This window comes from Symphalangus syndactylus, chromosome 4, assembly GCF_028878055.3.
Source record: "Symphalangus syndactylus isolate Jambi chromosome 4, NHGRI_mSymSyn1-v2.1_pri, whole genome shotgun sequence".
NCBI lineage: Eukaryota > Metazoa > Chordata > Mammalia > Primates > Hylobatidae > Symphalangus > Symphalangus syndactylus.
This window is the reverse complement of record NC_072426.2, coordinates 84,236,501-84,308,330: the sequence shown is the minus strand read 5'-3', so window position 1 is coordinate 84,308,330 and position 71,830 is coordinate 84,236,501. Positions and strand designations below refer to the sequence as shown.

The 71,830-nt window shown below is 48.2% G+C and overlaps 1 protein-coding gene across 1 annotated transcript; it reads left to right on the top strand.

The window, feature by feature from the left end:
• Positions 1–40,945: 40,945 nt before the first annotated feature.
• Positions 40,946–69,185, top strand: C4H10orf71 (chromosome 4 C10orf71 homolog). Its single transcript, XM_055275353.1, has 3 exons — positions 40,946–41,009; positions 57,906–58,008; positions 64,099–69,185. Exon 3 carries the CDS (start codon positions 64,243–64,245, stop codon positions 68,545–68,547), a length of 4,305 nt encoding a protein of 1,434 aa, XP_055131328.1. The 5' UTR covers positions 40,946–41,009; positions 57,906–58,008; positions 64,099–64,242; the 3' UTR covers positions 68,548–69,185.
• Positions 69,186–71,830: the final 2,645 nt, after the last annotated feature.

Genomic DNA, 71,830 nt, shown 5'->3' with positions numbered 1-71,830 from the left:
CGAGCTCCCAGCCTGCACCATTCCCTTCACTGTTCATCATGAGAAGCCTCTGTCAACAGCCCCCAAGGCTTTCTTGTGACAACAGGACACTGGCAATCCATAGGTATATCCAGAACCCTGGTTGGGTGGCTCTGTAGCTCCATGCTTTAAAACCACAAGGGCACTATGGGTCAGAAGCAGATCTGCCTAGAGATGCTTTGTCCACCTGGCAGGATGTCCCCAGCTCTGTGCTGGCTGAGCACTGGATCAAGAGTGCCCTGAGAACAGGGACAACACTCCTTCAATAGCCTTGGCCCTAACCACTGTAGGCACTCCATAAGCAATCATTAAACACACAAGAACCTAATCATGTGCCAGGCGTTCTGCTAAAGGCTTACTGTGTTATCTCCAGGAATCCTGTGGCAGAGATAGTGGTTGTCTACACCAACCATTATTCTTCTTCCCTCCTTAGTTGTAGAGCCCTGGTATTTTCAGCTAGACGAAATGGCACAGGTCAAAATCTTTATTCACCTCTCTCCCTGCAGTTAAAGGTAATTATGTGACCTATTCTGTCTGATGGAATGGAAATTAATTTTTTTGTGAGAATATTGGAAATCCCTTCAACTGAGAAGAGCAGCCTTCAGTCCCCACCATCTGCCTCATTCCTGCTGCCAGCCTGGAATGCTGACATGATGACTGGAGCTTTGTCAGCTATCTTGGACCATGAGGTGACCTTGAGGATGAGAGCTACATGAGGGGGCCAGGAAGAAAAAGGAGGGCCTGCTCCACAGTGATACCATAAGGTTGCCTTTCTGCTGAGCCGCAAGGCTCCAGACATTTTTAAACCACTGAGATTTGGGATTTCTCTATTCTACTGCAATTAAGCTTAACCCAAAACATTCGATGAATGATCTCCATAATCTTGAAAGGTAGACTAGGAAGTTTCAGAGTTGACTATGGAATTTTCTTACTCCTCGGCAACTATGGCATTTGGGAGACTATAATAAAGTCAGATAACATCTTCAGGCACTGCAGAGCACCCTGAAATGTTCTGGAGATGTGTTCTTCTCCCAAGCAAGGGGAAATGATGGCTGGCTGGTAAGTGGTGTCCACAAACCTGTTGTTCACACCCTCTGTCTGCTGCCTGTGTGTGAACAGAAAGGCAAAAGACTTTCTAGGCTTAATCTTGAAGTAAAAAAGAAAAGATATTGAAACACCACCTTACACTGACTGCCTTCAGCTACAGAAGAATTAACCACCATTAATCATTATGGTGATAATTGTACAATATATAAAATATACTATGTAAAGTATGCAATTAAATAATTGTCATTTCTCATAAGCTCTTATGGGATCATTTCAAGATAATGAGCAGGGTTAATAATGTTGTCAAATTAAACCTACATCATTTCTATGCCCATTGCCAAGGCATTTGCCTCCCTGGGCCTGGTGTCCTCATCTATAAAATGGAGACCGTGAGCGAGATGCTCTCAGGAACCTTTGGATCTACGGATCAGGCAGGTAAACTGTGGCAGTTCTGGGCACTGGCAGAAATGGGCCCATTTCCTTTGCCACCTGAGATTTGACTTGGAAATCTGAGAAAAATCTTTACCATAATGAGAAAGTGATTTTGTCTCCCTCTTGGAGACACACAGCACTTTTTGCTTCCAGCATTCAAACAAGCTCCCTACAGCAAAGGGAATCAAGTGGCATGCCCCAATCTTGCTGTGGTTACAGCACGTGTATAACAAGGGGATAAGCAGCCGAGGCTGCCTGTGGTTGGAGGGGACTGGCTGCCCTCCCCACACCTGCCTGGCTGTCCCCAGGGCTGAGGAGAACCATACGTGGCACGTCTATAACCCACTCATGGAACACTGGAAGGGGCTGGACTCAAGTACCGGGAAATCCAGAAAAGTAAACCTTTTTTTGCCTTATTTGTCTGGTGGTCGGATTTACATTTTTGGTTTGGTTTTGCCTAAAATACAAGCACAAGGGATGGGACCTCACAACAAACTGTGCAAAGGTGTCTCGGAGCAACTTTCCCAAACCCTAGGCCTGTCTGTCCACAGGCTCTTGTCCTCTTTGACCAGGCCCCAGCTGTGGGAAAACCCTTGGCTGGCCAAAGCTGCCAAGCCCTAGTGTGAACAGCAGGCCCATCCTTCCCTCTGGTGTCCTCAAACTCAAGCCCAAGTTTGTTCTGCCTCATGGACAAGCCCCTGTCCCTCCTCTTGTGACCAGTGTCAATATTCCACCAAATGACGGGCTGGGTATTCAGGGAAAAAATGAAAGAGAGAGAAGTGCTGAAAATCCCTTCACCTAGGAAGAGCAGCCTTCAGTCCCTACCATCTGCCTCCTTCCTGCTGCCAGCCTGGAATGCTGACATGATGGCTGGAGCTTTGTCAACCATCTTGGACCATGAGGTAACCTTGAGAATGAGAGCTACATGAGGGTGCCAAGAAGAAAGAAGGGAGCCTGCTCCACAATGACATCATGGGGTTGCCTTTCCAGTGCTGGACTACCTGGCTCCAACCATCTTCTTTGGATGTGAAAATATGAATTGGATTTTGTTTTGCATCAGGGCCAGATGACTGTCATCCAGATGTCCCTCTTCATTGTTTGTGAGCACAGATGAGGGACAGTGGCAAAGGCTAGGATTCTGGTGTTAGGAGCCTTCCTTCTAATTCTAGTTCCTTCACATTCCTAACTGTTGCTTTTCTCTGTGTGAAATGGGAATGTGCTACTGACATTAATGAATATCTATTAAAAACCTACTACGTGCCAGGTGCTATTCCTGGGGTGGAAGGAGATTATGATAAGAAAGCCTGCCCCGGTGTGATGTGCAATGTGCTGCCCAGAACCCCTGAAGGGAGGACTTGCTGCTCAGAGGCTGGTGGGGGGTGTGAGTGGGCAGTCTCCAGCTGTTGGCCCCTTTAGGGTCCCATCAGCACACAGCCACCTACCCAAAGGCCCACCCTTTTCAAGGCAGCCCCCATCCAATGACAGATCAAACAAGCAGGATGACAAACTAGCCATATTAACCCAACTCAAGATGCCTCTGAAGGGCCATGCCGGCCCCAGATCTCTCCATGGTATGGGCTGAGTCCCCGTTGGGCCTCCGGGAATCACAGCTTGATTTTTCCCTCTGTCCACACATGATTTAAGCCCCTCTCTGCCATGGGGATTGGTCCCAAGGGCCCTGCTTAATATACCTTTTCCCCACCAAACTGTTTCTCAGAGTCTGCTTCCCAGGAAATCCAGCCTGAGATAAAGCAGCCTTCTCTCTCTCTGGCCACTAAGTTGAGGAGATAAATGATAAAGCAATTTTGTGAGGACTGTGTAGAGGAGCGAATGAGATGATGTGTGTGAAAGCATTTCAGCAACACAAAACTACTGTTGAAGCTGTGAGTTACCTCTATTTCTAGTGGTTTGGAGTGAGTCGAATTGCTTGGGGAAAAAAAAATCCCTGCCAATTTTCCTTCTTCTCCATCTTCAAAGCCTGCAAGTCGTGTCTGACTCAGGCAGGGGTGGCAATGCCTAGGGCCTCTCAGGGAGAAGAACTAAGAGGACTTCAGGTACCCCAAGGAAATCTCGTGGCTCGTGTCTGCCAAACACCTGTCTTTAGCACAAGCCCAATTCCAGAGGTTGCAAAATGAGAGAGCCACGTGACCCCCAAGCCCAGCTGACAACTTTCCAAGTTCCACTATGCTATAGCCAACACTGCAGAAGCAGAATCCTTGGCTCCAAACCACTAATGAACTCCTTCTAGCTCCAGGTTTAATTAGTTTTCATTGCAATATTAATGATCCTAACAAACCATTTCAACTTTCCTGTTTCACAGTTGGATTTCTTTATTTGGCATTTGGTCTCTTTATAAGAAAATCCCACATGCATCCCCCTCCTGGCTTGCCCCATCAAGAGGGAATAAGATCACATTCTTACTTTGCTTATCACTTTGGCCAGCCAGGGGAAAGAAGCTTTAATAATTTTGAAACTGGGAGCATTAAACACATCACAAACTGCCATACAAATAACATATAATATAACTCCAGGATTTTAATTACAGTGACTAATATATGTACCAATCCTAAAATCTCTGTAGTACCATTAGGCCACATGCATGGACATTATTGGGAGGTTTAAAATTTGCACAAGTTGTGTCATTAGTTGATCCAAGACCTTCCAGATCTAGTTCTCGCCTGGGACTCAGAATTCTTTTGTTGGGCACTTTGAACTACCCAGCCACAGGCAGTGCTATTTTCATTAGTGACAATGAAAAATGATTAAACACTTCCACCAGTTCAGATCAGTTTTTGTTGAGGGCAGGTTTGGCTGCATGGCAGAGCAAGTAGGCATTTGCTGGGGGATTCCACTGGCTCCTTATTTTCCTTGCCTCTTCAATGGAAGAGAGAAGAAACAGCAAACAGGAACTATGCCCTGCCTGCTTCCAGAAATTCTCTGACCTGGCCTCAAGGGCATGTGATCTGGATTTATGTGAGAAGTCGCTAGATTTTAGATGCAGTGTCTTTCCAGGAAGAGACTGGAATGTGGGCGATCTATCAGATGGTGACTGCTGGAAACTGAGTTGCATCCCCTACGGGCCTCTCCAAAGAAAGGCCAGCAGCCTGGGCTCAAGGTCCGAGAATGTGCAATGAACTCACACTCAACACGACTGGCAGCACACAGCAGCCAAGCCACACAGGGCAGCCAGGCTGAGCTTGCAGTGAGCGGCCAAGCTCAGAGGTACAGTCCACGTGACCAGACCCCAGCAGGTAACCTGGAGAGGGACTCAGGACCAAGGAAGGCAAACTGGCCACACAGCTGGGGTGAGGAAAGGGGCCAGTCTTGGACATTCACACTGAGGATGGAGAGCAAGCCACTCCAGAGTCCATATGCTAGTAAGGAAGGAATTCCCTGCGTTCTTCCAGCGCTTCAAAAGGGAAGGCTTTTACTGCCCACAGCTTGGGGGAGCAGCTTCAGTCAGGACCCTTGACATTGCCTCCTGAGTGACAGGCCCCAGTACAAAGTTATCCAGGCCAGGACCACTCCTGGGACAACATCCCCAAACAAGGGTCCCTGCCCCAGGCCTGGCTTTACCAATCCCTGTACCCCTGGACACACACACCATAGCCAGAAGATTCTTCCTTGAAATTGTCCCGTCCCTGCTTACAACCTCTCAAAACCCTAAAGTGCTACCTGCCACACTGACCAAGAAGTCAGTGTCCCCAGTGGTCCTCATAGGACCTGTTTATGTCACTTCCCAGGACTTCAGAGGGCACCAGAGCTCCTAGCAAGATGTCAATAACCAGTCAGAAAATGGAAGAGGATGAGAGGACTGACATGCAAACACAACTGTGAATTATTTATAAATAAAATTAACAGGAAATGTGCACAATCTATATATTTTTTAATTACTAAATATTAGTGCAAAAAAAAATAAAAGACAACCTGAGAAATAAAGGGACATACCTTATCGCTGGATGGAAAGTCTCAATCTCTTTAATATATCAATCTCTCCAAATTGATCTATACATTTATTTCAATTCCAAGTGAAATCCCAGGACATTTTATGTTTGTGGAAAGAAAAATGATTCTTAATTTACATGGAAATGTGAAGACCTAGAATAGGCAAGTCAATCTTGAAAAAAAAAGAACAAAGTTTAAGGACTTGCAGGACCAGATCTCAAGACTTACTAGAAACCTATGGTAATTAATAGTTGAGGTTTCGGCATACGAATAAACAAGGATACCTTAAAGTTTTCAGAAAGGGAAAATAAAAATGGGCCTCAGCCTGGGAAACATGGTGAAACCCTGTCTCTACAAACAATACAAAAAAAAAAAAATTAGCCAAGCATGGTGATGAGTGTCTGTAGTCCCAGCTACTTGTCTGGGGGCTGCGGTGGGAGGATCACTTGAGCCCAGGAGGTTGAGGCTGCAGTGAGCCAAAGTGGTGCCACTACACTTCACCCTGGGCAACAGAGTAATACCCTGCCTTGAAAAAAAAAAACAAAAAAAGTGGGTCTCCTAGAAAGGAGGTAAAACCATTCACACTTCTGGCTGTGCATCAACCACACTAACCGCTAAAAGATTATGAAGCAATGCCTTTAAAATCCTGGGAGAAAAATTGATTTTCAACCTGAAATTTCACACCCATACAAACAGTGAAATGTGAAAAAGGAATAAACGCATGTTTACAGATGCCAAGATTTGGAAAGTGTACTTGCCTCACAGCCTTCCTTACGGTTAGTTGAGAATGGACTCCAGCAAAACAAGGGAGGTAACCAAGGCTAAGGAAGACACAGTGCACAGCAAGCGCTTGAGCAAGCCCAAGAAAGAAAGGAAGGCAGTGCCCAGTGACAGCTGCAGACAGCACTGAGAGCCGAAGTCCAGGTCAGAAAGGAGGATGGGGGCTCCAGGATGTAAAAAAAGGAACATGACCATGGTGAGTTTTTTGGGTTTTCTTTTTGTCACCATATATTTCAGACTAGGCGCCAGTGAGCTTGGAGCCCAGAAGTGCCAACAGGCAAAAAGAAAAACAAAAAAGAAACAAATAAAAAACCTGTCTCTGGCCAAAATACAAGGTGTCAGCAAATCTTCCCACAGCTGCAGCACCAGCAGAGCTGGGAAGAGGAGTAGCCTGCACCCTGCTTCACACTCAGGAGCAGCAGTGAGCCCGATGCACCCATGTGTGGCAAGCAGGACCAGGGCCAGGCCAGCCCATCCATCTCCTGCCTCACACAGGCCAGCAGCATTGGGCCTGATGTGCCTGCAGATGCAGAGCCAGCAGAGCCCACTGGAAACACCCATCACCTGCTTCACAGCAGCCAACAGCAGTGGTCCAATCTGCCTGGAGCAGCGTCGCCAATGGGGCTGGGGGACAACCCATTTCCCATATCACACCTGTGTATTCCGTATCTGTGGCAGCAGATTACCATAAAATTAGTGGCTTGAAATAACACAAATTTATTATCTTACTGTTCTGTAGGTCAGAAGCTGGTTGTGAGTCTCACTGAGCTAAAATAAGGGTGTTGGCAGAGCTGTGCTCCTTTTTGGAGGCTCTGGGAAGAATCTGTTTCTTGCCTTATTCAGCTTCCAGAGGACACTTGCATTCCTTGGATCATGGCCCCTTCCATCTTCAAAGCCAGCAATGGCCAGTCAGATCTTTCCTATGCTGCTATCTCTTCCAATTCTGCTCCTCTATTAAAGGCTCTGTGATTACAGTGGGCCCACCAGGGTAATTTCCCTATTTTAAGGTCAGCTGATTAGCAATCTCAATTCCATCTGCAATTTTAATTCCCTTTTGCCATACAACATCACATATTCACAGATTCCAAAAATTAGGATGTAGACATCTTTGAAGAGCCATTATTCTACCACACCACCTACAGTGGCAGGCATATCTCCCCACATCAGCTATGTCAGCAGAGCAGAGAGGACTGCCAGAACCTACATGCTAAACCTAAGCAGAAAAACAGCCTGCTAAAATTGACAATTCAAATAAAATGAAGAGTGTCCTAACATAATATCCAGAGTATAATTGAAAACTACTTATCACACCAGAACCAGGAAAATCATAACTTAAGAAGACAATAAACCAATATCAACAGAGAGATGAATCAGATATTGGAACTATCTGACAAACATTATAAGGCAGTCATCATAAAATTGATTCAACTAATAATTATGAATTCTCTTGAAACAAATGAAAAAATATAAAAGTTCAGCAAGGAAATTCAAGTTACAAAAAAAAAACATAAAACAGAAAAACACAAAAAATTTAAAACTTAACAAAAGGGCTCAATAATAGGGTAGAAATGAGAGAACATAAGATAAATGAACCTGAGGATAGATAAATAAAATTTATTCAACATAAACGTCAGAAAGTAATCAGACTAAAGCAAAAAGCTAACAGAGCCTCAGGCCACATCGGACATTAACAAAAGATCTAAACTTCATATCATTAGAGTCCCCCCAAAAATGAAGAAAGAATAGGTGGCTTAAAAGTATTTGAAGAATGGCTGAAATCTTCCCAAATATGGTGAGAAACATAAACTTACAGATTCAAGAAGCTAAGCAAACTTCAAATAGGACAAATCTAAAGAAAGTCACATCAAGACACATGACAATTAAACTTTTGAAAATTAAAGACAAAGAACAAAACCTTGAAAGTATCCAGAGAGAAGTGAAAATGAAACTATAATTAATTATGGTAGATGTCTTATCTGAAACTATGGAGTCTAGGAGGAAATGGAACATTTTCCATGTGCTAACTGAAAAGGACTGTCAACCTCAAATTCTATATCCAGTGAAACTATCATTCTGGAGAATTTGTAGCACTAAATGCTTAATGTAGAAAAAAAGAAAAACTTTCAAATCAATAATCTGAGTTCCTACCTGAAGAAGCTAATAAAGAAAAACAAAATAAGCCTAAAAAAGTGAAAGGAATGAAATAATAAAAACAAGAGCAGAAATCAATAAAATTGAATAGGAAAACAATAGAGAAAATCAATAAAAACAAAAACTCACTGCCTAAAAAAATTACTAAAATTGATAAACCTCTAGCAGGACTGATAAAGATAAGAAGAGAGAAGACACAAATTACCAATATCAGGTAGAAAAGAAGAGATTTCACTACAGATCCTGCAGCCATTGAAATTTTTTAAATTCTACAAGCAACTTAACACTCATGGATTCAAAAACTTAGAAGAAATTTGACCAAGTTCTCAAAAACCACAACTATAAAATTCAACCAGATGAAATAAATAACCTGAATAGTCCTGTAACCATTAAAGAAATTGAATTTGTAATTTTAAAGTTCCCAAGAAATAAATATCCAAGCCTTATGTCTTCACTTGATAATTTTACCAAACAGAATTATATCAATTTTATACAATTTTGACAAGACAGTGGAGGAGGGAATACTCCTTAATTCATTTTAAGAAACCAGTATTACCTTGATACCAAAACCAGACAAAGATATCACAAGAAAACTATAGACCGATAGCCTTATGAAATTAGAAGCAAAAGCCTTCAACAAAATAATAGCATTTTTAATTCAATGATGTATAAGAATAATTATATACCATGACCAAATGGGGTTTATTTTAGCTGTGTAAGACTTATTCAGAATTTGAAAATGAATCAATGCAATCCACCATATCAACAGGCTAAAGAAGAAAAATCACATGATTGTATCAATTGACACAGGAAACATATTTGACAAAATACAACACACTTTTCCCACGCAGTGGCTCACACCTGTAATCCCAGCACTTTGGGAGGCTGAGGCTGGTGGATCACAAGATCAGGAGATCGAGACCATCCTGGCTAACACAGTGAAACCCCGTCTCTACTAAAAATACAGAAAAAAATTAGCCAGGCATGGTGGCAGGTGCCTGTAGTCCCAGCTAGTTGGGAGGCTGAGGCAGGAGAATGGCGTGAACCTGGGAGGCGGAGGTTGCAGTGAGCCGAGACCATGCCACTGCACCCCAGCCTAGGCGACAGAGTGAGACTCTGTCTCAAAAAAAAAAAAAAAAAACTCCCAGCAATTCAGGAATAGAAAGGAATCACATCAAGATGATAAAGAGCATTTACAAAAAAAGAAAATGTGCAGCTAACACTATACTGAATAGTGAAAAAAATTGAACCCTCCCCCACTAAATCAAGAACAAGGTAAATGTGTCCAATCTCATCACTCCTATTCAACATAGTATCAGAAGTTCTAGCCACTGCAATAAGGTAAGAAAAATAAATAAAAGGCATACAGATTGGAAATGAAGAAATAAAACTGTCCCTATTTGCAGATGCATAATTGACTACATAGAAAATCCCAAGGAAACTACAAAAAAAAATCTAAAACTAGTGAGTTCATGAAGGTGGCAAAATACAAGACCAACACACAAAACTAAATTGCATTGCTACATACACAAATAAATATCCTGAAACTAAGATTAAAAACATGATGTCATTAACAATTGCTCCACAGAAAATGAAACATTTGGGTATAAAATTGACAATGTGTATAAGATCTGTATGCTGATCATCATAAAATGTTGAGGAAAGAAATAAAAAAAGACCTAAATAAGGGAGCCACATCATGTTTATGGATTGGAAGACTCGCCATAGTAAAGGTGCCAATTCTTCCCAAATTAATCTATAGAGTTAATGCAATTACTATCAAAATTCCAGCAAGTGTTTTGTAGACATAGACAAAGCATTCTAAAATTTATATATACAAACCTCAAATAACTTAGACAATCAAGAAAAAACAGAATGAAGGAGGGGTAATCACTCTACTCAATATTAAGTCTTACTCCAGAGCTACAAAATTCAGCCATTGTGGTATTGGTGGGGGATAAACACATAAAACAATGGAACGGAGTAGAGAACACCGAAGTGGACCCACACAAAATGCTTGTATCCATTTTCTAGAAGTGTCATAACAAAACACCACAACGAGATGGCTTAAACAACAGAAATTTGTTGTCTCACAGTTCTGGAGTCTGGATATACAAGATCAAGGTGTCCACAGAGTTGGTTTCTTTGATGGACTCTTCTTGGCCTATAGGTGGCTGTCTTCTCCTTGTGTCTGTGTCCTCAACTCTTCTTATGAGGAAACCAGTCTTACCGGATTAGCGCCCACTCTAATGACCTCATTTAACCTTAATTGCCACTTTAAAGACCCTGCCACCAAATACAGTCACATTCGGAGATACTAGAGGTTAGGATTTCAATACATGAATTTCAGAGGGGACAAAATTTAGCCCATAACAAGTCCAGCTGATTTTTGACAAAGGTACAAAAGCCACTCAATGGAAGAAACAGAGCCTTTACAACAAGCAGTGCTGGAGCAATGTGACATCCAAATAAACGTCTACCTAAGTCTCACATCTTATACAAAGATTAACACAAAACAATGGATTTCAGACTTCAATGTTAAACACAAAACCATAAACCTCTTAGAGAAGGATAGGAGTAAATCATTGGGATATAGAGCTGGACAAAGAAATTCTTAGATTTGACCCCAAAAGCACCAGCTATAAAAAGAAAAATGATACAATAAGCCATGTCAAAATTTAAAACTTAATCTACAAAAGACCCTGTTGGGAGGATGAAAAGATCTGGAGAAGATATTTGCAAATCACATATCTCACAAAGGACTTACATCTAAATACAAAGAGCTTCAAAACTCGAGGGGAAAAAAGCAAATAATCAAATTTAAAAATGGACAAAAGACATGATCCGATATTTTACCAAAGAGGATGCACAGATAAAAAAATAAACACAAAAAAAGATGTTCAACATCAGCAATCACTTGGAAGTGCAAATTAAAACTACCAAGAGCTATCACTACGTACCTATCAGATTGGCCTTTTACAATCATTAAAAAGTGATGCAGAGGAATGGATCACTCATATATTGCTGACAGAAATATAAAATAGCACAGCCATTCTGGAAAACAGTTTGGCAGTTTCTTAACCAAGTAAATATGCAATTATCGTATGATCTGTCATTGTACTCTTGGCCATTTAGCCCAAAGGAATGGAAATTTACCTTCACACAAAATCCTGTGCCTATGACAGCCCAAGTCCAAGGCTTGGGAAGTGGTTGGGTAATGTGGAAACTGACCAGTTCCAAAGGAAAGTGACAATGGATGACCAATGGAGAACCCTGTTTATAAGGAATGTGTGGGCATAACATTCATGGCATTTATTTTCAGGGACACCCCTCATTTCTTGCTGTTCGACACTTTCTGTACCCCACTGCCTATCTGTATGTCCAGACCTCTTGGTTTAGTCACTGCTGCCTCAGCCTGTGACAAACTAGCAGGCTTCAACCTGCTTTGGGCACAGCACCTTCCTCTCCTGGACCCCACACCTCAGGCCTCTCTCACTTTCTGCCTCAGACCCTTCCTGATGCCAGGGCATGTGGGGACTTCTGTGGGGATCCACTGAGCATTCACACAGATGCAGTCCCAAAGTGCAGAGATATTAATACCCAGGGCCACCCTTGGCCTGTGGGAGAAGAGGAACCAAAAGATGAAAGACTCCCACCTGAGCCCCAGGAAGACAGTTCTGAAAGGCATTTCAAAAGGCTCTTCAGAAGATTCCAGCCAGTAGAGTACCAGTCCTCTCCCTTAGTTGCAAGCAACCCTGTCATGAATCCTGGAAATGCCTCTGAGTTTTTCTCTGCCCACTCCCCCAGTCCTAGACTTGGCATCCCTGGAACACTTCCCAAATGCACTGCTTGGCCATCCATTCATTCATTCATCTGTTCCTCCATCCCCTCAAGCACTCATTCATCCATCTGTTCATCCATCCACTCATCCGTCCATCTACCTATTCTTTATTTCATTCATCTATTCATCCACCCATCCATGCACATATCCATCCACCTTTCCATCCATTCCTTCATTCAGCAGACCTTTGCTGCATTCTGGGAGCCCACATGATGCCAGGCCCTGGAAGATATCAATGACTATGACACGGTCCTTGCCCTTGAGCAGCTCATGGCCTCTCCAGGGAGGTGGATGCCACATCCATTGCCCTCGGCTAACGAGGTGCCCCTCCTTTTCCTCTCATTGTGCCCCACGCTTCTCTCATTAAAGAGTGTCACAATTGTTTGTATGACTTCCCCCTGGGCTGTGAGCTGCATGATGGAAAAAGCTCACACTCACACAGATGAACACCCATAGCACCATCCTCAGTGCTCTGCATAGATAATTCTTAGCAACTCAAAGAAGCAAGAACTTCACAGCTGAGGAAAATGAAGCCCAGAGGGGTGGAGTGATTGGCCCAAAGTCACACAGGTAGTTGAATCCAGACACTCTGGCTCCAGAGCCTGTGCCCTGGCCTGTGATCTTCAATGTTTGGTAGGAAAGCTGGCTGGGATGCTGTGCTCACTGCAAAATCCCAGAACCTTGTGCAGTGCCTGGCCCCTCGAAAGGCTCAGCAGAGCAGTAAGCAGAAGGTGCACAGCAGCACAGGGAAGGGGTGTGGCTGTCTGCTGGGTACCCAAAGGGAGAAAAAGGGAAGGGAGAGAGGAGAGGGGGAGAGAAAGAGGAGGTGGGAGGGAAGGCAGCAGCCTTGAGCAGGGCTCCTGGGGCTGGGATGTAAGACCTGAAAGAGGATCAGTGACAGTGATATGAGATGCCACATGAGCAGGGCTGATTCTGAGGGGCTCCTATTCAGCAGGGGTGAGAAATCATTAACACACTTGGGCAGGGAAGGTAACAAAACCAGAGCATCAGTGGCAGGGCTGCTGTGTGACACAGGCCGACAGCAGGGAGCCCGGGGCAAGGAGAGTGGTCAGGTTGCAGTTGCAGGGACCTGGGTGAGGCTGCGGGAGCAGGCCAGAGGTAGGTGGAACCTGGGGTGAGAGGAGAGGAAGGAAGGCAGTGGAAATGTCCCAGCTTGTGTGAATGAGTGTGTGATGGTGCCCCCCCAACCCCCAAAATCAAAACAACCATTTCCTGAGGGCCTACTATGTGCCAGGCCCTGGGGCAGGCCCCAACATAATATCTGGCTTTGCAATGGCAATAGTCCTACAAGTGGGTTTTTTCCTTCTCATTTTACAGAGGAGAAAACTGCCTGAGCTTCTGGAAGGTCCCATGGGCAGTGCACGATGTGGAGGATGGGGCGGGGGGTCCATGTGACTCCAGGGCACCATGCCCCAGGAGGCTACACTCAGGTCATCGTCACTCAGCAAAGAGCATGACACGGGGACAGCTGACCAGGCTTTGTGAGTGGTGTGGTGGCCAAGAGCCAAGCTACAAATCATGCCACATTGCCACGAATCTATGTGTGGTCTGCTTGCTCCAGCTGTCTCAGCTCAACCGGATCTATTGACGATTCACTAATCCAGCCGATAGCTGGGCAGCTGACCCACAAACTCATGCTGCTGGGCCCAAGGCGACACCAAGCCTGCTCCCAAGCCCTCAGATTAGTGGGTGTTAGTTCATCATTAAAGAGTTGCCTTCAGCATGATTTACCTTGCCCAGGGTGCCCTGGACGGCGCAGCAGCAGGCACCCTGAATGTCTGCTTTCCTCTGTGGCATATCTCTTTCCTCGAGCATCCTGGTTTAACCCATCTATCCTTGGCCATCTCAGTAAACTTTATTCCTGACAACAAGCTTCAGTGGCCTGAATGGTGGCCCCCAAAAAGATATGTTCAGGTCCAGATCCCCAAAAATCTGTGGAGGTGACTTTACTGGGAAAAAGCGTCCTTGTATGTGTGATTAAGGATCTTGAGACGAGGAGGTCATCCCAGTGAGCTCTACACGCAATGATGGGTGTCCTTGTCTAAGAGAAAGAGGGTATTTGAGACAGATAGAAGAGGCGGAGGCAATGCGACTACAGAGGCAAAGATTGGAAGGATACAGCCACAAACTGAGGAACAAATGGGGCCACCAGAAGCTGGAAGAGGCCAGGAAGGATGTGCCTCTAGTGCCTTCAGAGGGTGCCTGCTTCCACCTCGATCTCGGACTTCTGGCCTCCAGAACCATGATAGAATGAAGTTCTGTTGTTTTCAGCTGTGCAGCGTGTGGGTAACTGGTGACAGCAGCCACAAGGAAGTAACTCACACACAAGCTGACTTGGGTTTCTGACTGGAGCGTGAGTTGCTATTTGCAGGAGAATTTGTGATCTCATCCCTCAGGCCCACGAGCTGGTCGGGTCCTGTTCTGCCCTTGGCTGGAAAGGGAATCCCGAGATTGCATCTGCTGCTTGGGTGTGGAGCTCTGGGCCGGAGCAAGATGAGAAATGGGCCTATTTATAAACGAACAGAGCCAGAGGGCGGGCGTGGGGTCGGACGAGGGCTTCACCAAGGTCAGAGGCCCAGTCCCAGGGGGACAGGAGCATTACAGAGAAGAGCAATGCCCTGAGAGGAAGGCGGGGGTGGCGCCAGGGCACTCAGGGCCTCTGTGAGCAGCGAGGCTGTGGTCTCTTTCTGAAAGGCCTAACATAGGAATGTCCAGCTGGCTTCCAAGTCACATCTAGTATCTCGGGCGAAGGGCAGGCTCCAGTGGGTGGGAGAAGATTCTTTCCTGCTGCCTCATTGCGGCTCCAAGAAAGGAAGTGTGAGTGCCCAGGGCGGGCGCACAACCACAGCCCGTCCGTGGGCAGTTGAGCCTGCCATCTCGGGGGCATGCTGTCATGGTGAGTGGGCCTCTGTGCACCTCTGAGTTCCCTGCTCTCTTGGCAAGGCCAGGTTGGAGGGACTTAGTGGGCGGCGTCTCAGCCTTGGGCCATCACACAGAGGGAAGGCAGGAAGCTGTGCACAGTGCCAGGGATGCAGGGGGACAGGGACCCTACTGATGAGTGGCCGAGTTGGAGCAGGGTCCACCCTCAGCCCATCCGGTGCTGGGCACAGCTGGGCAAGAGGAAATCCCGGCACACTGGCTGGTTTACTCAGCCCCTCCCACAGCTCTGTGCCGGGAGGCGGCTGCCCTCTGCACCAGGGGCCTGGGAGCTGGCAGACGGCTTTCTCCAGGGCAGGAGCAGCCTCTGGCCCAGCTACTGGCGAGGAGCCTTGGATTCCTTCACATCAGTGACGTTACCACGTGCGCGCCTCTGGGTCTTACGGCCTTCAAGCACCTCTACCTGAAGAAGTCCATCTCTGACTGAGGAGCTTTAGCAGGAAGAAGCATGGTTGCAGCCTTTTACCTGCTCAGGCCTAGAAGGGACAGCTTTAGTAAGCCTCGAATCCCAGCTCCATGCCCTCCTTAGCTGTATGACATTGGGCAAGTCACTCAACCTCACTCAGTCTTATTTCTCAGCCGTGAAATGGCGATAACAGGCCTACTTGGTTGAGCTGCTAGGGAGGTTAAATGAGACAATAAATGTGACCAAAGCTCTAATCTAATGCAGATGTAATTACACTAAGACTCTTGAAATGAGGATATCATAATTATCCAGGAGGGCCCTAAATTTAGTGGCAACGTGCCCTCATAAGAAAAGACATGCAAAAAGAAGAGAGATGCCTGGACAGGAGAAGCCAGGGGAAGATGGGGACGGAGATTGGGGCAATGCAGCAACAGCCGCAGAAGCCACCAGAAGCTGGAAGAGGCAGGAAAGGATCCTCCCCTGGAGCCTTCAGAGGGAGCACGGTCCTGCCAAAACCTTGAGTTCAGACTTCTGGCCTCCAGAACCATGAGGAATAAACTTCTGTTGTTCTGAGCCACCTAATTTGTGGTAATTTGTTACTGAAGCCACAGGAAACTAATACAACAACCTGCAAAATGGGCTAGTAATACATGCCTCTTACTTTTGTGGGAGGGTTTTTTAAGTGTTCATAAAAGAAAAAATCTAAAGATCCAATCATCAGAGACAGGTATAGATTATCTGCACATTGACATAAAGGAATAGCATGCAGCCATACAAGGAAGAAGTTTGTAGACAGTAGTTAGTGACCAGGCAAATGTTCACGTTCTGGTATCACGTGGGGAAATGTGAGCCACAAACTGAGGAATAAATGGGGTCACCAGAAGCTGGAAGAGGCCAGGAAGGATGTGCCCCTAGTGCCTTCAGAGGGTGCCTGCTTCCACCTCGACTTCGGACTTCTGGCCTCCAGAATCATGATAGCATTAAGTTCTATCAGAATATAAAATTGCAAATGTCTCTGAACCTAATTTTGTTTCATAAAAATATGCTGACACTTTGGCAGGCTGAGGTGGGTGGATCACCTGAGGTCAGGAGTTCAAGACCAGCCTGCCCAACATGGCGAAACCCCGTCTCTACTAAAACTACAAAAAATTAGCTGGGCATGGTGGCAGGAACCTGTAACCCAGCTGCTTGGGAGGCTGAGGCAGGAGAATTGCTTGAACCTGGGAGGTGGAGGTTACAGTGAGCTGAGATCATGCCATTGCACTCCAGCCTCGGCGGCAGAGTGAGACTCTGTTTCAAAAAAAAAAAAGTATTCTGAAAAAGGAAAAAAATAACACTGACCACCACTGGGCAATATGATACTGTGTTCTTTACTTTCTTTGCTGTTATTTTTTTCCCAAATGCTTCTCAATGAATATATGTTACTTTTGTTTTGAAAAAAAAAAAAGGAGCTGTTCTAAAATGATTTCTTCCTGCAAATAACACATAATTGTGCCAGAGTCACTGAAAGCCCACTTTCTTTCCACCTGCAATCTCATGAGAGCCTTATAACAGCCCCAAAAGGAGGCCATTATTCCATTATTCTATTCTGCCATTATTCCATTCTGTAGGTGAGAAGGCCAGGTTCTGTGAGGAACTTGTCCGAACACAGAGACAGCCTGTGGCCCAGCCTGAGGGTCAAATGCAGCCTGTCGGCTCCTAGAGCCCATGTGAGGGAAGCCACATCCCTCATCCCAAAGACAAGTGCTGCTGCCTGAGCCAGGCACTGGCTGCCGCTATCGGCCTCCCTCTTTCCCGACCATGCCCAAGGCCTGGCTGTGTCCATCAAGTTAGCAGGTAAAAGTCTCAAGTGCCCTCCAGGCAGAGATAAATAATGGAGAGCAAGATCCAGGGATTCTAGTTTCTGATGTTTAAATGGAATGAAGGATAAATCATTTCTGCTAACTGTTTTTTACCTGGCTGTGGGAAATGATGCATCACCATCTTTTAAAAGAAAATTAAGCCTTTAATTCCATGGCACATGTAATAAAATGGTACTTCAGCTCTCTGCGCTGAATATATAGCCCGTCCTGTCCTAATTTACTATTTCGACACGGCCTGAAATGTTCTGAAGTTATTAATGTGGCAATATATTCAAGCACAAAACCCAGCCTTCAAAGGCTGTTGAAGCACTCAATTAACGCAATGGACGGCTGTGTGGGAGCCAAGGGGGGCACATGGCAAGAGGCACCATCCTGGGAGCTGGGTGCATGGCTCACCCTGCCACTGAGTGCTGGGGTGAGCTGGAGCCTCCATTTCTTCTTCTGTAAGGCAAAGACTATGGTTCCTAACTCACAAGCGTGCAGTGCCTGGCTCTCACCCTTTTCCTCCCTTACCTGCATACCAGGTTGCACCAGCCAGCTCATTCTCATTCTCTTCCAACACTGCCTCAAATGCTACCCTCCTTCTTCAGACTGTTTGACAGCCCACGGGAGGACTGCAAATACACACATACATGTGGAACTGCCCATCCCAAGGCTCTGAGCTGACACTCCCACTCTGTTTTTGAAGAATAGGCCTTTGTGAACAGACAGCTGGCCCGATGGTCCATGGAAAAATATACAGGGACAAAGTTTCAGGGTACAGTAAAGGACAGGGGCTTGGTAGATTCTCGACTCACGTTCATCTCCCTGTGTATTCTCTCCTCTTCTGCCCTCAGGTGATGCTGATCAGAGTAGCCACCACAGCCAATGGTCAGCTGATCCCACAAGGCCTCCCTGCTCCTTAGCAGTTCAAAGAGCCACTGCATGGAGACATCTGGATGGGGACACTGTGAGTGGCAGCCCTCCTGTCCTGCAGAAACTTCCAAATGGGCTCAAAGATACCACTATAATCTCCAGGACAAGACCCTCTCCTCAGCAGAGGGGCCCGTGCAAAGCAGTCCAGCCACCCCATGCCTTCTCCAGGGCAAAGCTTACCTCCTGTTTAAGGGACAGGATTTGGGGTAGTTAATTTATCTTCTAGCAACTCATAGGGGAATTACAAACCTATGTTTGAGGGGGGAAAGCACGTATCAAATTCTCAATTATGGACCTGATCCTGCAGCAATGGGAGTGAGCCAAGACCCTTAAGCTGGTGACCTGAGGTGAGGACAATGGCCACTGGTGAGACTGATTTTCCAAAGGAGCCAGGATGCCCGGGCTACTGGCCAGGCGACCTTAAGCAAATTATTAGACAATAATAGTACCTCGCTCTTAGGATTACCGTGATGATTAAAAAGGGTCAATATGTGACAATCACTCAGGGCTGTACCTGGCACATGGGCCCAGTCATGATGTGCTAGCTGTAGAATGTGCCAGCTTCCCAAAATTTCACCAGACCGTAAGTGACACCCCCACATTCACAGAGAAAGTAAGGGTTCAGCACTAGGAGTCTCACTCAAGCTCATCTTCCTCATCTCTCACAGGCGAGCCTTCGGCCAGTAATACATACTCATTGAGAAGAATTGGAAATTGTGTAACAAACCTGCACGTTGTGCACATGTACCCTAGAACTTAAAGTATAATAAAAATAAATTAAAAATAAATAAAGGAAAAAATTCTGTCCCAAATGACCGCTTCTCTGCCCTCTGTGAGCCTCGGGGCCACCTTTCCTCCCACCAGACCCCCGCAGTGGCTTTCTGACTGACTGTCCTGCTCAGTCTCATCCTACAACAGCCTTCTTTCCGTTCAGGGAAGTCTTTTTAAAGTGTAGTAGTAGGTAGTATTGGCCCCTGATTGGAGCCACCATTGGCATCCTGTAACCAAATGAAATGCACACCCAATGCCCTCACCTTTGAGGCTTCATGTGGTCTGGCCCTGTCTGCTCTCTGCTCTCCTCTGGAGTCCCCTGCTCCAGCCCCCAGAGATAAATGCAAGAAAACAGGGACTCTGTCTGTCTTGTGCACTCCTGTATCTGGCTCACGGTGCACTCCTGTATCTGGCTCAGATACCCCTATTATCTGGCTCATGGTGGTTACAAAACAAATTCTTCTAGAATAAATGGATGATTCAAATCCATGTGAACAAACTATACTGCACTGCACCACTGGATAGAGGGAATGAATGCTGACAAAAATAAATCACTTTGACTCAGCCCCTTTCAGTCCCTCCCCCTAACCCGGGAGCCAGTGGGCCCAGAAGAGTGAAGAAGAAGTTTGCATACACCCAGGCTGTATCTCCAAGGGACAAGGTGGCCCAAGAGGTTCCACTGCATCAGCTGCACAGACTGTGGGCTGCACAAATCCAGGATGTGCCGTTGGCCCGGAAGAACACTCCTGGAGTTTTAGATGGAGCGGTAAAGTACAGTAGCCCTGGATCCCTCAACCTCTCTATCAGGGAATGCCCCCGCTAAGCCCCACCCCCTCAGCCTTGCCCAGACCCAGCTGTGCATCTCTGCCTCAACTGGTTTCTTCCTTGAGAATTCTCAACCAATAGAACAGGGAACGCCACAACTGATCATTGCTTTGGAGAAGAGGCAGATGGGGAGAGAGGGAGACTGTGATATTATCAAATGTGCTTTCAGTCCCATTTACATTGGCTGTGCACCCCAAGCTCACCATTTTTCTGAGCTTTGAGCTCTGAGCACATAGAGATCTCAGAACATTTTGGCTGCACTGAAATGGATCTCTGTGTGGAAGGGCTGATCATAAAGCACATGTGTGGCAGCCTCAGTATACATGAATTCCACCAGTGTGAGGCCCTTTGGTTCACCCACATGGACTTGGCCTCACTTCCCCTTATGCACCATAACAGCCAGTGTGAAGCTACCACTACTCCTTCCTGCAGATGAGGCCACTGGTGGCCCAAAGAGTTTCAGCGGCTGCCCAAGATCCCAAGCTGCTGGTGGTAAGACAATGATAATGCTGGCTCTGCTGATGGGCCCAACAGCTCCTAGTGGGCAGCAGTGTTTCCCTGAGGCCCGTGGGGCATGGGAGTCAGAGACTTTGATCTTCAAGACTCAGCCACATGTGGATATCGGGGACCAACACTCTCTCCATCCCCACTCCACTCCCCATCTGCCTTCCAGGCGCTCTGTGGGGTCTGTCCCTTAGCCTAAAATTGGAGTGGAGGGGAGGTGGGATTCCTCTTGAAAACAAAAGCCCCACCCCATAACTGAGCTTGGCTGTCAAGCTGAAGCCTAAAACTAAGTCTGAAAACCTGGGACGGTGCTGCTGACAGCCCCGATGACAGCCTAGCTGGGAGACTGGCTATATTTAGCCATTTGCTTGACCTAAGATGCTATCTATGAGCAGCAGAACCATAGCACTGGGGAGCAGGAGGGAGGTGGCAGAGAATCGCTGCCCTCACCCCCGTGCCGCCCCAGCTGTGCAGGCTCAGTTGGCTGCTCTGGGCAAGTTTCCATTTTCTGAACACATTTTTGCTTCCAGTGTTAGGGAGGTTTCGTAATCTGCTTAGTGCTTTTCACCTGAGAGAAACAGGCAGCACAGCAACCTTGTTAGGAGGCAGAAGCTAAAATCAATCAGCTTTGCTTGCAGCAGGAGGAATTTGAGCACAAGGGGATTAAGAAACACATCAGCTGTGGGTGGCAAAGCCGGTTTTCCTTTAGCATCCCTGAGTAATTACGGCATTATCAGGGAGTTTGTGTGCATGGGCATTTACAGAGTTCTTTTTTGGGAAGGGAACTTGGGCTGTGCAGCAGGACGGACTCAAATCCTAGATAATGATGCCTCCTGCCTTAGAATTTTTGGAAAAATCAAACGAAATAGAACAGGAGAAGCATGCAGCACAATAAACGCCATGACTTTTTCTCCTTTTCCCTCCATCCTCCTAATAGAAGAGTTGTAGTTTTTGTCGATTTATCCCCATTCTACAGATGAAGAAACTGAAAGCAACACTCCAAGAAGGCGGTTTGCCTAAGTTCTCAGCAGGGACTGCAGCAATATTTGAGTTACAGACGCATCAGTATTTCCCATCTCTGGGGTTGACTTGTGCTAAGTGGTTCAAGCAAATCAAGGCAGGGGGCACTAATTTTCCAGAAGCAATCTTACCTCTGCTGTTTGAAGTGTTACAAAATTGGTCGGAGACTACTTCTGTCAGCAGCCCTGCACGAGGCTGCTGAAAGCACTTTTAGCACCTGATTAAAAAGGAGGCTTGGCCGGGCGCGGTGGCTCACGCCTGTAATCCCAGCACTTTGGGAGGCCGAGGCGGGTGGATCACGAGGTCAGGAGATCGAGACCATCCTGGCTAACACGGTGAAACCCCGTCTCTATTAAAAATACAAAAAATTAGCCAGGCGAGGTGGTGGGCACCTGTAGTCCCAGCTACGCGGGAGGCTGAGGCAGGAGAATGGCGTGAACCCTGGGGGGCGGAGCCTGCAGTGAGCCGAGATCGCGCCACTGCACTCCAGCCTGGGTGAAAGAGCGAGACTCCTTCTCAAAAAAAGAAAAAAAAAAAAAGAAGGCTTTATTTTCCTGAGCAATTACCAGCATGCATCTCACGATCTTATCCCAAAGATGAGGAGGAAGAATGATGGAAGGCTCACCACCTGACACTTTCCCAGATTCGAGGCCCTGTCAGAGCTGGAAAGGAAGACACAGCTGTCCCTCACCCTCCATGATGACAACTCCTGCTTGCTGCAGAGCTCCCAGCACATACAGACCTCAGAACATGGCACATGCAGGCAAGGCCAGGCCACCCAGTGCTTTTTAGCTCGAGCATCTGGGTGTAGGCTGTGACCTGGTTGCTGGGGGACTTGGAAACAAAGCAAAGAAAAGAGCTAGCCTGACATGCAGTGCTCCTGTGGGAATGTCACCTTTTCATTTCCCCAAATAGCTCTGCTTGGGAGCTTTTTAGCCTCACAGTAAATTAAAACAACAGAGACTCAGGAGATGACCTCCTGCCCACAATCATATGGCCAGGAGCATAGCAGAGAAGGGATTCAAACCTAGGACTATGCCCTAAGCGGCACTCCACATTACACATCGCTGCCACAGGACACCCTGTGCTGCCTTCTAAAAGAAGCTCAGGGTCTGTGTCCACCCAGGCTTGTTCCATTTGGTCTCCCTATCAGTAACCAGGAACCCAAGAAGGGTGCTGTGCCCTGGTGGTGACTAAAAGACCACTTCCCCCAATCCACATGCCGTGTGCTCACCAGGCACCCTACTCAGCACTCTACATCTGGCCTCTGACATCACCAGGGGTGTCTCTGAAGACCTGAGGCTCCGTACTGGCAAGGACTGGTAAAATGAAAATACCTAATGCTGCCAAAGATGGGCTCAAACAGGAAGGCTTACTCATTGCTGGTGGTGGTAGTGGAAAGCGATTTTGCAGTATGTATGCATAGAGAGCTTAATAATGTGTGTCTCTTTGACCCAGTAATTACATATCTGCAAACATATCTGAAGGCAATAAGTAAATAAGTTTTACCTATAAACATCTTCATCGTGACATTTTGTAAAGAGCCACATAACATCAAAACCCCATCACATGAATATTAAGTCATTAAAAAATAGTATTGGCCGGGTGCGGTGGCTCACGCCTGTAATCCCAGCACTTTGGGAGGTTGAGATGGGTGGATCACGAGGTCAGGAGTTCAAGACCAGCCTGACCAATATGGCGAAACCCCATCTCTACTAAAAATACAAAAATTAGCCAGGTGTGTTGGTGTGCCCTTCTAGTCCCAGCCACTTGGGAGGCTGAGGCAGGAGAATCACTTGAACCAGGGAGGCAGAGGTTGCAGTGAGCCAAGATCGCACCACTGCACTCCAGCCTGGGTGACAGAGTGAGACTCCATCTTAAAAAAGAAAAAAAGAATGTGTTTCAGAAGAATTCATAGTAACATGATCATGCTTTTGTTATAAAGTTTCATAACAAAAAAGGTTATGAAATTATCCAGATCATAACTATAAGAAAAAAGGAAGTAAAAACTATAAATGAATTGCATTTAAATGGCATACAGGACTATGGGTGGAGTTTTTGCTTGTTTTTTATCAATAAACTTTATTTGTAGAGTAGTTTTAGATTCACAGCAAAGTTGAGCAGAGGGTTCAGAGATGTCCCCATCTATACCCCTGCCCCACACACATTCATAACCTTCCCCATTAGCAACATTCCTGGGTGCAGTTTTTTCCCCACTTTCCAGTTTTTTCCCCCAAAATTGCCTATGATGAGAAAAATACATTTTATCAGGAAAGAAGGGAGAAAGGAAATGCAAGAAGAGGACTCCTTCAACTCAGAGAAAGACACAGACAGGTTCCTGGCCCTTTTAACTTGCCAGTACACATTTTTAATTCACCAGCTGTAGGAATTCCTCACCATTTTAAGTGTGTGACCCAAGCATATTCCCCCAGTGAGGGCAGGTCATGACAATGCTTTTCCAACACCCCAAACCTCCTGAACCCGCCAAATTCCAGCCCACCTCCTAGGGAAACCTCCTGGCTCTCTCTTCAGCTCCCTGAACTTTAGGCAGTCTCTCCCTTGGATGCCGAGCCCTTCCCACCTGCAGCCACAGCCAGAGAAGACTGCCTTGCCCCAGTGCCCAGGCCTGCAGGGTCCCCTGGTAATACAACACAACCTGCAGGGTCGGCCAGCGGCCAGCAGGGGGCAGCGTGCTGAGCCTGGTGGGGGCCGCCTGTGCCTGTGCATCTCAGGGTCCCCGGTACCCAGAATTTTAAAAGGAAAAGATGATGGTGGGGTCTGAATTAGGAGGAAATGACACTAGGAAAATGGAGACAACAAGCTTTGTGTTGTGACTTAAACGAGATCAAAGACCTAGCCATGTTCACCTTTCTGTGGAGGGACGCGCTGAGAGGCAGTAGTGATGATTTGGGTCCAGTGGACTCACTGGAGGCAAAGAAGCCTCCCGGCACCGCTGTCTGTTGCTAACCCATCAGCCTGGACCCAGAGAGGCAGGGTCTGTGCAAAAAAAGCCTCTTTCAAGGAGGACAAACAAATCACTCTCCTAACTGAGCCGCCAACCTCAGATCAAGTATGGAGCTAAAGGTTCCCTTCACGTTGTCTATGCTTAATATAACATGAAAATACCAGGGCCATATTATGCCTGCTTCCTAGACAAGACAACTGAGGTACAGGGTGGATAAATAACTTGCCCACACCCACACAGCTAGTAAGAGGCCAAACTGGAATCTGAAACCAGATGCCAGCTCTCTTCTCTGATTGCCTCTCCGTCCCGCCATCCGGGAGGCTGCGGAGGGAGCACAGGGGTGGCCAGCATTCCTTAGAGGAGGTGGAAAACATTCCCTGAGGTCACAGCTCTGCTTTAAGTCTTGCTCTCTTTCAAGCCCAGCGGCGCTGGAGGTTTCCTCTCCACTCCAGGCAGGCCCAGCGTTTCGACAGCAATGGCTATTAAAATAGTTCCCCAAGGGTGTGGCCTGGGTTTAGTGGCTTTATCTTGCTCTAAATTAAAACGATGGTCAATGGCAGTCTCATTTTCTGGCAGATGTCATTCTCCCTGATGCCCTTGGTTGTGGTGATGTCACATCCATGTCTGGCCTGCCTAGCGAGGCCATCCTTTAAGAGTTCTTCCTCTTTGGTGTAATTGAGACTCTTACACCCTAGTTAATTGGGGTTTTGTTTGAGGGGGAGGGGTGTCCTAGGTGGGAGGTTGTTTAGATGTTTATTGGACAAATCTAGTTTATGTGAAAGGCATACCTGTATGGTATATATGTCATTGCTTTCATTCTTGGCTCCTCATGTCCCTTGCAGTGAAGTCAGAACCAGGGATCAGACCCTTCTGGATCCCCTCGGCTCCAGGCCCTTGTCTTTACAGGCCCCTGTGATCTCTGGGGAAGGGGCTCATGGGGCATCTGATCTGGAGTCTGGACTTCAGCCTGGGTTCCAGCTGTGTCTCCCATTGGCTGTGTGACTCTGGACAAGCCACGTGACCCCCTGGACCCAGTCTCCCCACCTATGAAGTGTGAGGGTGGCAGGAGGCAATGTGTGGAAATGTACTGTGAAGACCAAAAGTTATAGAAAACCCTCTGGCTGGTAAAAACAGAGCTTTCTGGGCCCACCCCTAGAGTCTCTGATGCAGTAGAGCCCGAGAATCTGCATTTCTAACAAGCTGCAAGGTGCTGATGCTGTCAGCCTGGGGCCCACACTGAGAGAATCTCTTAGAACTTTTTAGAATGTAGAACTTAGAGAACTTCTGGTGAAGAGTGAAGTACCATGTGGTGAGAGGCACTTGTTATGGGGACACAGGGCAGTGGGTCACCACCCAAGGGAAGCCGAGAAGCCAAGGGAAGCCTTTCTGCACACTTCAGGGTAGTCTTTCCTGACTCCAGATAAGCTGGGTGCTTGCTTAAAAACAAAACAACAGACTGTTGGGCCCCAACCCAGACTTACCAAATTAGACATTCCTGGGAGAGACCTGGTTATCTGTTTTGTATCAAGCCTCCAGGCGAGTCCTGTCTTCAGATGCATTTGGGAGATGCTGCAGCTTCACAACTAGTTCCAATCGAAAAAATAGTACAGGAAAGCAAATGTCCTGTCCCCCCAAGTGGGGACATGGATAACAGTGACAGCTCAATTTCCATGAGGAAGAGGCACCCTGCAGCCCGGCAATAGAAACCTTATGAGGCCTGGAACTGGGGCCTCTGTTGAGGGTTTTTGATGGCATCAGGAAGCAGGATCCTAAGTGGGCTGCCCAGAGTGGCCTCATTGCCAGCACCAGGAGAAACCTGCCCACAGGCAAGGTAGTCACCGGCCTCTCCACGGGGGCCTGTGTCTCCTCTTTGATCCCAAGGATCCCACGCGGACCCCCGCCTGGCTGCATCTCAGACTCCCCTGGGAGGGTTTGGAACCTTCTCCCTATATGGCTGAGCACCATTCCAGCCCCATTCAGGCAGAAACGCCAGGGGTGAGCACAGCCTCTACAGTGCTGGGTGTTCCACGGGTGACAGAGCACACCCTGAAGCTGGGAAGCTCTGTGCTGAGTAAAAGGGAAGAGGCTACACAGTGGGTCACCCAGGCTCTCGCCCTTGGCCATCTGTGCCCATCTTATCTACACAGAGTGAGACAAGACAGTTCCTGACCACACAGCATGTCCTAGCATGAGAACTCTCTTTTAAGTTGTGTTTAGATGCTTGTTTAAACTATTTTTTAAAAGATGCTCCACATCACTAATCATCAGGGAAATGCAAATCAAAACCTCCATGAGATACCACCTCCCACCCACTAGGATGGCCATTATCAAAAGAACAGAAAATAACAAGGGTTGGTGAGATGTGGAGAAATTGGACGCCTTGTGCACTGCTGGTGGGGATGAAAAATGGTGCAGTCACTGTGTATGGTGGTTACTAAAACAATTAAACACAGAATTACCATCCGATCCAGCAATCCCACTTCTGGGTATTTACACAAAAGAAACGAAATCAGAGACTTGAACAGACATTTGTACACCAGTGCTTGTAGCAGTATTATTCACAATAGCCAAAAGCGGGAGGCAACTGCAGTGTCCATCAACAGATGAGTGGAGAAACAAAATGTGGTTCGCCTATGCAATGGAATACTACTCAGCCTATAAAAGGAAGGAAGTTCTGACACATGCTACAACATAGGTGAACCTTAAGCACATTATGCAAAGAGTAAGAGGCCAACCACGAGACAAATATTGTGTAATTCCACTGATGTGAGGAACATAGAGTCATCAAAATCGTAGAGACAGAAAGTAGAATGTGGTTGCAGGTCCTGGGGGAAGGAGGATGGGGAGTTGTTCATGGATACAGAGTTTCAGTTTTGCGAGGTGAAAAGAGTTCTGCACAGCAATGGGAATGTATCTAACACTGCAGAACTGTATACTTAAAAATGGTTAAGGGCCAGGTGCGGTGGCTCACGCCTGTAATCCCAGCACTTTGGGAGGCTGAGGCGGGTAGATCACATGAGGTCAGGAGTTCAAGCCCAGTCTGGCCAACATGGTGAAACCCTGTCTCTGCTAAAAATACAAAAATTAGCTGGGCGTGGTGGCGGGTGCCTGTAATCCCAGCTACTCGGGAGGCTGAGGCAGGAGAATCACTTGAACCTGGGAGGCAGAGGTTTCAGTGAGCGGAGATCGTGCCACTGAGCAACACGCCTGAGTGACAGAGCAAGACTCTGTCTCAAAAAATAAAAATAAAATAAATAAAGATGGTTAAGATGGTAGATTTTATGTTACATGTATTTTACCACAATTTAAAAAGAAAATCATAACATTTTTACAAAACTGATATTTTGTGGAAATGACTAAGGCACCTTTCAGGATAAAGTAGATTTTTATCAGGCCTGGTGCGATGGCTCACGCCTGTAATCCCAACATTTAGGGAGGTCCAAGCAAGAGGATCGCTTGAAGCCAGGAGTTTGAGCCCCTCTTGGGCAACAAAGTGACACCCTCCTTCTACAAAAAATAAAAATAATAAAAATAAATGAGCCAGGCATGATGATGTGCACCTGTAATGCCACCTATCCAGGAGGCTGACATGGGAGGATCCCTTGAGTCCAGGAGTTTGAGGCTGCAGTGAGCTATGATCATGCTAGGGCACCCCAGCCTGGGCAACAGAGTGAGATACTGTCTCCAAAAAAAAAAAAAAAATGTTGATTTTTATCTGAACCAAATGCTGGAGTCAGGGCTGGTGCTAAGGGAAGCATGGCATGTCTGTGTCAGTTTTCAAAACATCTCCTTCCAAAGGCACCCAAGAACCTAGGGGACATTCCACTCTCTTCCCAAACACAGAAATAATCTAGGGAACAATTGTAAGCAAAGAACGTTGGTCACAGAAGTTCTTGTATCAATGCTGGGTACACATTTACGATTGTGCCTATTCATTGACTCCTTTGTGCTTTGTTCATTTGTTTATTCTTCACTCTAGTGTAGAATAAAAAAAGTGTTGCCAGGCCAAGGAGAGACAGAGGGAGCAGGGTGCAGGCTGTAGCCAGCAGGTCCCTTTAAGGAGAAGTGGCCCAGTGCAGAGGAAGAAGCAAGAAGATAGAAAGAGAGACCAGAAAGAGGAGAGGCCAAGGAAGCTGCCACAGGCTGTGGGGGGCACTGGAGGCCTGCAGAGGGAGAAAGGAGCCTGCAGGGCATCTTGTGGGGAGCTGGTTTCAGGATGCCCTGGGCTATGCCTGGCTCTCCTCTGTAGCCCGAGCCCCTGGCACACAGTAGGGACCCAGCAAGTGTTAGCTTGCAACATGTCAGAACACGGCTAAGTTTATAAGAAGTACAAAAGAGCAGCCCAATCTCAGCCTGAGGATAAATTTAAAGCTCAGACCTTCACCCAGCTGCCACCCACCTGTGTCTTGGAGGCCTCCATCTTTGGCTGGGGCACTTTTGGGAGAGCACCTCCGCACACCCAGTCCTCTCCTAACCCAGCGACAGATCGTTTTCATTTTGTTCAAATTGGACAGCGAGACTAAACTCAGATCAATTTCTGATCAGCTTCATTTCTTAGGCTTGCTCGGGGAAGACAAATCCATTAAACACCCCCCTGCTCCCCTCCACGAGGCACTGAGCTCCCCTTGGCAGCAAGACGAGAGCTCTTGAGGGTAAAGACTCATTTTATGTGGATCAGTGCCTGGCTTATTGTAGGTGCTTAATAAATATTCAATCATAACCATCTTAATTACTGGATTACATCATGTCTGTCTTAGGGTAGGATATAAATAAATAACGCGATAATAATAATGAGACTCTAACGGAGGGCTGCTCAGTTTGAGTTCCCGCTACTTACTACACAGGCAGTCTTAATAAATTTGGGTGGATTTCATATTTCATGAAGACGTATCTGCTCACAGAAGGTACACGTTTCTGAAGATAAGCCTTTTGTAGTATTAATGTGAGCAGAAGAGTTCCTGGTTTCCTGTTCTATGTCCTCTTGGAACTTAATTCAAGTCGATGTGGCATCCAGTGCTCCCTGTGTTCAGGGACAGCCACAGGCAGTGTTGGGAGGAAGACGGGACTAGGTGTCAGGGCATCTAGCACTGCAGTTGGCTTGAGGTGAGACCGGGAGGCAGGTTAGCTTTGTTGTGATCCAGCAATTGTCTCCAACACAGCCGAAGCCCAAGAATAGAGCCGCAAATGCAGAAGTCTTCTGGCCTGGCAGGTTCTGTAAATGAGTGAAGGTAGCAGGTGGTTCGCAGGAAGGCACAGGCCCTGTCTGAAGGACAGCCCTGCCCAGCTCAGCCCCTGGCCCTATTTGAGAATGCCACCCTGTGGTGCCTGATCTCCCATTAAAATGAGCCAGAAATGAAGCAATCAACACAAAAATCTCTTGATTTTTAAATGCTGCTTATCAATCCAAATTATTTTACGACAAAACACACCTGTGGCATTTTGGGCCTCCTCTGGCCCTGGGCTATATTAGGCAAGTCTGGAGCTCAGAGCCAGAGGTGTGCAAGAAAGGCATGTGCAGGACCCTCCATGAAGGCCAGGAGTGGGAAACCGAGGGAAAAGCCCCTGGCCAAGGGGCTGGGCGCCCAGCTCTGGGCTCTGGCACCAGCTGTTATTCACTGGACTCACCATGTGACTCTCCGTAAGTCTCCAAGCCCATGCTCCCAAGGCTGGAAAGTGGAGGGTGATAAGGCTGCTGGGGCTGTGCCAAGAACCAGTGCATGAGAGACAGTGACAGGAAGCCCTCTGCAGACCCGACCGCACCACACCGAGGAACAGCGACAAGTGGATGCCCAGAAACTTACATGGAAGCCTCAGAGCTCCCTGAATTCTGGCCTCTGGAAGCCTCTCGAAACTTTAAGAAGCAGAGCTAGTCTGGAGGAGTTGAGACCCGAATGTCAGATAGCAACCCCAGAGAGAAGACTGTGGCCTGCAAACCTGCTCATCAGAGGGCACACAGTCTGGCTCTGCCCTGACCTTGCACAGCATGCAAGGCCCATCCCACTGTGAGTATCTGTTTCCTACTCTGTGCTCTAAAAGGCTCTGGCCTGAAGAATGCAAAGGAACCTCCTCTAGTGTGTGAGGGCAGGGGTATTGCCATACTGCTTTCCCCAGCAGGAAGCCCTGAAGGTCTGACAAAGTGGAAGGTGCAGGAGCTGGGCAGCCAGCCCATCTGGGGACACAAGCACCTCTGCCTCCCTGCTGGGGCCGAGGTGATCCTTTGAAGCAAAGACAATGCCATAAAGGAAACTTGGGACCTGCAAGCCTCCAAGAAGCAGCTCCCTGCCCCAGACACAGGTCACCAGGCCACAGCACTGGCCCCTGGGGAAAGTCCAGTGACCAGCCTTTGGGAGAAAGTAGATAGCTCTGGGCTTTCTAGAGAAACTCCACCTGCACTGGGGTATTTTTATCCCCACCATCCCATACATCCATTCTAGGGGCATTAACATCACAGGTGAAATTAGCCACTCATCTTCATGTGGGTCCAGCAGGAAAAACCTCAGGGACCCTTGTGGGGTGGGGAAATGGAAAGTGTCTCTCGTCCTAAGTAAGACCAGGTGTTCACTCTGCTGCAAGTCACCTCAATGAAAAATGCATTGTTTTTTAAAGAAGAAATCAACACACACACATATTTTTCTTCACTATTTGTTGTTTAGGCATTTTTTTCTCTAATGCCTGGTAATACAGTATTTAAGACTATCTTAATATATAAATACATTTTTGCATGAATATTCATGTTTTTACATTAATATATGACCTCCATTTGTTACTTGTTTACTTAACAATCTACCATAAATACTTTCTCCTTTTTTAAGTTTTTAATTTATAAGGGCAGCCCCAGGCAACCAATCTCTAAAGTTGGATGTTTAATTGTTTCTGATGTTTTGTGTACTTGCCAATGTTTCTAGGGCTGTTGGCCTCCCTGAAGCCACTTTATATCAAATAACCCTAAGTGAGGTGACCAGACAGACTGGAGTCTGCAGGACGGGCCACCTCCTCTGCCATGTGGCCTGAGGGACAGTCTCAGATCTCACCCTGGCTCCCGCAGGGCCTCACCCATGTTCTCTGATTCCCTGGCTGCGTCTCTCTCCTTCCCAGGAGCTCCCGCCTCCTCATCAGCTCCCTCTGACCCTCTCTGTCCTCACTGCCCCAGGGAATTTTCCATTTTTTAAATTATGGAACATTTCAAATGTACACAAAAGTAAAGAGGATAATACTACAAATGCCCAACTTCAGAAAAATTGCTTCAACTGTACCTCAAACCACTTCTCCATACACTGCATTACTTTGAAGAGGTCCCAGGCATTGGCTTTCATTCATAAGTATTAGTGTAGGGCTCTCTGTACGGTAAAGCCTCTTTTATCAACATAATGCTACTATCACTTCTAAACAATTAGCAGCAATTCCTTAATATAATCAAATACCTAGGCAGCCTTCACATATCCCTGGTTGTCTTACAAATTTTTGCTGGAATCAGGACGCAGAGAGGGTCTACATATGGCATTTGGTCAATGTGTCTCTAGCGTCTTTTAATCAATAGATCTCACCTGCCTTATATTCAACAACGTGTTTATTATACAAATTGGCTCTTGTACTGCAGAATTTTCCACAAATTTTTCCAATTTTCCTGGATCCTGCTGATTACTCCCTTATGGTGTCATTTATCTGTTTCCTCTGTTCCTATTCTTCCTGTCAGGAGTTAAATCAAGGTTTAGAGGCTTGTTCTGTTGAGATTTGGTGTTTTGGCAAGAATACTTCCTGTATATTTTCATAGGTAACCCAGTAGCAATTATTGTATTAAGCTGTGATTTCATCAGAGCCTTGAAAAGTTATAATATTCTGGTTTGCCTTCCATCTTTACTTTTAGAGAAACCCTCCTTCATCAATCACTTGGTGGCTTGGACTATTTGGTACAGTTCACATAGCAGAGTCAGGCTAAGTTCCCAACCCTGGCCCACTTCTCAGGAGAATGAAGCTGCTCCCTGAGTCTTGCTAAGGGACCATGGAATGCTGTCTGAGCTGTTATTTTTCTTAGTAGTATTATGAACTCATGAGTTCAACACATTGCATGTGTTTTCTATCCATTCCGATTTTCATCCCTACTGATGTACACACTGTTCCATCATCTTTCCTAGTGGGAGCCTCCCAAAGTCAGCTCCTTGGCTCTCATCACATGATCCCAGGAGATTTTCACAGCCTGCTTGCCTTTCTGGTGAGGCCAAGGTTCCAGACTCTTCTTACACATTTTCTGTTCTTTTTAATGAGAAATGGTATTTAGAGACAAAAATCTAGGTACAAAAGATGCTCATTACTATTGTGTTGGTTATGGCTTCTAGATCTTATCAGTTAAGAAATAATGTTTTAAGAGAAAGTAATTAAGAGTTCATATTGATATTCAAATGTATGCATAGAGTTTTACTTAATATTTTGGTTTTATATTTGCATCTTCTTTCTCTAACACTAAAAAATCTTGCTTTGAATGACATGAACATACTTACCAATTTAAGCTAATCCACCACATTGGCTTCTGACAAACCCCTGTTCCAGGAAGTTCTCTGAGATTTCCCATTTATCTGTTATTCTTTGAGATAGAGCGGGAGCTGACTGTAAATCCTGCCCTTAGGTCAAATAACATTGATGTTGTCACACTTCAGTTGTCTTACACATCCCTCCTGAGCCACCCCTCCCCTGTGGTATATGAGCCCTGGGTCTGGGGATAGGGACACAGGGATCCATCATCTTGTCTTGTCACCACCTAAGACACAGACATGCCTTCTGTTTATAAGTCCCTATTAAATATTTCTAAGAATAAAAACCCACACTTGCCTATTTGCTCTATCTGTCATCTATCAATATTTCTAACAGTTTAAGATTTTATTTAAAAGTTCATAATTTTGTGTTTGGGTATATTCCCATTATGGGTTAAATCAAATTACTTATTTGAAAAGCATTTGATATAATTTCCTTTTGTGAAATCATGCCACCTATGCATTAGGTTCATTTGTTTCATTTTGCTCTCAGTTTTTGGGTGCTTCTTTTTTACATTTTTTGATTTAATTTAGTTTTAAAATTCTGGAAGGTATGTCATGGGTCCAAGTCAAATCTACCCAAAAAAAGGGTAGATTGAGGGAGACCTAGCTCCTTTTCTTTATCCCATCAGCCTGTTTTCTTTCTTCCCCATAATCATTTTTTAATTATTCTATGGTTTTCTTTTAATATCAGGAAATCCATATAAATAAGCATACATTTATAATCTCTCCTTCAGTGAATGGTAAACACACTGTACCCATGTTTCTCCCCCTTGTGCTGGGAATTACTTCCTGCAAGGATGGAGAAATGGTGTTCATTTCTTTCTACAGCTGCGTAATGCTGCATGGCAGGGAGGTACCCAGCTTCTTGGTCCTCCACTCACCGCCTCCTCAGCCCCAAGCTCCCAAGTTCTCAATCATTTCAGACCTGCTATTGCCCTCCAACCCAACCACGAGAGAGCCAAGGCAATCACAATTATGACAAAATGACTTCATTAGCTTCTTGTACCTACCCATACTAAGCACCTGCATCATCCCATTTAATATTTGCAACAGTTATATGACGTAGGTACCAAATGCAGGTTTGGAGAAATCAAGTCATATGTCCAAGGTCACACAGCTGGTGTGAGGTAGATCTGAGAGTGCAATGCTTAAGACCCTGCGGCCAAAATTCACCAACTTAGCAGCTCAGCTACAGACTCTCCTGGCTGTACCACCTGGAGTTCTGTGTGGCTCTGCCCAGCAGCACACAGAGAAGTGGAAATAGATGGCTGGACATACCTGGCACCTGTGAGCCATACCCAAAGGCTCCTGGGAGGCCAGACCTCAGAGAGCAACAAGGCAGGATGGGAACCCACCTGAGCCAGGTGCCAGAACCCCCTGCAACCAGCCCAAGCCCCACTTGTGCCTAGTTCTGTGACCTTGAACCATTTATTCAACCTCTTAAGCTTCAGCTCTCTTGCCTGTAAATCACCTCAGAGATGTAGTGAGGAGAAAAGGAGGTTACGAATGAGAAAACAACCAGAAGTGCCTGATCCACAGGAACTGCTCAGTAAATATTTGTTGAGTCAAGTTGAGTAGAAAGCCACTCTTGAACAGCAGCTCCCAGGAAATCATCCACAGCAAGTGTGGAAGAGAGTCAGTGCAGCCTGTCCAGGAACAGGCGCTCTTTCTTCTCCAAGGGTGGCCCCTGGACCAGCAGCATCAGCATCACCTGGGGACTTATTAGAAATGCACACACCCAGGCCCCACAGAGGACCCACTGAAGCAGGAACTCCGAGGGAGGGCCCCAGCAATCGGTGCTTCCTCCTTCGGGGGACTTGAGAACCACTGCTCACACTCATTCATTGCACATGAAGTGCACAGAAGAACGTGAGGCAGGCAAAGTAGGTGTCGTCTTGAAATTGCTTTCTGGAAGAAGGGAGTGCATACTCAGAGCACAGCCCAGGAACAAAGAAGTGGGATGGTTTCTGTTAGTGATCATGACCATGAAGAATAGAGTGAGGGATGTGACAGAGGTCAGCTGGGATCGGGGTGAGGGTCTCTAAATGGGATAGCCAGGAAAAGTCTCTCCGAGGAGGTAACACTTGAGCTGAGGCTTGAATGGTGAGAAGGAAGCAACCATGTTAGGGTCGGGGCAGAGCGCTCCAAGCAGAGGATCCGATAGGCAGGTGCAAAGGCCCTGGGGCAGGGTGGAGCTGCATGCAGAGAGGGGCAAGGAGTCCATAAGGCTGGAGCTGGTGACTTTTACCTTGGTCCACCTCTGAAGCCAAAACAATCCTGCACCAAACCCTGCAGCCACAGTGGGTGTGGGACAGGTAGACAGTGGTCTTCCTCTCCCTGCTCCCTGTTCTCTTTAGGAGAAAGAAAACAGGTGGCACCTGGGGTGCAGAGTAGCAACAGCACGCTTGGGCTTGCATTCCAGCCCTGCCTTGAGAGTCTCATTCCCCTCAGCCAGGCTGCTCTATGGAATCCTTCCTCTGCCTCTGCACTGGACGGGGAAGCCCCTCTTCCAAGAAGGCCCTGCTTCCACCAGCGTGTTAGTGACATGGCACCGGGGAAAAGAGTGGTCTGAGGAGAAAGGGAACCCTGACTTTGACACCAGCTCTGCTGCCAAGTACATAATTTGGGGTGAGGGACTTCACCTCTTTGACCTCATTCTGGATCTGGAAATGGAGCTAAGAATGCCTCCCTCCCAGAATGGTTGTGAAGATCAATCTGCACTGTGTATGAGACCGCTAACCCAGCATGCAGCTTCTGGAGGTGCTTGGAAAATGGCAACGCTCACAATATTTTTCTTCATGTGCTTAAAGTCTCATTTTAAGGCCCAATAAATTTTAGAGACAATGGTGGAAGCAAATAGGAACAACAATACCCATGATCTAGGAATACACTTGTGAAAGTTTCTGCTTAACAACTGAACTCAGAGCAATCGCAGTGAAGAAATTGAAACTCTTTCGCCATGAGCAACTCAGCTCTGATCCCAAGTCGAGTCTGGCCTAATGGACATACCAGGCAATAAGGGTGAGGGTCCGTGACCAGGAGTAGAGCCCAGCACTGTCCAGTGGAAATACAGCCCACACCACACATGTCATTTCAAATCTTCTAGAGCCACATTCCGAAAGTAGAAACGTGTGAAAGTAAATTTTAACAATATATTTTATTAAGCCCAGAATGTCCAAGGTATTGTCATGTCAACGTAATCAATACAGAATATTGTTGAGATATTTTCCAAGGTTTTCTTTGTGCTAAGGAAATCCGGTGTGCATTTTACACTCACAGAACATCTTGATTCAGACCAGCCATGTTTCAAATGCTTATTAGCCACATAGGGTTGGTGGCCACTCAAGTGGACAAAGTGGCTCTAGGGCAGAGGTCGGCAAACTGCCCATGAGCCAAATCCCTGTGCTGTCTGTTCTGGACAGTCCTGTGAGCTAAGAGTGGTTGTACACACTTCAATAATTGGAGGGAAAATGTCAAAATAAGAATATTTGTAATACATGGAATTGTATGAAAATCAACTTTCTTCTTTTAAACTCTGAAGCTGAAGTTTTATTTACTGCGTTAGTCACTCCTATTTGTGTAGGGTGTCTCTAATTGCTTTCATGCTACCATGGCCTAACTGAGCATTTTTGACAAAGACCCACTGGGCTGCAAAGCTGAAAATATTTACCATCTGGCCTTTTGCAGAAAAAGTTTGTCAACCCATCCTCTAGGGAGTAGCTCCTCTTAACGCTGGGCTTCCAGATCTCTCTGAGTGTGGAGAGATGAGCAACTACACCCAGATCCACCAGGAAGCTGACCTCCCAGCTGGTTGCCATGGCTTTGTTGTGAGACTTGGTAGCACTTTAATAAACTGGATTTCCTTCACAGATTCTGTTTCTTATGTCTAAGTCTTCCATCGTAAAGTTCTAAGCAAAGAATCCTAAAGGAACAGGCTTGAGGAGAGGCCTCAGCCAGGGTGACCCTCAGTTGAATGTGACCATCGCCATCCCAGCACCAGGCTGGTCAGATAGGGAGAAGGGCAGCCCTGTAGAAGGGGCCTCGGCAACCTGGGCTCTTTCAAGCTCTGAGCTACAAACAGGGCCCTGCCCCCATAACTCTAGCCCCTCTGAGCTACACATTAGCAGGCGACACCCCACCAACCCAGCACTCCTGCAAGAGAGATCCTCCTGCTCAGGCCCCTCAGCAGGCAGCCAGCCCAGCTGGGCCTGAGCCCCCGAAGTGAGGGCTCCTCCAGTGAGGCACCATCTTGCCATCAGCCTTGGAAACACACTCGTGCTGTGCTCACAGTGGGCATGGAATCCCCATAACAAATCAGTAGCTAAGGAGGTGCCCTGCAGGCATTGCCCTCTCTGCAGGGAGAGGCAAAGAGAACAGGTGGCTGTGTCCTGCACTTGGGCTGGGAGAGTACTAACTGGATAGGTGGGCAGGTGAGCCCTCGTCTGCATCCTCTGTGCTGCTATTAGCTGTGGCATCCTGGCACCTCTGCAAGCCTCGGTTTCCTCATCCTTAAAAAGGAAACATTAGCTGCCATCGTACAGGGAGACTGAGGATTTTGTGGAACAAAGCACAGAAAGTGTTTTCCTGGCACATAATGGGTTCTCAGGAAATATCAGTTCTCCATATCTCATCCTTCCCTAGCTCCCCGATGGATAGCGATTCATGGGGATGGGACAAAATCATGCCGGGACCTATGATCAGGAGTGTATGGGGTGTGGGTTAATTGATGTGAGGACTTAGAACCATGTGGTGCACAAAGTAAGCATTCTATATGTGCTGGCTAGCATTTTCACTTTGCTATTATTATTATTATTAAGCCATGGAAATGCACCACCTTCCTGAAGAACTTTACGGAAATGACTCCTAAGGAAAGCTGGGTGATAATGAAGAAACTTTCCCCGACAGGAAGTCACATATAACCAGGACGCAAAGTTAAAAGAATCAGGTGAGTGGCTTCCTGTTATTTGCAGGGATATGAGCTTCAAATACCCAGAACCAGAAATTGGCCTGAAGGACCCATTCTGCACTGCCCTTATCACCAGCTTTTGAACATTTCTAATTAATACCAATACAGAGCAGATTAAATTTGCTGCAAAATTAAGTTAGCGATCACCACATGCGGCAAGGCCATAACTAGACCCTTTTTTACCCACGCTGTTGGGTGTGTGTGCTGCCCTCACAGTGTTCCAGAGGCCTTGCTGAGGGGTGCAGCCAGTGAAGCCACTGCAAGGATGGGCCACCACAGCACGCCGCCTGAGGACAGCTTTATTTATGCTCTTGCAGAATGTACAAGTGGGCCTTGTTTTTCTGGACGGCTAGGGAGCACACTGGCTCACATAGCATCCATGGTTCCACATTTAGAGTTGTGTCTTCATTCACATTCTTTCCATGCAGCTCACAGCTCCTGGACTGGATGACAGTGGTCACTTTGCCTGGGCCAGTCCCCCGGACAGATGCCAGCTCTGGGCCATGCAGACCCTGAGTGTTTTTGGGCTGGAGCTTGGGCTCAGTTCTGCGGCTGTGTTTCCGGCTGGGGATGGTCTGCATCAGGATACCCGCTGTAACTGGCACAGACATGGAGTCTATTACACGGGGCAGGTGGGGGGACATCCAGGAGAAATTAGATTCTGCAGGTGTCAGCTATGCTCAGACTTGCTGGATGGAGCCTCCAGCCAAGCCCTGAGGGCTGCCTGCTCCTAGGACAGGCTCTTGCTGGGTCAACTGTGTTTTATTATTCTCTCCCTACCCCTCCTGCTGACGTCATTGACAAAGCTACCCGCCACTGCCCGGCCCCCGGAACATTCCCCAGCCATCCCACAGTGCTCTTTCCTCAATCAGCCACTTCAAGCAAACACCATTCACTCCTGCTGCAGAGCAAAGCTTGCTGTTCCTAGGATCCTAAACAAGACATGAGGTCATGCTCTCCACCTGTGAAGAATGAAACGTAAGCTGGGGAAGGAAGGTGCTGAGGAGGGGAGGAAAGCAAATTAGGAAAACCAGGGGCCCTGCCGAAGCTTTCAGCTCATGTTACTCATACGCCAAAGCGAACTCCTCCATAAAATGAGATTTAGTAATGCAACATTTTCTAACATCTGGAACAAAATGATTTGGGTCAAACAGATGACATATGAACTGACTGTAAATTTGTTTCAATGCAGAATGGGAGGGAGGGAAATTAATAAATATATCAAATCCATGATCTATTAAGTATTGTCGTTTTCCATAAAGTTCTTCTGTTCAAGAAAAAAAGCAAGTCAATTTAAATTTTCTTTAAAGGAAAATAGTAAATGTTGATACAGATGGTTGAGATGTAGCAAAAAGCATGGGAAAAAATAACAAATAAATGACTAACATTTTGGGAAGCTTTGCAATAGACGAGCATATTCATGTACATGAGCTCCCCTGACCCTGAACCCCACAGAGCACAGGCATTCTCTCCACTTTAGAGATGGGTAAACTGAAGCTCAGGAAGGGTAAGTATGTGACATGTCAACTGACTAGGAAATAATGGAGCCAGGGCTCAAAATCCTGTGTACTTTTTAAATGTTGGCTCCCATCTCAAGTTGATGGTTTTTATCTGCCCTTTTGGCATGTGTTTGTTTTGGCAAACAGGGGAGGTAGGGAGGTGGGTGGGTAAAATTGAGGGGTTCACTTTGGGCCTCCCTCAAAGCATCTCTGAGTGCGGAGCAGCGAGTAATCATCCCCACAGCGAGGTTCTGAAGCTCGCAGGGCAAAAGGCAAGTCTTGAGGCTCCCAGGAGGAGGCGGGTCTGAATGCTCCTGCTGGTTGGGATCTCACGCCTTAGTCTGCAGGGCAAGGAGGAGCTGTTCTTTGTGACTTGGTTTAGACAAAAGTACATAGACCTGGGTCCCTGTGGCCCTGGCTGTCAGCCGGTTCAAGGCTGGAGGTGGTGCCAGGCCCCAACTTGGGGCTGGGACACAGGTTGCTGCCCTTGAAGAGCCCACAGGGGCAGAAGGGACAGTCTGTAAATAGACCCAAAGACACAGCGCACTGCAAAGTTGCAGAGGCTTTCAGGGCTGCACAGAGGCTTTCAGGGCTGCACAGAGCAGGACACCCAGGGGGGCCAGTCATCTCTGCTTTCTCAGGCCACAGTCAGGGAAGCATAAAAAAGAATCTTGGAGAGAAAGGGGGAAGAAAAACCACTCTTGCATTAAATCCTGGTAGCAAGCAGACTATCCTAGGGCCGGCTTGGGAGAGTAAGGAAGGCACTCTGGGAGCTGGCATGGCACAAGCCAAGGAAAAGCCAGTGGAAAAAGTTGGGGGATCTGCGGGCAGTTTGGGGAGCAGGTGACCCCAGGCTGAGACAGCAAGCAGCCATTGGGAAGGCAGGCATGAGCCCACCTGAGGGGTTGCAGGGAGGCCAGCCCTTCCCAGAGGTGGAGAGGGGAGCCTGGCAGAACGGGACTTGTCCACTAGTGCTTGGACTTTGCAAACAACTGGGCTTGCTGTAGCCAAGCTCACCAAGTGGACACTTACCTTGCCTCTTCCCCGATTATTTCATATCCTTCTGTAACTCTCACCCTGAGACCCAGCCTGGCCTTCCCCCAGCTGCATATTATTCTGCTCCAAAAGCACAGCAGAGGACGGCTCCTTACTCGAGGAATGCGGGCGGCGGTCGTCCAGAGCTGATGATGAAACGGGCTATTTCTGCCCCGGGACATCAGCAGGGCTCCGGGCTCTGGCTCCAAGGCACACACTCTATTGTTTTTAATGTTTCCCTAAACAAATGTTTTCCTTCCCACCTCGGGATATTTTTATTTGACTCTAGGTGCTGGAATAGCTTTAGCAATCATTCTGGATTGAAGTTGGAATCGTGGTTAGGGTCCAGCTAAGCGGCAAGCAATTTCTCACTCCCCAAGTGATCTGTTACTCGTGGCTGATTTGGAAGTAAAAATAGCAGCTGAGGCTGTTTGTTTAATCTGACTGTTACTTGACACCACGCGGGTGTTGCAGTGCGGACTGTTTGCCTCTTCCCCACCAAGAACACCATTTGGTTTCCCCCGGCTGGGTCTCTATTTAGGTAAGCTTCGCGGACTTCCCATGTCTGGCCGGCTTCTGGACACTGATCTTCCTCAGGTGGGTAGGTTTGTGAGCTAGAGGAGGCTTGGGTCCTGAATCCACTCTCCTATCACCTTTCGGCAGCCTGGCTAAAGAGGAAAGAAGAAGTCTTGGCTGCTGGGCAGAGCCGGGGTTCTCTCCCATTCCCGAGGAGGCCTGAGCAGCTGGACACGCAGAGAGCGGAAGGTACAGCCCAGACACTTGTCTGGCTCCTTAGCGTGGGCAGGGAGGCTCAAGCTCATGGCGGAAGGGACGTTCCCGCTGGGCCGATGCTGTGCTGGGGAAGTAGTTCGGTGCCAGGGTGCTGTGCAGGGTGGTATGTGTGTGCCAGGAGCCCATTGGTGTTGGGGCTGAGGTTCTTGGTGTGCTGGATGGGCCTCGGGGACCACGTACCCGGAACCATGTACATGTGTGACTTTGTCCTTAGGTGTCATCTGTCAGGGATCTCTGCTCCCACATGGCTGAGTGCACAGATGTGCCCAGGCCACTGTGCTGTCAAATGGGGGGCACCCCATGGTCCCAGGTTTTCAGCATTCAGTGCTGAGGGAGGCTGGCTTTCTTAGCTCCCCCAGCGCTGGGCCAGGCAGGGTCACACCAGCTGTAACAAAGAGAAAAACTGGTGACTGAGACGTTCTGGCCTGTGGGCTCTGCGAGCATGTGTGTCCCCAAAACAAAGCCCGCCACAGGCTGCCTGTTCTTACACACCCTGGGAGGGCCCCCACCAGACTCCCACAGGGTAGGCTTGACTGAGTCTAAAATTACCTCTTTTATTTTCTGGTGGAGAAGAATTGAACATTGAGAACAGCAGTGGTCAATGTGTGTGGAAAGCTAGATAGCCTTAAGAAGAGTCATTGTGTAGGCCTTTCGGGTAGCTCCATAAGTATAGGAACCTGGGCAGCAGATTAAACAGATGTGCGTAGTAAATGAGGTCCTGTTTTCCAGCATTTGAGTTCCCTTTACAGTAGTGGCTGGTAACTCTGGTCTGTGGTCTGAGCACCTGGTTTTGTAAATAAAGTTTTATTGGCACACAGCCACGCTCATTCATTTGCATATTGTCTAAGGCTGCTTCTACACTCTATCAGCAGAGACCATATGGCCTGCAAAACTGAAAATGCTTACAACGTGGCCCTTTACAGAAAAAGTTTGGGACCACTGTGTTACAAGAACACTTCTTGAGATGGGTCAATTTAATACACACACACAAAAAAGCAGTGAAAGTTCTTTCTGTTAGAATAGCTTGTAAGCCAGACCCTTCAGGACCAGTGGCTGGCTGGTTCCTGAGCCTCCTGCACCTTCCAGGGCCCACTTTTTAGGCCTGGCTGATACAGGAAACGTCCAGTTTGCTATCATGGTGCAAGGAGGGTTAGCTTAGCAGTAGAATCACCAGACACACAGCGTGTCCATGTGGCCTGGGCTGAGCAGGGCAGATTGTGCTTATCGGGGTGATTTATAAATAGACTTCCCCGGGTGACCCAAGTCCAACACACATCTGCCCCTGGGTCTCTGGGAACAAGTTTGTCTGCTCTTGGATGACCAGAAGCTCACTGGGAAGGGAACAACTGTGTGCAGTGGGTAGGAAGGGGGCTGGTGGAATGCTGTGTCCTGGAGCAGAGGGGCTTAGGTCTCCTGGAACCTGGGGAGAGAAAGCTGTTGAGAGTAGACAGGAAGGCCAGAGATGGCCATGCATCCTCCCACCTTGATTTCTTTTTGCCAGGACAGAAGTAAGTGTCTTTGTCTTTTCCTGACCCTAAGGAAGCCCTGGAGACCCTCACTGAAGAGGGGAGGCCTCATGTCTTGAAATAGCCCTATTCCTCCAGTATCTGCCAGAAATCTCAGGAACCCAAGCCTGCTGGTGGCACCAGGACTGGGCCGTCTTCCTCATTGGCTCTTGGGATTTTACTCCATATGCCCTGGGTTCCTGGAGGGAAGCAAAGGGCTTCGAGAGAAGGCCACGCTACAGGGGCATACAGGGCTGCTGCTCCCCAACAGGGCCCATCGAGGCTGGAGTGGATTTTGGTTTTATTCTTAAACCTCATTTCACAAAATCCAGCCAGTCCATAGTCTTTAACTCAATCATACGCTTCATTTAGTTAATTGGAAAAATCTCAGACACCCCCTCATTTCTACTTGGTTTCCAAGGGTTGCATGGCATGAGCTAGTGGATGGGACAGAGTGGGAAGGACAAGGGATCAGTGGAGGCCTATCAAGACCCAAACATGGCACATGTAGAGCACATGCTGATGCTCAGATGTGTCACCCCCAATGTAAGTCATTGGTATCACTCTAGAACATTCCCTGGAAGGGGCTGCCTGTGGGAAGAATACAGTGTGATTAATCCACAGCCTCCTAAAGTCAAGGGGAGGCAAGAGCATAACTCAGCTGACCTGGGTTCTCAGGGGAAAGACTGAAGCCAGCTCAGTGCAAAGTGCATTCCCTTCCAAGCCCAGGTCAGACAGCCTGGGGAAAGTCTGACAGAAAGAAAATCCCAATCAACCATGAATAGCTTCCTCTCCAGACTTAGAGACCTCCTTGTCTTAGATGAAGGGGAAAGGGACGTTCTTCTGGGCCATGACACATGGCAGATGAGCAGGCCTTCCCTGCATCATCCATTCTCTGCTTGGCCAATCCCAGGGGCTCCTTTGGCCCACCCCACTCTGGGTTATCTTCCCTTGCCTCGGTTGGTCCCTTCTTTCACTACTAACCCCCTTCCCAGGTGGGCTTGAGCTGCTGAGGGACTGCAAGGCTGGCTGGAGGGAAGGATTTCATCTGGGATATCTCCCACCTCAAAGCCTTCACCTGAAGCTTGAGGAGGGCAGGGGGAAGGGGAGGCTCTCCAATTTGCTTGGGAAGCCTCTGAAGGAATTTCCGAGGCATTCTCCCTACTCCCCACTGTGTCAGGAGGTTGGTTCCAGACCTGGCACCACTGAGCCTGCCTGCAAGGGCCAGGTCATGCCAGGTCATATTGGAGCTGCCCCTTGGCTTGCCCTGTCCCGGGTTGCCAGGCCACAGTAGCACCACCAGCTCATCCTCTCACCTGGCTGTGTCTGCCACCCTCAGAGGCAGATCAGCGGAAGACTTCAGAGGTCAAGGGGTGAGAGCTCAGGCCCCCTGGGCTACACCCACTAGATGCAAGCCATTTCTTGCCCTCAGTTTGCCCACCATTTCCCCTGTGGAAATCATTGGCCGCGGACCTCCAGTGTGCAAAGTTTTGGAGTATCTGGCCTCATTCTCAACCATCCAGCACGGTAGGTCTTGTGAGCCCCCTCACAGAGGCAGGCGCCGAGGCTTGGAGAGGTTAAGTAACTTGCGCAAAGATGCACAGTGAATGTGGGCTTATGATCTGAATGCAACGCCCATGTCTTGTACTCACTGCCTCCTGACACCCAGAGCTCCCAATAGATTCTCTAGAAAGGAGGCCATCCCATCACCAGAGTCAAAACCTCCCTTAGGAAAGCTGAGTATGCCTAGAGAGGTGCACAGGCTTCACCCCAGCTCCTCTGGACTTCGGGAAGTTGCCCAGGGTGCTGCAGGGATTCCACACTGCGCTTGGAAGCCTGTGGCTCTAAAGGGGCAACAGGACAGGCAAATCCGGGTTCATAGGTCAGCCCTGACACTTCTCAGCAAGCCCCCTGGACCTCAGCTTTGTCCTCTGTGAAATGGGAATAATAACAGCTCCCACATCAGTCCTGCGAGCACTAACTGAGCAAATGTATGAAAAGTTCCCATCACGTGGTAGAAATACAAGAACTGCTCTCCTCACTCCACTGTCCTATTTGGAGATTTTTTTCTTCCCACTTAAACTCCAGCTTGGGCCTATACCTTCCAGATTCACCAAGGAGAAAGTCCTGTGCCTCAGTTCAGCCGGTTCATGCTCACAACTCAGCGGGAGAGCAGCTAGCACCATACAGGACTGACCCCAGCCCCATGGTGACCACACATGGTGACCACTTCCCCTCTTGTGTGGAAGAGGTCATGGATCTGAGCACCTTCAGCACATGGGGTGGGTGGGAGGTCAAGCCTGAGTGGGAAAGTAATATTCCCACCTCTGAACCAGTCTCAGGACAAGGGCAGACACGGCACAAACCACAGCCACTGACAAGCATCAGACCCGAGTGGCCCAAGAGACTATGACCTGTTAGTACAACCTCCCTGAAGCAGGGGCAACCTCCCATCACTCAAGACCCAGATCAGCTTTCTCCAGGTGTGGTCTCAGGGCCAGCAGATCTCCTGAGTTCTGAGCGGGATTAAGCGATGTTAAGCCAGCCCCCAGGGCATTCTGAAAAGCGTGAGGATGCTTCCTTAAGAAGAGAAAGGGGGGCAAGGGGCTGGTGCTGTTCTCAGACACAACAGGAGATGCTCCAAGGAGCCAAGTTTTTCACATCAACACAGCCATAGGTTGAAATAAACATGGTTGTTAGAGGAGCATCTTTCAGCTTTAAATTTGAAAAGGAGAACCAGGCTGGCCACATCTGAATGGCTTTCCTTGCCATGAGGAAGTCCATGAAGCAGTTGGGTGTTGGTCAGCTCCTTACACTGCACTGCAGGAGCCTGTTCTCCCCTTTTCTTCCCCTGGCCGAGCCGCCTCACCCTTGCTGTGCTGGTTGGAGAAAGGACAGCGGTCATCTACCAGCTACTTTCCAGCCTCCAGCAGAGACATGAGGAGAAGGCCAGGCACAGCTTCAGACCTACGTGGGAGGCTTAGGAATTCCCAGGGGTGCTCTGTGTGAGGCCCCCTTCTCCTTATCCCAGATGCACACAGCTTCGTGGCTTCCAGGCCAGGGAAGATGACCTCTGCAGGAGAGCCAGGTCCTACATATGCCTCCTCTAGCTTTACTAAAGCAAATGCTCCCTGACGGGACCAGATGCAGAGAGAGATAGCTGAGAATTTGCTAGGAGAGAGGTTGCTACCCACTCCTCGCCCTGCACGAACCTATGGCAATTAGAAGACCATCTCATCTCTTGACTCTCTGCCTCACTGCATTCTGCAGAGACCTGGCCCTGAATCCTGGCTCTGCTGCTCTCTGGCTGTGTGACCTTAAGCGAGTTCCTCAACCTCTCTGACCTTCAATTTCTCCATCTAAAATTCCTTTTGCATCAGCCCTACTCGATTTGCCAGTTGTTGCACCCATTGAGTGAGGCCATGGATATAGAGTGAGGGAAAGGTGGCAGGAGCTCCATCAACAGGATGGGTGCCTAGGACTGCCAGGGGCTAACATTTGGTGACAGCTCTTCCAGCTCTGCTTCTCTGCCTGCGTCACGCAACCTCATGGCACCAGTTTACATATGGAGAACCTGGTCTATAGACGATGCGATGGACTCTGTAGAAACCCTGCCCTCCCGTAGTTCTCAGGAGTCCTGCCTGAACCTCCTGTCTCTGCCAAGCCTGGCACCCTCCAGGGCTGCTTTCAGGGGGTTCCCCTCCCCATAGTGCCAGGCTCCCTTCCCAGGGGCTGGAGAAAGGACGGTTGCTGAGGGGATACCCCCATCCCAACAAAAACAAATGTCTCTTCCTCCAGGAGCCCTCAAGTGGGCTTCTGTCTAGACAAGGCTCTCCAAGGTGGAATCTGTTCATAGGTTACAGTTGTCCCTTCACCACCCACTTCCTGATCTGTAAGGGGTTTCCACAAACATCAAGCTGCTGGGTCTGCCTTTCCATTTGCCCCAAGGTCACCAAAGTGAGACTGAGGCTCACACAAGTTGAGTGGCAAGTCCTAAAGCTGTCTGATTCTGAAGCTCTTAACTGGAGAGTTATGTGCCCCAGTAAGTAACGGCCAGGGCAGGGTTTCAAGTTCTTTGCACCCCATGCTATGGAATCCCAGATGTCATGGGATATGGGGAATAGAAGGACATCTTATGGCCATAGGTCTCAAGATGAGCTCTAAGGAGACCTGTGGGTAAGAACCAGGAGTATGGAGGCTGCAAGGTAGCCAGGAGCAGGTGGGTCCCCAAAGGCACAGTATGGTGCTGAGCACAGACTCTTAACCTGTAGCTGGCATTCTAGAAGCTGCTAGAGGAGGCTCTCTAAAGACAGGTGAAAGGGACCACTTCTCTGGCAGCCCTAGGTTCCAGCCCCACACCACCAGGTGTTAAATTCTGCACTACACACGTTTCTCCTCTGCAAAGAAGAGTAACTCCTGTGCTCCTGTGTAATGAGGCTGTTGTGAATACTAATTAAATAATAAATATTTATAATACTAGGTTATAAAGTACCTTTATACCAGGTGCTCATTCCCCACTCAGTGGATAAGAGAAATTTCTCTCACCTACTCATTCACTCACTTGTTTAGCAAATAAATGGCCCCATGCTAGGCATAGGCACTGTGTGGAGACTGGAAACATAACCTAGAGCAGAAAGGCAAGGCCCAGCCCATGGACCCGCCACCAGGGGGTGGGGTCTCCTCCCCTCCCCAAGTGAATCTGATCAGTCACTGTGTTTGGGCCTTGGGTCTCCAATTCTCCATCCAGATGAAAATCTAGCATTACCAGAAACAGGGCACCCATAAGTTGGGCATAATTAGTGATGCCTAAAATTTCTGGTCTCAGAGAGTTTTTTCTATATCACTATAGATTGTAAGTCATTATTGAGTCCTAAAATCACTAAGTTGTGAAGAGGTTTTTTAAATGAAAGAATAGAACAGATTAGATTAGGATGAAGCAGTACATACAAGAAGGGTAAGCTTTGCTTTGTCCAGTTTTCCATGATACATATGTCTCCAAGCATGTTCTGTGCCATGATGTAAATGCATTTCTTATTACATGTAGAGGAGAAACCTCTGCTCTGTGGAGACACGGAGAGGAGGATATGCATGCCATTCACTCGCTCCCTGTCAACCTGGCAGGTGAGGCGTGGGGCTGCAATGGTCAGGGCTTTCTGAACCTCCTTCTAGTCCAGGCGTCCTCCCTGCTGTGGTGGGGATCCAGGACCTGGTGGTTTGGCTGACTCCAGCATCGAGAGACTCTCAAGCAGTGCCTGCCACAGGGACCGATTCCATGAAAATTCCTGTGTCCAGCATGGGGAGCAACCTTGGGAGTGGGCAGTCCCGGGGCAGGCACAGCCGGGTTGATTTTTATTATCCCTTTTTTCCAGGTGTAGCAGTTAAGTGACACCCATGACAACAGCATTTTAGAGCTGGGTCTCTGCTCTTCCCACTGCCGATACTGCCTATTTGATGACTCTCATGTCAGGTCCTGCCATTTCCAGAATCCAGGGCAAGATGTTCCTAGGAAATGTGGAGGGGAAGAGCAAGTGAATACATGAATGAGTGAAGGCAGGAAGAGCCTGGTGCTGGGCTAGTGCTCCCTCTCTGATTCTCTAACAGCAGTTCTCAGCCAGGGGTGATTTTGCCCAAAGATTTGGGCAGCACCAGTGATGTGGGGACTTAGAAAGTCTATTGGGAGTACCTGTGCCAGGTGCATGGTGTGGGGTCCACTTGCAGATGAGAAAGGCACTCACATGCCATGTCCCTCAAGCACGGTTGTACTCAGCAACCATGGCTAAAGGGCACAGAGCAGCACGAGGGCCTGTGCCCAGATCCCAGGGGGGCCCACCATTCACATGGCCCCTGCACTCCTGAAGGAGCCATGTGTCCCTCCTCCAGCAGCTGCCCTGGCTGGCCTGGTGGTGGGGGTGGCCCTGAAGTTTGGGTTGGGTACAACAAGGAGGTGCAAGGGTAAGAAGGATGAGCAGCAGAACCATGGCTGCCAGGCTGACCCTGCTTTCTCCCAAAATCTCTGCCCCTCAGACAACTCCCCTCCTGGGCAGTAGAGCAGGACTGGTACTCTCCCAGCCCTGGGAGAGGAAGACAGGGTGAACAGAGTTGTTTGGGATCACATGCTCTCCCTTCCAGATCTTTCCTGCTCCTACTTTTACCTGTGATGCCAGCATGGCTGCTCCTATAAAGCATCTCTGAGCTCACAAGGAGACGCCAAGGGTACCTCTGAGCTCGCCAGGAGAAGCCAAGGGCACCTCTGAGCTCACGAGGAAGAGCCAAGGGCCCTTTGCTCAGGGAGCATCTGGCTGCTGAGGCTGGGCCCCTTGAGGTCTGCAGAGAACACCGGAGAGAGTGTCGTGGAGCAGCTGGCAGTGCCAGGCCTGAGCTCCTTCCTAGTGGAAGGGACTGTCCAGAGACTGTGTCTGGCTGAGTCCAGCCCATCTGGCCACCAGGAGCTCCAAGGAGTGATCCTCCATAATGCTCCACCTCCAGAAGAGGTCAGAAACTGCGCGAAGAGGTGCTGCTGACAGCTCGCAGGTTAGCCTTTGTGGAGTGAGACTCTACCCAAGTTTAAACAGTGCGAGCTCTGGAGCCTGCTGGGATGCAGAGGCGCACTAGAGCCCCCTGCGCCCTGCAAGGCCCACTGAGCACACCTCATCCCAACTCTGCCTGGGATGTCAGGGGAGCAGCAAGAAATTAGCCAGTGCTACAAATCCAGTGCTTTTTGCCCCAGAGAGCTGGTTATTAAACATTGCTTTGTCTGCCCTGGTCATCAGGGAGCAGGAATCAGGAGGGGACAGGCTGTGGGAGACTGCTTGAACCCAGCCCCATTCTCCTCCTCTCTTCTTTTCTCCTATGACTTCTCATTTCTCCTGCCATAAGGGTCCCATCCTGGGTCTGTGATGCCAGGTATTGGTCGCCCTCACGTCCTGGGTTAGACCAAGCCCGGCCTTCCCTGTGCCTTGTTCCCTGGCCTCTAACTGTAGGCACAGCCCTGGGTCTGAGCAGCACTTGGAAGCTTCTGGGGAATGACCCATCCAGACATGGCAGACTGGCTACCCAGACCAGAAGTCAGCTTCAGGCTGAGCTGAGCTCACAGAGAAAGCATCTCTCCTCCAGTCTCTTCCCAGAGGATAGCAGCCCCTACTACCCCCTGCTCATATCCAGATCTGTGGGTTTGACAAGCCCAGGCAAGCTGGTTTCTTCAACCACAACCTCTGGGGCATCCTGGACTTCTACCTGCTACAAGATTTAGAGGCCCCTGCACATGTAATGTGGTTGTAGAAGATTCAGACTCCCACCAGGCCAACACTGCCATCATGGCACCCAACCACATCATGTTCCTGGGGGCGGCCAAAGCCAAATTTGTTCTCTCCCAGGGCACAGTGGCCTCCGAGTCAGTTTGACAGCCTTTAGCTTTCCCAGTCTATAAGCTGAGTTTGGGTCCAGTCAAGCTAGGCCAGGCTGCAGGCTGACACCCCTCTCCCATGTGCCAAATATCAGGCTAGTGGAGCCAAAATGGCCAGACTGGATGTACAATGACCCTTATGCAAATCAAATCTCTGCTTTACACACATAAGAGGCACTGCCCAGTGGAAGCCAATCTAAGGCAATCAGAGGTAATTGCGCTTTTACAAAGCAATAACTTCCCAGGATCCATCCAGTTACGCGAGGAGAGGGCCCGGGTCAGCCCTGCACATGGCTATATCTCCAGCACCAAAACTGGTGACATGAAGCAGGTGTTCAATGAGTAGTTGTTGAATGGATCAATACATAAATAAGCTTCAAGTCATGCTTGCGAGATCTTCTTCTAGGAGTCTAAATGAACTTATGCTTTCTTCTAGGAGTCTAAATGAACTTATAATTTCTGATTTCCAAAAGTCAAAAGGGGTTACAAAGACACAGCAAGCCCCACATGCGAGGAGCTGAGGAGGCATCATCCTGGGGCTGGAGAGCAGGGGACTGAGGCCGAGGACTGGGCGAGGCCCTGCCCAGCATTCCCAGGCCTTAAGCAAGGGACCAGCAATTGACCTAGCCAGTCACAGCTCAGTTTCATCAGCTGTAAGATGATGAGGGGAGCCTATCATGCCGAGTGTTATCAAGGAATAAGTGAGCACAGGCAGGTGCAGGGGTCGACCTACTGCTTCACAGACACTCAACACATGTCTGCTGCCCTCACCTGAAGGACTTCAACTGAGGAAGTAAATTTTGCCATTTCATTGTTGGCTGCTATGGGCTGAATGTGTGTGCTCCAAAATTCACTGAGATTACCCCAGTGGAATGGTATTAGGAGGTGGGGCCTATGGGAAGTAATTAGGTCATGAGGGTGGGGTCCCTTGTGATAGGATCAGTGCCCTTATAAGAAGAGACACAAAAGGGCTTGCTTATACATGTGCATGCTCACTCTCTCTCTGCCTTATGAGAATACAACAAGAAAGTGTCCATTTACAATCCAGGAAGAGGGCCCTCACCAGAAACCAGGTCTGCCAGTGCCTCGATCTTGAACTTTCCAGCCTCCAGAACTGTGAGGAGTAAATGTCTATTTTAAGCTTCCTAGCCTATGATATTTTAGTTCAAGCTAAGACATTCTCCTTGTAAAGCATAGACCATAGACAAGGACATTCCCCTCTAAAGCAAGGGGGCTGTTAGAATTGCACAGAGAGGTCAAGAGCTTGGCCCAAAACTGACCAGCAAGGCACAGGTTCAGAGCAAGGCACCCTGTGGCGTGGGGTGGTGGAGGCTGTGTGTGCTGTGCATCTGAGGGTGGAGGACCATCTGTGAGCAGGGCTCCAGGCTGTGCATAGACAGGGAGGAGTTGTCACACTTCACTCCACTGAACTGCTTGTCAGACATGCCTGATTCGATGACTCAGAAAACCAACCCAGAAAGAAGAGCAAGAGGAATCAATTCCAATTTTTTAGAGCCTTCTGGGTGTGAAAAAGCCAACCCCTGCCATCTCCACTGTCTTCCTGTTTCCCCTTCTCTAAGAAGTGAAAGCACCATTCAATTAAGGTAATTAAATTCACCCGAAGATCTTGGGCTCAAAAACCACACTACCGGCAAGTGGTCAAACCCAGCAACAAAGTAAACCCCAATGGCTTCCTGTGGAAAGACGGGCAGGGATGAGGAGGAAAATGGAACATATTTTCAGCAGCTCAGGGGTGCACCTTGGGCCTGCAGGGGAGCCCCCAGCTCTGCAGAGCCCAGCTGCCTGAGCCTCCCGCAGCACCAGAGCCCTCCCCAAACCGGAAGGACTCATGTTTACAGGCTGAATCAAAAGTTTCACTTCTGTGGATGTCTGGGAGAACTCAGCTGAGAAGATCCTTAGGACATGACGTGAAAGTGAAATGAAACCCTCGTTTTCTCCCCCAGAGCCACCAATTCTCCCATGAACTCCAGCCCATGAGCCATAAGCGGAGCTGGCAACACCTCCCAGGACACACCTAAGGAAGCCTGAGTCCACAGGCCAGAGGTTCGGGGTTTCACCCTGGAGAAAGCAGAAGGCGGTAAGGTAGTGAGCCCAGGCTGACTCATCCCCAGTTCTTCTCTGTCTTTACACGCTGTGTGGCACTGAGCAACATCCTGCACTTCTCTGTGCCTTTGTTTCTCAACCTAGAAGATGGTGACAAGGCCACTCAACCTGCCTCAGAGGAGTCATGAGAATGAAACAAGATCACGGATGCTGAAATGTGTCATGAACTACAGGGTGATGCATACACATGAGCTGTGACTGTCACTGTGTCATCCCAGTATTGACTCACTGCATTGGCTTCCTCTGATGGTGATCAACTTTGAGTGCTAAAAGTTGGTGAGACCCTCGGATAGCCAGATGATGATGATGAAGAAGAAGTCGTCATCATCCAGTGGAATTTGAATTTCAGATAATAATTTTGTTAGTATAAGTATATCCCACATATTGCGTGGGATACACTTACACTAAAAAAGTATTTATTGTTTATTTGAAATTCACATTTCACTCAGTGTCCTGTCTTTTTAATTTGCTCAATCTAGCAGCCTGACCATGCCAGATCACCAAGTGTTCCCTCTGTGCAGTGTCCCCAGGACCACCAAGACCCGGCCCCAAGCCCACTCTGTCACTCACCAGTTGTAAGACATGGAATAACTGGGTCCTCCCTCTGAGGGCACTTTGTCTCACCTCATGGGTGATTGTGGTCCCTGAGTTGGGCCCCCCAGCGTCACCAAGTGGGGCTTTGGTCCTGCAGACCTGACAAGCTCCTCAGTTATGTGGGGGACACTTGCAATAGGGCTTGGCATGTAGGAGTTGTGAGTCTTCTCCCCTACACTTCCTGTCCTTATAACCTGGGACACATGAGGGTCTGGGATACATCAGCAGAAGTTAGACTGCATGACCTTCTCAGGCCTGGATTGGCTGCCAGCCAGGAGCCCCGAGGAAAACAACATGGACCTCTGTCCCTCTGCACACCGCAGTAAACCTCTGTCATCACATCCCAGGGTCCAAGAAGTACACTCAACAACCAGAGCTGAAAACATTTCCCAGTGACCAGGGTGCACCAGGCACCCTGCAGGTAAAAGATGAACCAAGCCAGGGACCTCACACCAAGGATCTCAAAGTCTAGTGGGAGAGATAGATTCACTGCAGTGCAGGAAGAATAAAGCAATGTAAGTGATAAAAAAGGAAGAAAAGATTATACAAGGAAGAGAAGAGAGGAGGAAGTTGTCAGCAGTTGTGGCCAAGGATAGACAGAGACATTCCAGGCAGAGGGACTACTACTTTAGGGATCTAGTCCAGGACACATGGGTCCTGCCCCTCCCTGGCACAGGGCACCACAGGCCTGGAGGAAGGAGGGTGTGGGAGCAGGCAGAGCTCCCCTGCCAAGAGGGACTTGGGGGTCATGCATAGGCATTTGTAAAGGATTAGGAGGGAGAGAGAATTGTATCCGCAAAAAGCAGCACATCCCCGGTCAATAATAACAGCATCATGAGGCGTGGCATGGAAAAAAAGCATCATGTGAGAAAACATTTTGGAAGAGTTAGAATTTAGCAATGACTGTGCAAAGGGTATGTTGGTGCTTATCTCAAGGAAAAGCTGATTCATGGGGATACATGTTCAGATTGAGTTTGTTTGATGTATTCTGATTCAAAAAGACCCTACAATAAGGAGAAGAAAATACATATCCTTGAGTGTAATTCTCAGGGCTCCAAGGCTATACAGGGCACTACCAGTGCGCCCATGCGCATATTCAGAGTGGGCATGGCAGACCCTTCGCTCTTCTCCAGGGGCTCAAATAGGGAGTCCATTTTTAAATTCCTGCCCAGGGATCTTGTTTCCCCTAGTGTGCTCTGGTGTTTTGCAGAACCTTCTCCACCTGATGCAAGTTTGGCCTGGGTCAGTGGAGGAAGTGCTGGAGGTCTGCAGAACACAGCGCTGTTGAGTCCTGCACAGTTGCCTGGAGGCAGAGGGCAAAGCCAGCATTTCGTCCACTGACCTTATAATTTAGATAACGCATCACTTAATGACCGTTCACACTGTGGCTGTAAACAGAGCCCCAGGTAATGTACTCAACAAAAGTTAGCTGGACTCTGGCCCTCCAGAAGGCATCAAAGCCACTCCCCAACTTAGAGCACTGAGAGCAGTGTGAGAGACCAACTGGGAAATGGCGAAGTCACAATGAAGTCTCTTTTCATCTCCCCCTGATAGAAACGCAATCCAGACATACACAGTACATGCCACGCTGCTGAGGGACACCTTCCCTGGAGCCAGTTTGTCAACAGTCTCTAAGAACAATCCCGTCCACCTGCTTCCATCTCTTACCATGGGGGACTTTTATATATTTGAGGGTTTTGAATCAAAAAGTAAAATCCACTTGGATTCAAATTCACTAATTTGAAATTTGTGATAATTCTGCGATTATAGGATTATAATTGACTGTCAATAAAATAAGTCCTGCTAAGCCTGTCAAAAGTGTGATTAATATCATGACAGGTGGAAGGGTTTTCTCATTTATTTTACAGATATTGCTTGCACTGTGCACTATGCTTCATGAAAAAGAAACAGATGTGGACCCCGCCACCAATAAACACTCAGGCTAGCAGGAGGGACAAACATTAAACAACAAATCACCCAGTTAAATGCTTAATTATAATTATGGTAAGTGCTGGGTATAGCCTATGATAAAGGGATGTAACGGGCAGACTTGGAATAGCCTGAAGAAGCTGCATCATCAAAGGGACATGTGAACTGGGCTCTGAAGCACATGTTGGAGTTAACCCGGTAATGATGAAAGGATGGAAGTAAAAAAGTCCAGGCAGAGGGAACACCATGAGCAGAGGCCCTGAGGCAGGAAGTAGGGTGGCATGAAGCTGGAGAAAGACAGGGGTGGCTGGAAAGCCAAGCATGAGGGGAAAGATGGCGCAAGGTGTGTTTGGAAAGAGAGGATCTGTGTTAAGGAGATTGATCTTCATTCCTTAAAACTGGAAAGCCATCGAGAGATTCTAAGCAAAATGTCGATATGAGCAAGTTTGAGCACTGAAAACTGCCTCTTGGTGCAGGGCAGGAATGGGCTGCTGCAGTGGCCCAAGGATTTGAGAGAGCAGCTTGGTCCACACAGTGACCTTGGAGATGGAGACTGGTGTGTAAGGAAGGGAGCTTCGGAGATGAAACTCATGGGACTAGGAAATGGATGTCATAGGGAAAGGCACAGGGAGGAGAACGAGGGGGAGGAGGAAGTCGAAGGTGACGTCAGGTTTCTAAGGTCCCCAGGGAGAAAGCTGGCTTGCAGAAGGCTCATGGACTCTGCTTTAAACATGTGGGTTGGAAGGGCTGTGAGACAGGGGCACCGAGTTTCCTGGTGGGTGGGCAGAGGCGTGGACTGCAGCCAGGCAAATGGCCTGGCCTGGACGCCGCCTCAGTGTGTAGGTGCTTGTGGGGACCATGGTGTGGGGACAATCGCCTGTGTGGTGACTGTAGAGGGAGAAGAGAAGAGGCTCCAGGGCTGGGAGCAGAGGAAATCCAGCAGTCAAGGAGAGGAAGAGACTAAACAGACAGGGAGGGGAGAAGGAAAGAGTCAAAGTGAAAGAGTATCTTAAGTAGACAGTGGCCACGAGTCTAGATTGCAGCCTAGAAGTTCAGTCAGATGAGGAGCAAAAATGTCATCAGAACAACCATCAGGAAGGAGTAGGGGCCAGACATTAAAGGCCGAGTAAAATGGGTAAGGAAATAATGGAGGTAGGGGGGAGATACGAAGCATTTAAGAGAACAGTCTTTGAAGGCCACAGACACAAATAGGAACTGACCAGGTCATGATTAAAGATCAATGTTTATTTCTATGCATTCATGACCAGGTTCCAAGACCTTGTTTAAAACATGGCCCTGCCATGTGCACTGTATCCTCCATCATGCTGCCTGGAGGGAACACACCTTTTCACTGGCAAAGTGCTCTATGGGCAAGAATTTTCACCAGTTCAGAGTGGCTTCCTGCAAATGGTTCAAAGTGGTGAGCAAGAGAGTTTTTTCACTGGCATCTGGAAAATTCATTCCAGCAGCAATGTCAGTGAGTCCATGAGGCAACTGCCTACGAGGAAAGCCCAAGCACAGGATGAGGGGTGCCCTAACCATTCACAAAATAAATGCCATTATGTTGTTCTGCACCTCCGTCTCATCCATGTGTGGCACCAGATGGGTTTCATCCTCCTCCCTAAGTCAGATCTCAGTAGAGCTGTGGGCAGGGGAGTGGCCTTATTATTTAGAGATGCAAATGGATTGATCTGAATTTTTTGGAAGGCCATAAGACCCAAGGCCAGGAGTCTTTCTCAACAAAATTCCTATTATCTTTTCCCTTCTTTTCTGTGCCTCAGTTTGCCCTCCAGGAAAAAAATCAGAATAAAGATAACCTAATTCAGAGCATTACCATCAACAGTGATTGAGCTTCTATTTATTGAGCTCTGTATACAAGACTCCCTTCCTTGATTCAAGGAACTTCCTTTCTAGTGAGGAGAGAAAGCAGCGATCATCAGTTCCTGAAACATATGGGTCACGATGTATGAAGTGACAACACGGCTGAGCTATGGAAAAGGTAAACCCAGTATGCTTTGGAAACACGAAGGAGGCCCATCCAAGCCAGCCTGGGGAGTCAGGGATGGGGCCTCACCGTATGGTGGTAGACACAGAGCACCTCTCTGATTCTCCAAAGAAATAGACGCCACAAATTCAAGCTATTATGATTATTAATATTATTAATAAACTACCTTGAACTAGATTAATATCCAGGAGCTACAAGCTGGGAAAGGTCTTATGGAAACCCCAAGGGTCTGCATTTAAAATGTGCAGAGTGGATTTATTTTAATTAGTTCACTCTTCATTCTGAGCATTCTGAATATCCTCCTGGGCAGCTTTTTGGTTCTTTTAGCTGTCGGAAAACTCAAGTCTCCTGCCAACGATGAATCTAACACTGTGCTGCCCCTTGCTGAGTGGACTTGACTTTCACTGCTCCAGTTCTCTTTGCGGCAAAACCCAACTTATCAGTTCAGTGGGAAAAGGGCCTTGGGTCAGATTTTATTCTCAAAAAATAATTCACAACTGGGTCAATCATATTAGAAAACTGAAAGGCTTAAAAGAGGTTTCTAAAAATGTCTTGGGCCATGGACAAATTAACGGATATTAGAAGGGATATAAATTGACCTTATGGTCAAATATGCCTATTTTTGGAAGTTTGTTGAGCTCAAGTATGGATTGTTTTTCGTTTTTGAAGGCCAACTACATTGTTGTATAACTGACATTTAAAGATACTTTGGGTCAGGTATGATGGTTCACCCCTGTAATCCCAGAACTTTGGGAGGCCGAGGAAGGCAGATCACTAGAGGTCAGGAGTTCGAGACCAGCCTGGCCAATATGGTGAATCCCCATCTCTACCAAAAATACAAAACTTAGCTGAGCGTAGTGGTGCACACCTGTAATCCCAGCTACTTGGGTGGCTGAGGCAGGAGAATTGCTAGAATCCAGGAGGCAGAGGTTGCAATGGGATGGGCCAAGATCACACCACTGCACTCCAACCTGGGCAATAGAGCAAGACCCTGTCTCAAAAAATATAAAAGATACTTTTCCAATGAACTTGCGCTTGGCCCTTTGGTCAGTTGGGTTCCACTGAAATTATTTTTCTTCTTTCTAGATGGGCAGCAATGACACCAAATATAAGCATAGAAAGACGTTTTGAAACTACAGATCCTGAAACCAAGCACGGCAGGCACCTGCAGCTTCCAGTGCTGTAACAGGTATGGAACTAATCTTAGAGTAGGCATCTAGAAACACCTGTTTTTGGCCATTATGCTGAAAGGTACCATGGTGGCTGGGGGTGGGGGGAGAATGAGGTCAAGTCTCTGACTTTCCATCTGACCCCAGGTATATCAAATCAGAACTGAAGAAATTATCTGAATAAAGCTAGCAAAGTGGGGAGGGAGTCTCTCTTTTTCCTGAGGCAGAAGCAATGTGGTTATTTTCTGAATGCTCTGAAGATCAATGAACATCCTTCACCACTGTTTAGAATGAGGATATAAACCCAGGATCAGGTAGGGAAGCAGAAACTCAACAAATGAGGCAGAAATTCAAATGTATTAAAAGAAAAATGGAGGTCTTGTAGCCTCAAGGTGATGGCTAAAGTTCCAGGCCAGGAAACATCAGGGGCCAGGCATGTCCCAGAGCATAATGAAAGCTCTACCACCAGCAAGGAAGCCTGAGCACACTTCCGTCCTCGTGTGGCTCCAGGATAATTGCTATAGTCCATGGGCCTGTCCTCGGTCTCACACCTGCTCTTGGCCCTCGGGAGCCTCTGCAGGCACCTTGACTTTCAGCCCCACCAAGACCGAAAACCAAGGAGAGAGGAAATTTCCCACAAGATATCAAGTGCTTTTTGTCAGAGGATGCAAGCTGAGTATTCAAAAAACAAATAGTGAATACCTACTAATACGAGGGTGTGTTTAATTGGGTAGAGACTGCTCGGTTGACTCTATCTAAGCTTCTAAATTTAGGTCTCCAACTAACCTATTTTCATCTTAATGAAAACTATCTTATTTTCATTCAAAGTGTAGAAACCCCCAATATTACTGAGTTCAGCCATTGCCAAGATCGGAATCCCAGCATTTAGGACATCAGAAGACTCCTCACCGTTTTGATACAGAAAACCTGACTCATAGTAGCCAAAGCCACTCAGATTCCATCAAACCTCACATTAGCCTCAATAACATAAATTCAAGTGGGGTGGTGCTGCCACAGGCTCATGGCTTAGCAGTGCTGGCCAGGACCTGGGGTCTTCACCTGTCCACACTGCCATCCTCTGCAGGTTGGCCTTCAGTGGCCATTGCTTGTCTCTCAGGGCTGCAAAGTGAATTCAATGTTATGGTTGAATCATGCACCCCCTAAAAAAAATCATAACTCTCATTATCTCAGAGTATGACCTTTTGGAAATAAGGCTGTTACAGATGTATTGTACTTAAAGACAAGATTATTAAGGTGGGTCCTGATCCAGTATGACTGATGTCCTTATGAAAAGGGAAAATTTGGGCAGAGCGCAGTGGCTTATGACTATAATCCCAACACTTTGGGAGGCCAAGGTGGACAGATTACTTGAGCCTGGGAGTTCAAGACAAGCCAGAGCAACATGGTGAAACCCCATTTATACAAAAAATAGAAAAATTAGTCAGGTATGGTGTAACGCACCTGTAATCCCAGCTACTTGGTAGGCCAAGATGGGAAGATCACTTGAGTCCAAAAGGTTGAGGCTGCAGTAAGCTATGATTACGCCACTACACTCCAGCCTGGGTGACAGAATGAAAAAAATTTTTTTAGTAACTGGGAAATTTTAAAAAGTTTTAAAAAGGAAAAATGTGGACAGAGACAAGCATAGAGGGAAGATGATGTGAAGACACAGGGAGAAGATGGGTGTCCTCAAGCCAATGAGAAAGGATAGGATCGATTCTTCCTTACAGCCCTCAAAAGGAACCAACCCTGCGACACCTCGATTTTGGACTTCCAGCCTCCAGAACTGTGCGGCAATACATTTTCGATGTTTGAGCCATCGTTTTTTACGGCAGCCCCAGCAAAGAAATCAAGCAGTTTCTGGCTTCTTGTCTGCATTCAAGGCAGGAAGAAGAGCACTGACAGAGTGGAGACAACAGGAATTGCTCCTTTGATTAGAAAGGCAGGAACTTTCACAGACTGCTGGCTGCTTCCATCCCTGTGACCACAGCCATGTCCTCTGGCCATGCTAGCTGCATGGGAGTCTGAAGACCGGAGCGTGTGTCTTCTACTGGTGAAGGCATGGGCTTGGCCAGCCCTCAGGGTCTCCCTCACCCATCATGTGGGCTGATGCTCTCCCCTGGTATGCAGCCTTCTAAAAAGCGTATGCTGTCATGAGTGTGTACTTTCCAGGGAGCCAGCAGCCTACCTTTCAAGGTAGGGCTGAGGAGCATGTGCAGAGAGGCCTTCCCAGAGCAGGTCAGTAGCTACTCATCAGCTCATTCAGTCCACTAGAATTCAGGTCCAATCCTTTCTCCAGCTTAGTTCTGTCTTTCACAGAAACCAGTCAGTCTGCCGATGAATCAGCATTGCTAACTCACCAGAGTGTTGTGGTCAAGAGACAGAAACAACAGACCCCAATGAAGCCTGGCCTCCAGGATGAAAGACAAACATTACTGACAGCCCAGCAGCTTTGAGCCTATGCCAGGATGCTACCGCTGACCTCCTGGAGCCTTGCAGTGAGGCCACATGATCCCCACTCTACAGAAACAAAGAATGGTTGCAAACTCACAGCACAGATGCAGATGAGAGAGATAGACTGAGGCTGCTGGCGGCCAGCCCATGGTCACTCAGCAAGGGGATGTGGAGCCAGGCAGGATCTGGGGCTTCTGACATGTGGCCAGGCCTCCCTGATGGGAGTGCCTTCACCATCCATCCCCTGGAGCGCTGGCAGTGACTAAGGCCAGCCAAGCAAGGAGGGGAGAGCATAGCCTGCTCAGCTCTGCTGCTGTGAATGGGAGTTCTCTGGCAGTGTCTGATCTGCCAGCTGAACACTTAACAGCACCCTGCCAGATGTCCACTCTTCCAGACACCCCTCACTTGCATCCACTCTGGGGTCAATACTTGCTATTTTATGTAACTTTTTATATACTCATTCTCTTATCCCCTCCCCCAGGCCAGGCAATGTTCTAGGCAATGGGAGGTATGTGTCCCAGGGGAAGCCGTAAGTATTCCAGAAGGAAGCAGCATCCTCATACAGGATCCACAAGAGAATGTCATGTAGCACCATGCACCCACCAGGATGGGTACTATCAAAAAGAAAAGAAAAAAGCAGAAAATAACAAGTGTTGCGAGGATGTGGATAAACTGGAACACTTGCACACTCTTGGTTGAAATGAAAATTGGTGCAGCCACTGTGGAAAACAGTCTAGAAGTTCCTTAAAAATTTAAAAATAGAACAACCATATAATCCAGCAATTCCACTTCTGGGGTTATACCCAAAAGAATTGAAAGCAGGGTCTTTGAGAGATATTTGCACACCTACATTTATAGCAACATTAATCACAATAGCCAAAATTTGGAAGCAACCCAAGTGTTCATCAATGGAGGAATGGATAAGCAAAATGTGATATACATATATGTACACACACACATGCTATATATATATATATTATACACATATGTGTGTGATATATATATATATATATATATATCACACACATATATAGTGGAATATTATTCAGCCTTGAAAATGAAATTCTGGCACATGCTACAACACAGATAAACCTCAAGGACATTATGCTAAGAGAAATAAGCCAGTCACAGAAAGATAAATACCGTATGATTGCACTTTTATGAGCTCCCTGGAGTCATCAAATTCATAAAGACAAAAAGTCAAATGGTAGCTTCCAGGGGGGAGGGAAAATGGGAAGTTGTCGCTTAATGGGTAAAGAGTTTCAGTTTTGAAAGATGAAAGAGTCCTGGAGATTGATTGCACAATCATACGAATATACTTAACACTACTGAGCTGTATCTTAAAATTGATTCAAATGAAAATGTTTATATTATGTGTATTTTGCCACTTAAAAAAAAAAAAAAGAAGGAAAGGGCTATAACAGAGGTAACGGAGAATTAGGGAGACCCCAGGGATGTAGAGTTGGGCACAAGGGGCATGTTGCCAGAGCCCAGTCAGAGACTGGGGGAGGGGCCATAGCTGTAGAGGACTGTGGTCCCCATGTCACAAGCAAGGCAGGAGGGGTGGAGAAATGCCAGGGACACTGGCTCCCCCTCCCTCCAGGCTCCTGCCAGCACCTCTACTGTCCACCCCCACAGGCTGGTCCCAAAGGTAAGGGGCCCAGGTGATGCAGACTCTGGGGTTCGTATCCTCTTAGGGTGGTTCTGGGATGAGGGGCAATCAGAGAACAGACAACCCAGCAGTCCCCACATGCCTGGCACTGACAGTCTAATCATGGGATAGGCCACAAAGATGTAAACTTAATCTTCAATCATGCTTGGTACCATGAAGAAAATAAACCATGCACAGTGCAAGAGATGAGCAAGGAGGGAACACCCATGGAATATCAGGGAAGGACTCTGCAAAAACGCCACTGAACTTCAGGCACTGTATGGGTCTGATTCTGCAGAAGATCAGAACCAATAGGATATGTGGCTATAGAGAGGGAGTGACTTATTTTAACGAACTGACTGGAGTGATTGTGGAGGCTGGCAAGTCCAAAATGGGAATAGCTGGAGACCCAGGAAGAGTTGATGACACAGCTCCAATCCAAAGACGATCCGAAAGCGGAAGCTCCTCTTCCTCAAGGGACTGTCTTTTTTTAAGCCACTTTATTGAGGTATGATTGGCATACAAAAAGCTATACATATTTAATGTGTACAGTTTGATGAGTTTGGAGATAAGTATGCACCCCATGAAGCCATCACCACAATCCATGCATAAACCTATCCATCACCTCCAAACATTTCCTCCCACCCCTTTTATTTATTGTGTATGTGTGATAAGAGCATTTAACATAATATCTATCCTCAGCAAATTTCAAGCACATAACACAGTATTGTTAACTACAGACACCTGCTGTACATCAGATCTCCAGAACTAATTCATCCTGCATAACTGAAACGTTACGTCCTTTGACAAATAACTCCCCCCTTCCCTGCTCCCCAGCCTCTGACAACCCCCACTCTACTCTCTGCTTCTATGAGTTTGACTGTCTCAGATTCCTCACGTAAGTGACATCATGCAGTATTTGTCTTTCTGCGACTGGGTTGTTTCTCTTAACAAAATGTCCTCCAGGTTCACCCATGTTATCACAAATTTAAAGATTTCCTGCTTTTTAAGGTTGAATAATTCCATTGTATGCATATACCACATTTTCTTTATCCATTCATCCGTCAATGGAAATTTTGTTCGCTTCTCTGTCTTGGCCACTGTGAGTAATGAACATGTGGGTGCAGATACTTTAAGATCCTAATTTCATTTCCTTTGTGCCTGTACCCAGATACGGGAATGTTGGATCACATAGTAATTCTAGTTTTAATTTTTTGAGGAATCTTTATACTGTTTTCCAAAGTGACTACATCAATTTACATTTCCACCAACAGTGTACAGGGGTCCCCTTTTCTCCACATCCTTACCAACACTTGTCATCTTTTCTTTCTTTGATAATAGCCATCCTAACAGGCATGATGTGATATGTCATTGTGGCTTTGATCTGCATTTCCCTGATGGTTAGTGATGGTGAGCACCTTTTTATATACCTGTTTGCCATTTCTGTGTCTTCTTTGGAGAAATATCTGTTCAGTTCCTCTACCTATTTTTAAATCAGAGGGTTTGGGCCTTTTTTCATTTTGTTTTGTTTGTTATTCAGTTGTAGGAGTTTCTCATGTATTTTGGAATATTAACCCTTTATCAGATACGCAGTTTGAAAACATTTTCTTCCATTCCGTAGAAGACCTTTTCATTTTTGTGATTGTTTCCCTTGCTGTGCAGAAGCTTTTGAACTGATGTAATCCCACTTGTCTACGTTTGTTTGTGTTGCTTGTGAACTCAGTCTTTTTACTCTTAGGGCCTTCGACTAATTAAATGAGGGCCACCTGCCTTACAGAAGATAAACTGCTTTACTTAAAGTCTACTGATTTGAGCGTTAATAACATCTAAAAAATACCTTCACAGAAACAGCTAGACTGGTCTACAGTCTAGACATATAGCAAGCTAACCATGTTTGACACATAAAATTAACCCTCATGGGCACCATTTTCCACCTGGACCAGCACATATTCTTGTGTAGAGCTGCATACCTTGTTCACATCCTGCACCTTTTTCTTTTGCAGAGAAAAAAAAAAAAATCCCCACTTTGCAGTTGCATCTGGTCAATGAGAGGCTCTAGTTTTGGGGAAGAGGGAAACACCTAACCTTGACAGAATCATCACCAGAGACACCTGCCGGCTGACAAAGACAGCTTTCTTGGAGCCAACAGATGATGCAGGGAAACAAGAAGTGCACAGACGGGTTCAGCGACTCCTCCAGCATTGGCAGCGTGTTGGATGATGCAGACAGGGAGGTGAGCAGCCTAACAGACCGGGCATTCCGGAGCTTGTGCATCTCCGAGGACACATCCTTCCATGACTCCTATCTGGCCGTGTCCCCGGATATCACCCGACAGGTGTTTGAGACTTTTCACCAGAGAACAGTGAGCCACACCCAGAGGAAAAGTGGCATTTGGAGCCAGTTACCATCACAGGGCACAGAACATTCAGGCTGGGCAGCCACCTTCCAACAGCTACCCAAGTACGTTCAGGGAGAGGAAAAGTGCCCCAAAACCAGCCCCCCACCAACACCAGTCCAGAGGAGATTGGAGGTGCCAGTTTCCGGCCTAAGGAGCAGCAACAAGCCTGTCTCCAAAGTATCAACACTAATTAAATCTTTCGACAGGACCGAGAGCCAACGTTGTGAGAGCAGGCCCACTGCCAGCAAGCCTCCGGCTCTGAAAAATCCCCCCAAATTCGCTCCTCTTCCAGAAAACAGTGTCAACTTCTGCTTTGATTCTGCCTTTCTGACAGTCAGGAGGGTGCCCGCTGAAGTTTCCAACACCCATCAGAACAGCCAGCAGCCAGGCAGGAAGCACGGAGAACAGGAGTCCTCCAGGAATCCAGAAATGGCCTGTCACGGCTCCAGCAGCTTCCTCCCGGCAGCCAATGACACGGCCACCTCATCTGAGTCAAAGTTCCCCTCTCCACACCACAAGCCAGCCACGGGAGAGCCTGGGAGAGGCAAAGGCACCTTTCTGCACAGTGAAAATAGTGCTTTTGAGTCATGGAATGCCCACCAACCAAAGCTGCTGGAGAGAAAGGACACAGCTGGAACCGTCCCAGAAAGCAAAGCTCCCAAGCACTGTGGGGACATGACCTTGCTAAGAGAACACTGTCCTCCTGAGTGCACAATCTCTCCCTGCCAGGTCCAGGCCAGCTGCAGTCAGGAAGAGAACAGACTCGCAGCAGGGGCTCTGTCCACATCTGTACCTTGGGGGTGCAGGGATCCAGGAGCCCAGGTATTTGCTGTGGAAGGAAAAGCTCCCAGCTCACAGCCTGATTCTCAAGAGAAGCCAGCCCAGCCCCCATGGAGGAAGCCAAAGACTGGCAAAAAAGGGAAAGAAGGTCTACAAGATACTTCAGAAGAAAAGACACAGACCAACAGGAGAGGCCCACCTTTGTATACAAAACACAACCCCCAGGGACAGTTTTCAGAAAATGATGCTCTTGACCCGCCTGTGGAACCCAATGAACATTATGATCCCCCCTTTAACATCAGTAAGCTCCTGACCCCCATCATACCCAGCAAGCATGCCCTGGATTCAGCAGAGAGCCAGCCGGCAGAGCAAACCCCATCACCCCCAGGACAGCTAAATGGATACCAAGAGAAGGAGCCCAGTGAATGTCAGTCTCGAGACAGCTACAAGTCCAAAGCCCCTAGCCTGCTGTTCAACCTCAAGGACGTGCGGAAGCGTGTTAAGAGCACATACAGTTCCTCACCTCTCTTGAAAGGGCTTGATGAGAAAACTAGAGGTAAGGTTGATGGAAAGCAAGAACCTGTGAGCAACGGTGTCATCCTTCCCAATGGGCTTGAGGAAAGCCCTCCAAATGAGCTTTCTAAGGAGAGACCCGCTGATGACCCCACTGCATCACATATCAATCCCCAGAAGGACCCTACAGCTGACCCCAGTGAGCCCTCTGCAGACAGCTATCTAACTCTTAGCACAGCTCCGACTATCACCAAAGCCCCCTTCTATGTCAATGGGGAGGCTGCTGAGAGAAGCAGTTATGAGAACAAGGAGGTGGAAGGAGAGTTGGAGATGGGTCCCACTGGATCCGGCTGGTGTCCAGACTCCAGGGAACACCGCCCCAGGAAACACCTCTCCCTGAGGCTTTGCAATAGGGATCTTGAGCCTGGAGAAGCTACAGAGAAAATGAAGACCCACCAGCTAGAGAATGGACTCTCCAGATCTGTGTCCCAAGAGACAGAACCTGAGAGGGAGGCAGGACTTCAGAACACACATTTGAACCAGAAATTCTCCCCAGGGCCCCTCTCTCCTGAGGAGGAAGATGTGTTTTACAGTGACAGCCAATCCGATTTTATGCCAAGCCTCAAAGGTAAGGCCAAATTCAGCACCAGCTCTTCAGATCAATCCTTTGCCTCATTTGATGATCAGCAGAAGATGTGGTTTACTGAAAACCAGTGGGAAGACAGGAGGAAGGACGTGAGTGCAGGTGACAGTCAGAAGGATGAGAAGCAGAATGTGATGGGGAAGGATGAGTTGCACTACTGTGCCTTAAGCAATGGGCATGCATGCCTGGAAGACCACAGCCAGGGGGAAGCATTGCAAAGAGAAGGGGAAAGTGTGTCTGGAGGAAGAACCAGGAAGGCATCGGCAGAGGAAGCTAATTTCAGAGGCTCTCGGATTGGGGAAAATAAGAGTACGACCTTTTCACAGGCCAAAGACCTTACTCCCTCACCATCTTCTGCTTCAAAGAGGCACATGCTGTTTACAATTAAAGACAACACCCTCAGAGCCACCCCCATAATTAAACCTATCATGCTGCCTCTCCTGAGGACCATGTCCTTGGAGGACTCCCTCAGCAGTAGCCACAAAGAGGAGGAATTGCCAAGGCCAGAATGGGGTGAGGATCCTGGTTTTTGTGCCCCCACAAACCAGGACATTCTTGGTACATCGACACCCAATAACACACGGGGCACACGTGTGAAGTGCATAGCCAACGAGGTCATGGAGGACCCTGGGCAGGGGTCGAGCATGGCCAGGATGGAGGCCTCTCAGCCAGCCGCAAAGGGGAATTTCCTATCTATGCCTCTGGTGGGAGAGGGGGACAGGGTGAAGCCACCACCAGATGCTGCACATGGCCTCGTGGCAAGCAATTGCAAGAGCGGTTCTGCAGACCCAGGGAAGCTGGCGGCCCCATGGCACATCCCCACCATTGCTTTACCCGAGGGCCACATAGAAGACCAGCCACCCCCATGGCAGCCCGAAACCTGTTGGGAAGAGCAGACACCAGGTTTCAAGAGTCACTTTTTGTCCACACCCACAGCAGGGCCCCCTGGCAGAAGACTGGTCCCCAGTGAGACGGCGAATTCCCCCAACCCCAGCTCCCCGGGCGAGAGTAGTGCCTGCTCCCCTGCTGCCAGCAACATTTGGGAGGCTTCCCAGGCCCCCGGAGGACCAGAGCTGCTGCCGGAGGAGCCTCCTCAAGCCAGCCCCTGGGCCAGCTCCAGTCCTGCCAGGGTCACCCGGAGGGAGGACCTGACCCACGCCCTCGTGTGGGAGGGCAGCTCTGACCCCCTACTCGAGCTGTCGGCAGAGGACCTCCGGACCCTGTCTCCAAGAGGTTCATTGCTGGATGTGGCCACCAGCCCAGCAGGCACCCCTGGGAGACTTGAGCTTCCTGCACAGCTAGAGAGGACAGCAAGCAAGCCACCTGCAGTCCCACCCAAAACAGAGAAAGCCCTGCGGCGGGCGAAGAAGCTGGCAAGTAAGAGGAGGAAGACCTATCAGGCTCAGGAGAAGCATGGCGAGTCACAGGAGGGAAAGCCCTGCCCGGAGGACTTGGAGCAGACACAGCAAAGGCCACTGTGCCCCAGAGAGAGGCTCCGACACAGTTTCCCCATGGTCCGTTCCCTGCCCCCTCCCGTGCACCGCCACTCCGTGTCCGGCTTCTCGGAGCCTGTCGGGAGGCGGCCCGGGGGCCCCCAGTCCCTCACACCCCTGCCCGCATACCCCGCCACCCAGAAAGTCCTCCAGGATCCGCAGTCCGGGGAGTACTTTGTCTTCGACTTGCCACTCCAGGTGAAAATCAAGACCTTCTATGACCCAGAGACGGGCAAGTATGTCAAGGTCTCCATCCCGTCCTCCGAGGGGGCCTCCCCAGAGCCGCCCCCACCGGACGCCCTGGCCGCTCCCTGTGTGCTGTACCCCGGCTTCCAGCCAGTGCCCGTGACGGCCTTGATGCCGCTGCGCTGCTCCTCTCAGCTCTCCGCACCCACCTTCCTCAGGCAGGGCCCTCGTGCCTCCGCGGCCCGCGCCAGGCCCCAGAGTGCCCACGAGTCTGGACTACAGCTGGACCCAGGGCCTCACGGTGACTGCACCCCGCACTCTGCAGGCCAGCGCCCTCATGATCCTCCCCAGAGCCCAGGAGAGGAGGGTGCAGAAGCTCCAGGCCTGGGCATCATCTCCACTGACGACCTAGAGGACTTTGCCACAGAAGGCATTTCTTGAGTTACTGCAGGCTGTCCCCCACCCCCAGATGAACCCAGAGGAGCTTACTTCCCCCTCCCCCAGAACAAGCAACACACACACACACACACACACACACACACACACACACACGATCGTCAACACATACTTAGCCGTTTTAGATCCGTAAAGTACAGAAGGCAGTAGGGATCCCAAGACGACCTCACCCAAAGGGCTCCCTGGCTCTCCTCTGATGGAGAGGCGCTGCTCGCTTGGCCCGGTCCCCTCCGTGCCAGTTCCTAGGTGCACTCTACTCCAGCCCTTCTCCCTCCCTCCCTTCCTCCCTCTCCTGGCCCGCCCTGCTCTTCCCTGGCCCTGCCAACCAGGTGGGTGTGGCAAGGGCACCACCTGGTCCCAAGAGTCCCTCTGCACCCACACCCACCTACTCACTTGCAGGCTCCTTGGTGAGCAAACCCCTGAGGCCCCCAGCTCAGACTCGGCAGGCATTCAGGTCAACTCAGGCAGACTGGCTAAGGACCAGCCCAGGGCAATTTTGCAGAAATGATCATTTGCATAGAATGGGTTTCCTTCACAGGGAGAAACTTGCCTCTGAAAGCTATTTTCTGATCAAGAAAAGGCCCACTTTTTAAAAAGTGAAACAAGTTTGCAGATACGGTTCTGTCCCTGGACTCCTGTCTTCCTTCTCTGGGCAGTGGGGGTCAGGGCTGACAGAGCCACCTCCCTGTCTACCACAGTCTGGCGTCCCACCTTGTCCCTTCAACACCTGTCCATGCTTTCGCAGGGCCAGGCCCTCCAGTGGGTCCTGACTGCCCCAATTTAGTGACCAGTACCTGTGCCCTCCACTCGAAAAGAAAGTGTGTTCACACCCTCACCCCTCGTCAGTTCCTGACCTTTGGGGATTTGGAGGGAAGTGTCGGGATTAACTGAGGAGTTTGAGAGTTTTACCTAATGAAATGGGTCCACTGGCCCAGCACAGTATAGCCAAAATCCACACTGAGGTTTGCAGTGGGAGAAAGGAGGGTGTTTATTTGCAGGGCACCAAGCAAGGAGAATCAGGCAGCTCACGCTTAAAACCCAACCTCCCCCGTGGCTTGCAAGCATGGATTTTTAATGGCAAGGGAAAAGCTGAAGTTACAGGTGAAATTGTAAATCAACACATGGAGGGTACACATTGGTTTGGGCTAAAAAGGCAGGATATCTTGAACCAGGGACTTACGGGTCATAGGGTGGAGTCAAACATTTTCTGAATTGCAATTGTTTAAGGAAGAGAAGCTTTGTTTTAAAATTTGGGTTAGCAGAGAGGAATGTTAGCTCTGGCTTGTGGGTGGGACTTCCCCCAGGCCCCCCAGGAAGAAATTTAGAACAAAGAGCCGTGCTGAGAGTTCAATCCTCAGCTCCCTCTTCTCTGAGGTCTCTGTGCTAGTGGATCCGTTTGGTGGAGGTCTGGGTTTCTGAAAAACAACTTGTAGTCAGAAGTTCAGATGTTTTCTTTAATTTCCAGGACTCTGGCTTCCTTAGCTGTTGTTTTAGGTTACTATTACCTTCCTGCTTATCAAGTTGCTCATTGGCTTCTCAGGGCTAGCTAGGTGCCTGGAATTTCCCTTGAGGGAAGCCAAGATTTTCCTGTATTTCCATGGTTGGGGAGGGATCCTTGCTCGATCTTCAGAGCAGGTGCCCTCTTGCAGGCAGCCGGCTAGGAAGGAAACCAGCACCCAGGGTACTGATAGGTTTCCATGCCACGGCTTCTACAGAAGCCTCTTAATTCTTGTTCACTGGAAACACAGGGGCAAAACATGCCTCCCTCTTTGTTTAGAAACCTCAGCAGCTGCCAGGACTATGCTGCCCAGGGCCCAGGGCCCAGGGGACCATGCAAGATGCATCGTCCTTGTCCTGTTGGCAAAGGCGCCATTTCCACACTGGGAGGATGGGGAGGCGTTCAGTAAACCAAGTCCAAGACTCACACAAATACAGGGGCTTTGATTTGGATTCATGATTTTATACCTTTTTGTTTTCCCAACAAGTGCAGCCACACCTGATTTTCACTATGAAAATACCACACAACGCCCCCTCCTTTCCCCCCAACCAATGCCATTCAATTTGGCCACACCTGTTGCCAGCCAGACAACCAGCCAGGAGTGCAGGCAGATCACTATCCCAAAATCTGGTTCCCATGAGTCGCTCACTGGGTGCAAGCAGCAGGAACAAAGTTGCATTTTGGCCTGCCTCCAAATCACCTCAAGCACCCTCTCCACTTTGTTTTCATCTCACTAAAACATGAGAAGGAATATCTCATTTTGCAATTCTCAGGGCCCGAGGAAAAGAATTGTCTAACAAAGGAAGAGTCCCTCTGTTCAATAAGGACCACGGTTATAGTAACTATGTCCCCACAGGAGAAAATATTACTTTGGGGAACTTATTTTGGGGAAGCAGTCTTCTTCCTTAGAACCGATATTGGCAGGGCTGTGGGTAGAACTGAACACATAAAGACTTGCTCCCAGCAAGTCAGCTAGAAGATGCCTCACTCCCTTACAGCAATGGGCCTGTGTTCCTGAAGCAGATAATGCCTCCAGGGAACACAAGCAGAGAGTCTCCATCCAGTGAAGCCCAGCTCACTAGCCAGTGATGTTTTCCTCTTTCCATTTGCTCCTGAGGGAGGTCATGTATGCCTCCTTCCTTCCTCACTTCCTCCTTCTCTTTCTCCCTTCCTTGTTTCCCTCCCTCTCTCCTTCTCTCTCTTCCTTTCTTCTTTCCTCCCTCCCTTTTACAAACATTTGCACTGTGCCAGGCACTTTGATGGGCGCTGATGGTACCATGACAATAAGATCTGATCTCTGCACTCAAGGAGTTAAAATCTAACAGAGAAGAAAGACAATTACAATCCCACATGTTACGTAATTTAATAGATTGGTCTGAGGAACACCTAACTTGCTCTGGCTTCAGGGGTTGGCACCTGAGCCAAGTCAAGAAACACAAAGCTGTCCATTAATTTATGAAAAAATTCAGAATTTCCCCGGCTTTAATCTATCAAAGATGACATTGATTAAATACTAATAAATTTGTCTTGCCATATCAAAGTGTATTAATTTAGCTAATTGTTCATCAGCATTTCTAATCAGCACAAAAGCTGAACCAGTGTAGCCTCACAGGATAGACCTTGGTTGATATGTCCTTCAGCTTCTGAACTGATATTTCACTCACAGGAGTTGCCCAGCAAAACCACTATTTCTGCCATTGTGTTTAGTAGGACAGTGGTGAGATTTATGAGAACATGTTGTTTGTGGAAATTACAGATGTTGTCTGCATC

Excerpts from the sequence above, each read along its gene's own strand:
- C4H10orf71 (XM_055275353.1), top strand. The coding sequence starts at position 64,243 with ATGATGCAGGGAAACAAGAAGTGCACAGACGGGTTCAGCGACTCCTCC.